Genomic DNA, 55659 nt, shown 5'->3' on the forward strand with positions numbered 1-55659 from the left:
GCTCTCTTGTTCACCGTAGCTTAGAAATGGAAGCAACTTAAGTGTCCCAATTCACTAAGGAATAGATAAAGAAAATGTGATACATATACACAGTGAAATATTAGCCAGTCATAAATAAGTACGAAAATTTTCATTTGCAATGGCATGGATGGAACAGGAGGTCATTATGTTAAGTGAAGTCAGGCAAGCACCAAAAAAACAGAGAAATGTTGACTTAAAGAATACTAAGTTATGGTTAGACAGTTTTTAAAAAGTTGTGTTCTATTGCACAGTAGGGTGATCATAGGAAGTGATAATGTACTAAATATTATTTCTCTCTTAAAAACTCCCCAAAGGTTTTTATTTTCAATAAATGTTTTCACTGTAAAGAAGCGTTTAGTGCTTGATTTTTAACCTGGTTTGACATTATACAGTGCACACATGGTACCCTATAAATCCATATAGCTTTTGTCAGTTAAAAATCATGTGTGTATGTATAGGCTTGTATTATGTAACAGTAAGCATCCTCTTGCAATGCTAGTATCCCATGGCCAAGGGCCAGTTTGAGTCCTTGGTATTCATTAAAAAGTTAAGTGGTATAAGGAGTTATGATAGATTGGTCATTTTTTTCTGCCTTAGTGTTTCATGAATTAATAGGACCCTTAGCTTCAGTGAAATATTTTATTTTTCACAGATTTCTTATTACCTTTCAGACCCATTGTTAAAAACCAAGTTTGGGCCACATCCCATTTATTAATATTGGCTGAGAAAGAATTATAAGTTCACAATTATTTTCCCCTAAAACTTTACATATTTTTTGTCAATCACTGTTGCTGATGAAGGTTGTACTGTTAATCTGGTTGTTATTCCTTATTAGATAAATCTGGTGTTTTGTTCTGTGAGGGTTTGTCTTTTTATGTGTGGTGGGGAAAGATACCTGCTTGCTCTTAGTGGCCTTTGAAATCTCAGAAGTTTTTTCAAAGATTTATTTATATTTGTTGGAAAGGCAGAAAATGCAGAGAGGAGAAACAGAAAGAAAGATCTTTCTTCCTCTGGCTCACTCCTCAAGGGCCACAACGGTTGGAGCTCATCCATAGCCAGGAACCAGGAGCCTCTTCCAGATCTGCCACCTGGGTGCAGGGCCCCAAGGCTTTGGGCTGTCCTTGACTGCTGTTTTGAATGGGAAATGGAGCAGCTGGGATATAAACTAGCACCCGTATGGGATCCAGGAGCATGCAAGGAAAGCATTTAGCCATTGAGCCATTGTGCCATTCTGAGACATTCCTTCAGTTCTAGCAGATTCATTTATTATCCCTTTGAACATTGTCTCTGCTATTCTGTTATATATATTTTTTCATTCTTCCTGTATATATGCAGGAACTTCTTGTTCTCCTTACTCTTAGTTTCTTTCTTTTTCCCCATCACTTTATCTGCCCTGTGTTCTGGCAGAATTTTTCTGTTCCTTTTTCCACTTATTTTCCCCTTCAGTTGTGCCTGTTATGTTATATAAATCCATCTCTTGAGCCTGTTTATCTCTAAAGGTGGTACACATTTCTTTATTTTTTTTTTCTTGATTCTCCTTCATTTTCACTTGTTTTTTTTTTTCATGGATAGTTCTACTTTCTTTAGGCTTTTGAACACATAAAATTAGTTTAATGTGCCATTCAGATAGCCCTATTGTATGTAATTTATTAGATGAGATAAAAATTTTTTAGGCTAGTAATCAAAAGACGACTTGCTTAGATGTTTGTAATTCTCTAAATTCATCATCTGTATATTTTGTTGTTGTTGTTGTTGTTGTTGTTGTTGTTGTGTGTGTGTGTGTGTGAGACCCTGTGTGACCTAGGAAGTGGAGATATACTTGTTGAGAAATGTCATGGGCAACCTGCCTGAACCTTGAAGGTTTCATAAACTCCAATCCAATTTTACAGTTAGCATCTTAGCTTGAAGTTTCTGCGCCAGAAAAGTACAATGATTTTGAGCCATCACACATCTCTCCCCAGCTTGAGTTCCCTGCGTTTCCCCAATGTCATTTCCATTCTTCTGTTGTTGTTTTCCAGATTTGGGCTCCACTAGGTGTCTGCTGATTCAGGGGCCTACAGCCTTATTCTTTAGCCTCAAACAATCTATAGTCCGTCATTGTATTTCAGGATGTTAAAATATTTATCTCATTTAGCTTTTCCTTGGGCTAAGTAGCATCAGCTTCTGCTTGTATATAACAGTCCTCTCTATGTTTGACACTTGGGTAATTGATTTTATTTCTAGAAAAACTTTGTGTTTTTTGCATATGTATTTTTAAAATGATTTCTGCTTGATATTTCTAGGAATTTGGCTTGTGTGGAATGATTCCAATAAGATCTATACCTACCATCATGATTTGCAGCTTGCCATAAGATCTCTATTTTTTTTTTAATTCCCTTTTAGGGTTTGGAATTATGAGCAGGCTTATTTTTGGAGAAACAAGTAACAATACAGGTGAGTTCACTTCCAGCTCTGCAAAGACAATGACCACCACTCCAACTGCACAGTTGATTTTCTTTACACCTGGTATAGGAGGTATTAATTTCTGGACTCCATTATAACCAACTGTAAGTACATCTTCAACTTCTATCAGCCAGATTTTATTCAGTAATTTTATTCTGGAAAGATGGACTATACAGCTTAGCCTAGCAACACCAACTGCATCTACTTGTGCCCCAGTCAGGAGTAGATTTTCCTTAGAGTAAGAACATCAGTACAGTTTTTGATTCATTTAGGGACTGCAAAATAATCTTTCAAAGACAAATTTCAGATTTAGACCACGGACAGGGTAGACAAATAATATGGCATTTTAAGTCAAATACTTGGACTATTCATTTCTAAGATACTCTTACAAATTAAAGCCATCTTGTATTTGAGGCACCAAGCATATTGAAATCTGATCTGTGGGGCCCAGCACAGTAGCCTAGCAGCGAAAGTCCTCACCTTGAACGTGCTGGAATCCCATATGGGTGCCAGTTCTAAAACCGGCAGCCCCACTTCCCATCCAGCTCTCTGCTTTTGGCCTGGGAATGCAGTAGAGGACAGCCCAAAGCCTTGGGACTCTACACCTGCATGGGAGACCCTGAAGAGGATCCTGGCTCCTGGCTTCGGGTTGGCTCAGCTCCAGCCATTGTGGCCACTTGGAGAGTGAGTCAGCAGACGGAAGATCTTCCTTTCTGTTTCTCGTTCTCTCTGCATATCTAACTTTCCAATAAAAATAAATTTAAAAAAAAAAGGAAAGAAATCTGATCTGTGGTTTTGCTTTTGTGAGCCACTGGAGGAATAGGCATTGAGATTTGGACATACATCATGTTGAAATTGGGCTCCATGCTTAATAAATGTTTCTCTGGAGAGATCTTTATTTATTGATCATTGTAATGACCTTGTTTATGCAGTTTTCCTCTCCTGCATATCAGAATTTTAAAGCAGATACTCATTGAATGCTTTTTTATACAAATGCAATTAGATTCATGGCCAGTAGCATCCCTTTGGATCTCTTCCCTATGTTATTATAATTATGTAATAACATGTAATTGAGTATTAAATAATCTTATTTGAGGGGGGTAACAAAATATTGAAATATTTTTCATGACATCAAATGCATTTAAAATATGTAGAATTTTATGTCAATTATAAATTAAACTTTTAGAATTTATATTAAAAAGGTGGCTCTTGTTTGGCTTTGTGACTGTCTGAAACAAAAGTTTCTGTTATTTACTAAAGTTTGCCACGCTGGCAGAGGAAATGTAAGTCCTAATGTCTCTACTGAAAATGTAATTTTCTAAAGTATTCATTTTCTATTAAAATGCTTTGAAATTTTTTCCTCTTCGGAGTGGATAAAATTAGGTAAGTTTTATCTGTGGCTGAACAAATATGGAACCTTGTACATGTAGTCTTATATCTGGCTATCTTACTAAACTGAGGTAAACCATACAATAAAATCTTAAAAACTTCATATTTAAAATTTTATTTGACAGGAGCTGCTATCTAGCTGCCATTTAAATTGTTACAAGATGCATACCTTTATTTCACCTTTTTTTCTGTTCAGTGTAGAGATACTAAAATTAAATGGAAATGATACTGCTTCTAAAAAATTTAGAGTCTAATCCTTGGGCTTTGGGACTGAGTACCAGCACTCTTATAAGTGCTAGAACAAGCAGTACCCAATCCCAGGGGATGACATCCAGCTCCTTTGCCTTTGGCTCAGCTTCCACTTCTTCTTATTAGTCTGTAAATAGCCACAGGCATCTCATTCATCTGTGGAAATGGCACACTTCAGACTGGAAGCACAGGATTTCTACCTCATGGATGCTACTTAGGCAGCTAAGTGGAACAATTGCCACACAACCATTTGCTCCTTTCAACCTTGCAGAGAGCCTATGGGTAAAGTTTGAGCTTGCTCTCTAATGGAGAGGCACAGCCTCTGGATTGATTTTGACGTTCTTATTTAATTGATAGAATCCCAATATGGTCACTTCACTTGTTGGAAGTTAGTGTCATTAATGAATGTGAATGTAGTAGAAATTAAATGTAAACTGCCCTTACTGGTTTGTGGTTTTTAGTTTTGAACCAAACAATATCTGTTTTGGGAAAAGTTACAACCTTATGGGAACTAGCAGTCCAGACGCATTGTTATATTGTAGTGTTAGATTTACAATGAAATGTTTTGGTCAATTATTTAATTCATTTATTTAACAAATAAATTCTGCTCACAGTCTGTCTATATACTCTCCTTTTGAGAAATAAAACTCTTAAATGAGGTTTATCAAAACATGTAATAGAACAAAAAGGAATGTACTTAGAGTGATACACAATAAAAAATAATAAAATCAATTAATTATATGGCATAGTTGGGGAATTGTATATTCTTGATAAAATATTTTGGCTTAGCCATATCTACATACTATATATAGATTACCACTCTCCAAATTATGATTCAGTAAAATGCACTTAACTTATATTGAACATTAATTAGTAGCTATTCAGGATCTTGAAAACCAAATTGCAGTTAGTAAAGAGTTCTGGTTTATGAACCATATAAATTTGATTTTATTGTGGATGCTTTAGCATATGGGAAAATACAATGGATTAGATGTTAACCATTTTACTTATGATACATTTTATTAAACTACATGTTTTGTTTCTCCAGAGCTTTTGGAAACAACTAAAAGGAAAAATATTTAAAAGTTATAGATAATATAGAAAAATGTATTTATTAATTTTTAGTTGATAGTGAGAAGAACACCAAAATTATTTGTTAAGATAGCATGTGGCATAGAAGATGAACTAGAGCATTAAAATAATTGTAATGCCAGAATATTTGGGAACTACCTTGGGGGCATCATTTTAATTGTGTATTAATGAATATTTGGTGTCATGAATAATACATATCCTTTTAAAATAACAACAAAGAAGTAAATGTTTGAGTCTTGGCCCTGCCATTTTTGATAGTTCTATGATTCTGAACAAATTACTTTAATCTCTCAATGCTTAATACAGGTAAAATGCTTAGACCTTTGCCTGGCTGCAGTAGGCACTCATTTATCTATTGTTGTTGCTATGAAAGTTTGCATTTCCCTGAAGTGTTGTATGTTATCCTTTTTGTGTGTTTATGTGTTAAGCTTTGTTGATTTAGCAGTTAAAATAGCATTGCCATCTCATCTTCAGTTTGGTTTAAGGATGATTTTTTTCACCAAATTATATACTAGTTACATAGATTTGTGTTTGTAGATATATATTCTTGTTGTCTTCTAAAATTTTAAATCTTTTGTGTATACCTGAGAAAAACAAAAGGAAGGGAAGAGAGATTAAATGAAAGATTGAGATCTTCCATTTGCTCGTTCCTATTCCAGATGGCAGCAATATCCAGGGCTGCACCAAACCCAAGCTAGGATCCTAGAACTCTGTCCAGGTCTCCCACGTGGGTGTCAGGGGCCAAAGCTCTTGAATTGTCATCCACTGCCTCCCTGGACGTGGCAGTTGGAAGCAAGATTGGAAGAAGAGTAGCCAGGAGTTGAGCTGGCACTGATAGGGAATTCAGGTGTCATAACTTTGTCTTAACCTGCAGTGCTACAATGCCAGTCCCTCCTATTGAATTTGAGTTGATGTTGAATGGTATATATTTTCTATTATTTTACTCTCAACCTGCCTGTAACATTATTTTGAAATGAATTTACTGTAAATAATATTTATTTTGGGATCATGGTATATTTTAATCCCCTTTGTCAGATATATGTTAACATATATATTGGTAAATATCTGCCACTCTCTCTTTTTAATTGTCATTTGATATATATGTATGTCATTCAGTGTACTATAATTATTGCTACTGCAGAACTTAAGTCTGCTTTTTTTATATCTTTCTTTTCTGTTTCCCATTTCTTCCCTTCCTATTGTTACACATCTTGATTTATTTATTGTCTAAGAGTATCTCTCTTCATAGCTTTTTTAGCTGTTTTTTGGAGAGAAGAAATAACTTAATAACTTGTCATGTCTACTGATATTATCATTGTACCAGTTTGAATGAACTAGAAATTTTTTTCCCTCCTGGTATGTGTTTTAAATATCCCTACTTGCAATGTAATTGTCATTAATAGTCCCTGTATTCATTTGGAGTGCTACATCAGACAGGATTCTAAATTTTACTTCAGTTATCAGCCATAATTAGTAAAAACTTAAGATGAGAATGAAAACCTGTTGTGTTTACACATAGTTTTGCTTTCATTTGTTATTTCTTATTTCCTGAGGTTCCAATATTTCTTCTTTAATCATTTCCTTTTGGTTGAAAGAGTTTTCTTTAGCCAATCTTTTGGAATATTCCACCAATAACAAGTCCTCTTTAGTTTCCCTTCATCTCTCAGTATCTTGATTTCTTCCTAATTTCTGGTGGATATTTTTATTAGTTCTGGGTTAACAGTTCTTTCCTTTCAGTGCTTAAAAAATATTGGCCTAGTTCTTGCCTCTGTGGTTTCTGATGAGAAATTCTCTGTCATCCAGATATTTTTTCCTTTATTGTTTGGATGCTGTTGTTCTTTTTCGGCTTCTGAGATTTTTTTTAATCATTAGTTTTCAAAAATTATTATGTCTTTGTGTGGACTTATTTGGATTTATCCTTCTTGAGCTCATTCAGTTTCTTGAGTCTATTAGTTTATGTTTCTTGCCAAATTTGGAAAACTTTCAGCGATTATTTCTTTTGTAGCCTTGCCTTTTTCTTCTTGCCTCTGATGACAGGAATGTTAAATCTTTTGTTATAGTTCCAAAGGGCATGGTGTTCTGTTAATTTTTTCAGACTATTTTTCTCTGTCATTCAAATTAGTTTATTTCTGTTATTCTGTCATCTAGTTCAGTAATTCTTGTCTTTACCCTCTATTCTGCTGCTGGGCTCTTCCATTCTTTTCAATTTTTTTTGAGGCTAGTGTGTGTGCGTGTGCATATGTGTGTGTGTTTTAACTGTACTTGTAGTTGCAGTTTAGTGCATTTTTGTCATGAATATTTTAAATCTTCATCAGTTAACATATACTGATATATTTTTTCTTTTCAGCTTGTGACCTTCCTGGTCCTTGGTTGGATGAGGTTTTTTTTTTTTATTGGAACTTGAACATTTTCATATTTCATGTCCAGAATCTGGCTTTGATTTAAACCTTTTACTTTAGCTGGCTTGATTTGACATTGCTTTGACAGGGGAAGAAGAGTACTGTCTCCTTACTGCATTTGAGAGTGGAACTTGTTTCCTCACTTGGTGTTGGTGGCTGTGGACATATTGAAGTAAGAATCTCCTGATTTCTGGTAGTAGAAGTGAAGATTTTTATCTATGCATCCACCCCAACCCCCCCTCACAGTGAAGCTAAAGTTCATAAACTGCGGTCGAGGGTGAAAAAGCTGCTGTATGCTTGGCCTTCCCTTTCCTTTTTGTGTTGGAAAGTCTGGACTGGTATTTCTGGCTTGTTAGTCTGTTCAACTGCAAGCCTGGGAAATTATAAAGGAAGTTGAAAGAACTTAGCACTGTCTATTTGGTCCTAAAATCTGTATCCAATTTGCTACAGTTTTTCCACTTCTAGGAATCTTCTTATATTTATTTCAAATTTTAAGTCCAGAGGTCTTGGTTGTGTTTAGCAGGGGTGAAAAGGAAAAGTACATCTTATGCAACTCTCAAGAAATGGAAGCCTTTCAAATTGTAGCTTTTATTTTTGTCAAATCGTTCAATCTTCTGGATTTCTCTGTCTAAGTATATGTATATATGACACTCTACCTCAGTATTTATTTGTTTTTAATGGTTATTTTTAAAAGAATCTTCCCCAAATTATCCGTGAGTGAATTGAACAATTGTATTTTGTGATATATGTCCTTCTTTACTAATTACAATCACTGCCTTCTGGTACAGCAAATTATTATATAGACTTGACTCTGTTTCTGGATATCCTATTCTGTTCTATTAACTATTATTTTTGTTCTAGTATCACCATTTTAGCTATTGTAACATGACCGTATTTAGTTTTATGAAAAAAAACAAAACAAAACCTTTTTGTGCCTCCCAAATTTTAACACAGTTAGCATTTTGTTATGTTCTTAACCATAAACAATTAAAGATTTTGATATCCTCGTAGCTCTAGATGGACGGAGGAAATTACAATGTTGAAGTGCTCTTCTCCAGTGGGTCTCAACTCCAGATGATTTTGTACCCCGCTCTTCCACCTCAGAATATTTGGCCATGTCTGGAGACATTTTTTTTTTTTGGATGGTCAAAACTTAAAATCTACTGCGTAGAGGCCAGGGATTTTGCTGAACATCCTACAGTACACAGGATAGCTCACCCAACAAAGGCTTATTTACCCATGATTAGGAAGATAAAACTTTGTCTCTGAGGCTCTTTTCTGTTTAACAGTAAAACTCATTATACTTTAAAGCAACTCATATTAAGTGGCATTTGTTTCCTTAGCTACCTCTGAGTGAATGATTTAAATTCAAGCTGCTGAAATTATGCCAGTATCTGAGACAAATGATCAAGATTTTAAAACACAGGCATAATTCTAGTGCAAATTTAATTATGGCTAGTGATGAGGTTTCAGTAATATGACCAGTACAAAATAAATAACACAAAAATCAATAGTTTTTCCATGTTTCAGCAATTGTAGTTGAGAATGGATGAAGGTCCAGTTAACAAATTCAACCAAAAGTATGAAATGCCTAGAAATAAACTTTTAAAAACATACATAACCTGGATGAAGAAAACCTCAGAGTTTCACAGAGGAATGTGAAAGAAGATTCGAATACATGAAGAGACTCACAGAATGCAGTCAGTAATATAAAAATGCCATTTATCTCCATATTTAATTTATCCATTTAATGCATTTCTTGTAAAAATGTAATGAGAGTCTTTAGGGAAAGGAAAGGAGAGACAGGCTTTACAAGATTCTGAAGTTCAAATGGGTGAATAAATGCCTGAAATTAGCCATCTTGTACTTTAATGAAAGTACTGGTGAAGTTCTTGTAGGAAAATATATGAAAATATTCTATGTTTAAAGTACAAAAACAAACTTGTGTTTGTGAGAGTCATGTTTCAAGTCCATGGTGGCGGGGGTGGGGAAGGAGAGGATGGAGTCATGACTAAATAAATGACAGTAACTGGACAGTCTCATTGGGGGGAAAGGGGATTAGCTTTCACCTAAATGTTAATGAAAAATCTTAGGTGAATTAAAGGTGGAAAATAGTAAACACTTAAAATATATATAACACATAAATGTTATGTTGAGGAGAAAACCATTGATTTGTTTGTAACTGAATAATGCAGTGCAATGGTTCAAAAAATAAACTGGAAATAAAAATTAAACTGGAAATAAAAATAAAAAGTCACTTCATACAATTTTTTTAAAAATCTGTAAATGTTTCACATCAATCAATATATGTAGAGATTCTTCAGTGTTATTTTTAGATTAATTTTATTTGAAAGACAGTTACAGAGAGAGGAAGAGATAGGGTGAGAAAGACACACAGAGACAGAGAGAGAGAGAGAGAGAAAAATATCTTCCATCCACTGGTTCACTTCCCAAATGAGTACTGTTATAAGCCAAGGCCAGGAGCCTGAAATTCCAACTGAATTTCCCATATCTGTGGGTAGCCGGACCCCAAGTTCTTAGGCCATCTTCCATTGCTTTTCCTCGGCACATTAGCAAGGCACTGGACTGGAAGTGGAACAGCTGAGATTTGAATCCTTACTCATATGGGATGCCACCTTTATAGACCATGATTTAACACATTATGTCACAGTGCCACCCCTTGGATTCTTAATTTCATTTTTGTGTATTGTCCATTGTTATAATATGAATATGTGAGTTATTTTAATATTGGTTGTATATCCTATAGCCTTTTAAAACTTATTTATTGTATTAATCCATTTTTAGTAATTCCTTAGAATTTTCTGTAATAATGATCGTGCCATCTGTGAATAGAAATAGTCCTACTTTTCCCATTTTTTTTTTCTGGAAAGATTTATTTATTTTTGTTGGAAAGGCATATTCACAGATAGAAGTAGAGATGGAAAGATCTTCCATCCACTGGTTCCCTCCCCAAATGGCTACAACAGCTGTAGCTGAGTGAGTCCAAAGCCAGAAGCCAGGAGCTGCTTGTCAGTTTCCCATGTACGTACAGGGTCCCAAGATTTTGTGTCTTCCTCCTCTGCTTTCCCAAGCCATATGCAGGAAGCTGGATGGGAAGAGCAGTTGGGACTTAACCAACGTCCATATGGGATCCTGGCGCTTGTACAGGGGGGATTAGGCAATTGAGGCATTGCGCTGAGCTTCTGGATAATCTTTTACCTCCTCTTATCCCCTAATTGTATTTCCAATAAGAAATAAACAAAATATATCTTCAAAATTTATATTATTTACAGAGTGTCCTTTGGCTTGAGCAATCTCATATTCTATTCCCATATAGTTCTCTTAGGTATAGCATGGGAACTCTCTGTTCTAATAAATCCCTCAGCAAAATCTTTGAGCCAGGGCTTTGGATGCAACGAAACCTTAAAAGCCACTGCACTTCTTGCTTACATCTTCATACTTGGAACTTATGCCTTCACTTGAGCTGGGATCAAGCAATCAGGGTCAGGGTGAGCTCTGTTTGTAATGAACTTCTTTACTGTGAGTAGAGATGTGATAAAGGAAGGGTGCCCCCTGAACTTTTGGATATATTCATCAGGATTTTCAGCTCTGCTGGAGTTGTTTTTCCCTCTCATTGAGATATAATTTATCCCTTGACTGGGAACTGGAGACATGAGGGAGTCAGCCTTCTTGGTTTCCCATCAAAATGAGCAGTGAGGTATGAGTGCATGTGGCTCAGATGCCATTACAGTCTTTCACTGTCGGAATACTGAATCTTAGATTTTCTTGAATAAATCTTTTGTATTTTCCTGTATGCCCTCAGGACAGCTTCTGGTGATTTCCAGTATTTTTTTTTTTTAATAAAACATGTTTTGCCAGTTACAAATGTTTTAGTGGGAACCATATCCATGGGATTGTTTATGTCACAATTTTGATAGTGGGTCCTTTTCTTTTGTCTATTAAAAAGAGTTATTTATTTTTATTGGGAAGGCAGATTTATAGAGAGAAGGAAAGACAGAAAGACCTTCTATCTGCTGATTTACCCCCCAAATGGCTGCAACGGTCAGAAATTAGCCAACCTGAAGCCAGATACCAGGAGCTTCTTCTGAATCTGCCATGCCAGAGCAGGGTCCCAAGGCCTTGGGCCATCGTCCACTTCCCTCCCAGGTCACAATCAGGGACCTGGATGGGGAGCGGAGCAGCCGAGAAATGAACTGGCACCCATGTGAAATACTGGCGCTATGCAAAGGGAAGATTAGCCAACTGAGCCATTGCACTGGGCCCTCTTGTTTATTCTATTGGTAATGTAGAGTGTCTTTGTTATGATAGTATCAAAAGAGTGACTGTACTTAGCCATACTGATTATCCATTTTCATAATCTGGGTTTTATTTTGTCTATTTATTTAGGTTTCAGGGTACATGGTTTTCTTTACTTGTATTTTATTTCTCCATATCAAGGAAACTTACAGTGATGGTGTTTTACTTTTTAAAAAGCTATTTTGAATGACATCTTTCTGCTTGTTACATTGATTCTTAGATTTGGCTCCAGTATCTACTGATGAAACCACTATTTCAAGCACCATGCCATTCACTTCAGTGTCCAATACTTCTATCAGCTTGGTTGCTACTAAGCTCTCACGTAAGCCATTTGTCAAAGACAATACTATATATTTTTTATGATGCTATTTAACTGAATTTGCCAATATAAGCTATGTGTCTTCTGTATTATGCTTGAACCCATCTATACCTACTGACATCAACAGCAGCTTTGCTTTAGGAGCCTGATTGACTTTAGCTTAGAATCTTCTTGGTAACATTGCTATTGGAGCTTAAAATGACAATTTTAAGCCCATAATTGATTATTGTGATATTTTTAGGCTATTTCTTGAAACTGTTACTAATAAGAAGTGTAGGAGTTTTACCGAGTATGTATAAGTAGAAGTTCTTATTATTCATGTGAATAAGGTAAAATGGAAAGTAAGTGTTGGAATAAGGTAAAATGGAAAGTAAGTCCTATGTCATGTTCTAGTTCTGTTCGGTGAAATCTAAGGGCAATAAACCTAGTCTATGCAGAAAAAACACATGATACCAACACTTACTTTCCCTTTTTTAGACATTTTATATAAAAGGACTGATCATGGGTTTTTAAGCTTAATCAAAAGTTTCTGAAAAATTCTTTAGATAAAAAATCTCCACATAAATTTCTCATTGTTTTTGACTAAAGGGCATTAGTTAACATTGTGTTATTCTCTGTAATTGGTGTCCCAAGAACTTCAATTTGGACACTTGCTGGTAGAACTTTGAGATTTGGAGCAGCTGTACTGCATCTAGTAAGATTTTAGAATTATTGAAACATGTTGGGATACTCATTGAACATGTGCTACATAAATCCACAGTAAATAGGTCATAATTTTATAGCTTTTATGTTGTCTAGATGGGTGTTGACCATCTCATCAGAATATACAAAAAGTTCAGCAATATAGATGATTGCCAATGATTAGAATTAGGCAATTCATACCAACATATTACTCTTTGAGTGAGATTATTACAGTAAAAACTATGGTTACAATTTTTTCTTTTGAAAGATTTTTTTTTCTTTTAATTGGAAAGGTAGATTTACAGAGAGAAAGAGATATGGAAAGATCTTCCATCCACTGATTCACTCATCAGTAGCCACAACAGCTGTAGCTGATCTGATCTGAAGCCAGCAGCCTCTTCTTGGTCTCCCAAGGATGTGCAGGGTCCCAAGGCTTTGGGCGGTACTCCACTGCTTTCCCAGGCCACACACAGGAAGCTGGATGGGAAAAGGAGCAGCCCGGACACAAACCTGCAAACATATGGGATCCTGGCACTAGCAATGCAAAAATATAGCCACTAGGCTATCGTGTTGAGCCCTGTGGTCACATTCTTAACAACCTTTAAATGTAAGAACCTTTGTTTGGGCCCCGTGCTGTCCACATGGGAGACCTGGAGAAAGCTCCTGGCTCCTGACTTAGGCCTGGAACAGTTCCAGCCATTGTGCATATTTAGGGAATGAACCGGTGGATGTAAGATCTCTCTCTAACTCTGCCTTTCAAATAAATAAACATATCTTTAAAAAGAAAAGAGCTTTTCTTGCTAATTGCAGTGTTTAATGTGTTTAATTTTGGGGGATTCATAGAGGTTTTATTTTCTGTAAAAGTTAACTGAGGTTTTGGCCTGTGTTAAAGTTGATCCTCCCCCAAAGTTGAATATGAATGTCTTCCTTAGACCTATTCTAAATTTTTCCTGCCATGTAAGAGTTAGTGAAGTTGTCAGTGGGAGAAAACTTGAGTTTGCATTGCTGTGTATGTTGAATGGTTAGAGATTATTATTTGCATTTACTGCATTTACTCGAACTGCATTTTAGGAAATTCTTGTTTTTACTTTCAAAAATTTGCTTAAGGCTGAAATAAAACATTTTTCAAATCAGACATAGATTGAAAGTCAGTATTTTTTAAAGTTTTTTTTTTCATTTGAAAGAGTCAGAGAGAGGGAAAGAAATAGTCCATATCCTATTTCACTCTCCCTAATGTCCCCAACAATGGAGGCTAGGCCAAGCCAAAGCCTGTAACTGAATTCAGATATCACATGAGTTGCAATGACACAACCACATGAGTCCTCATCTGCCTTCCAGGTGTGTGCATTAGCAAGAAGCTGAATCAGAAATGAAGGCAGGACTCTAACCTCGGGATTTGTATATCAAATATGGGATGCAGGTGTCTCAAGCTGTGGCTTAACCTACTGCACCATAATGCCCATCCCAAAAGTCAAAACTTTAAACTTAAATTATTACTAAACTGAGACATACACACACACACACATACACATATGTGTGTATATATCTTTGTATGTATATATACATATACAATATTTTAATGTCTCTATTTACATGATTAACATTTTGAGTTTTTTTTTCTATGTAGTAGGCTATCTGGCCAACCTGTGAGAGTTGTGAAGGATGTGTCATGAAAACGTTATAAGTTACCATATTTGCAGAAAAACAACACGTAGTTTTCACTAAAATATACCAAAAAAGGGAGGATTCGTTGTTTTAATCACAGGTTGAATCAGTAAGGATAAATTGTCAGGCTTCTTAATATCTCTACCATAACCCTAGATACGTTGGTTGTATCTCATAGACCAACCTTACAGAGCAGCTTTCAGATGGAATTACTCTTTGCTCAACATATAATTAGCAGATTATAAGAGAGGGTTGCTTTTCATCAGTCTGTTTTGACAATGAATGTGAGGTGATGACGTCAGTTCTGAGCAAAAGCATAAGATACACAGTTGTTCATTTACTACACGATAGGAAAATTAGTATGATCTTTTAAAGAGTATTTTCCCTATTTTATATTATTTTTAACTTCATTAGAATGAGATAGATTTAAATGTTAATTTAGATTTTGTTTGGTTATTCCTTTTTTAAGTATTTATTTTATTTTTATTAGAAAGTCAAATATACAGAAAGGAAGATCTTCTGTCCAATGATTCACTCCCCAAGCAGCTGTAACGGCTGGGTCTAAGTTGATCCAAAGCCAGCTGTCAGAAGCTTCTTCTGGGTCTCCTGCACAGGTGCAGGGTGCTAAGGCTTTGGGCCGTCCTCAACTGCTTTCCCAGGACACCAATCAGGGAACTGATGGGAAGTGGGGCTGCTAGGATTAGAACTGGCATCCATATGGGATCCCGGTGTGTGCAAGACAAGGACTTTACCTACTAGGCTACAGTTCCAGGCTCTGTTTGGTTATTCTTTATGAAACTGTACTTCCGTTTACCACACAGATGATGGAGAATTGACCATATTAACTAGTTTAGACAAAAGGTATGAGCTGCAAAATGAGGCTGTGCTACAACGTTTATTCTCAAACTTACCACTGTTTCTTGACATTAATTGAAATATTGTTATTTGAATATACCAGAGCTAATTTACGACTCTGAAAAACAGCATAAAAGATAAAGGAAAATAAATATGTAAAAATGTTTAAAAAGTAATCTCGCTTTTTAAATAATACTCAGCTTTACAGTATTTTTAAGTTGACAGGTGTTACTTTCTCAAAGCTCAACATCCTCGGGTAGTTTTTATTTGGCTGTTTCTTCACTAGTGACAGTTTCAGTTGCTTTATATATATATATATATAACTTCAAAGTTGTTATTTATCTTTCTTGCTATATATGTATGTGTGTGTGTTGTATGCTATAGATATGCATAGAATCCCTAGAATATGCTGTTTCAGGCCTGGCACGGTAGCCTAGCAGCTAAAGTCATCGCCTTGCACATGGCGGGATCCCACATGGGCGCAGGCTGTAATCCCAGCAGCCATGCTTCCCATCCAGCTCCCTGCTTATGGAGTGGGAAAGCAGTTGAAGATGGCCCAAAGTCTTTTGACCCTGTACCTGCATGGGAGACCCAGAAGAAGCTCCTGGTTCCTAGCTTCAGATCAGCTTAGCTCCAGCTGTTGCAGCCACTTCAGGAGTGAAACATTGGATGGAAGATATTCCTCTGTGTCTCTCCTCTCTATATATCTGACTTTCCATTGAAAATAAAATAAATATTTTTTAAAAATATGCTGCTTCTTCTAAAGCATACAACTTTAGGCATCTGTCCATGTGAAGAAATACAGATTGGTTTATTAGAAAATCATGCTAATTCATAAGAAGCTTTTTAAAAAAGAACATTCTTTGTGGAATGCAGTAATTATTCAGAGTTTGAATGAGTTAATCAAACGTATTCTCTTACATTTTGGGAAATACTTCCTAATTTCTTCCTGGAGTCTGATTCTTTCCATATTTTGGAAGTATATCTATATGTCTACCTAGAACTAGATTCCTACCATTTTGCTAAATTTCTGAAAATATAAATGAGATTCTGATTCACTTTATCCTTGTTTGGGTAGAGCTTTTTGTCCTTAAACTTTGCACAGGTTAATAACATGTGTAATGGCTTTCTGTACTTCACATGCACATTCCTAGCCCAATCAACTCTGAGCTACAAGGAAAGCATAGAGTTGCCGGAATAAAGAGGAATGTCGAATCCTATTCCCTCAGCAAGAATAGGATTTGGCCAGTTTTCTTAAATAATTAATGCATATGACTGGTGGTACCATGATTTATGTATTTAACTACCACAGCCATTAACCTGAAAATATTGGTAATTGGGAAAGCAAGGCTAACATAAACGAAACAAACAACTGTGACCATATAATGACTTTTCAAAAAGTATTCTTGTAACAGAAGCAGCGTTTTAAGTGTAAGAACATTTGAAACTATTGGGAATGAAAAAGAAAACATTTCCATTTCCCACCAGCCTCAATTTTTTTTGGTGCTTTATTCTTTAGTTTCTTCGTGTGTTGTAAAAATCAAAAGTGCTATATAGGAGTTCAGAACAAAGAATTTGATTGAAGCCATGCAGGATACTTAGGATTTTAGATATAGAGAGCAAGACATTTTAGTAGGGGTGCAAGATCAAAAGCATGTAGAAGAAGGCATCTGGATTATTCATAAAGATTTTGCCTATTAGGTTTGTGAACTATATACCCATGATTAACTGCTACAGAGAAGCAGGTACTCTCCCCTGTGAAGTGAATGTAAATTAGAAGGATTCTTTTAGTAGGGCAGTTTGGCATGATACATTAAAATTTAGAACATGCTGACCCTTTGATCCAGTAGTTTCACTTCTTAGGCTGAATTGTAGAAATACAGTCGTGTAAGTATGCAGAGACACAGATGTATAGAGATTTTGTGCAAATTGTAATTTTTTCTTGAATGTTTAATGAAACTTAGCAAGGAGGTCATTTGGATCTGGAGTTTTCTTTCCTGGGAGAGCTTTCAGGATTGATTGTATTTCTCTAATAGTTACAAGACCAATTAGGTAATTTTAGGTTGTTTTAGTTCAACAGGAAGGCTAGTCCAAATACCAGGCCAGCCATGTGTCACTTCATATGGAAACAGTTTTTGGTTCAAATCCACAACTTAGAGTTCAAAGCCACATTTTCAAAGGATCCATTAGTATTTATCAACATGAATTATCAAGGCTTAAAGCACAAGTTTCTCCTTTCTTATTAACATTGCACATTTTGTTTTCCAGCTACAACGGCAACAACAACCACCACTACTGTCACCACCACTACCACCACTACAGTTAGCAGTGGTTTTGCCCTGAGTGTAAAACCACTGGCAGCAGCTTGGATTAATGCTGACCCAGGCAGTGTTCGTTCGGTACCTTTCACTTCGACTGTTAAGTAAGCTTGTTTTTTATCTGAAATTTCATGTTCCATTCTGTTTGTCACATGCAAGGCGTAATCTATTTTTGAAAGTCAGATAAATGACTAACTTGAAGGAGCAGAGAAAGATCTCTGTAGCTTCAAATTTGAAGAACAGTACATCTTTGCCTAAATTGTTGTGAAATCACTGTATGTTTAGCAAGATGGCAGTGCTTTACAAACATATTGTGTAATCCTCATGATAAGCCTATGAAATAGGTGATTTTTTTTCCTATTTGTAGATGGCAAGACCACAGTACATAAAAATCACATCTAAATTTTATAGTTTGCTTGTGAACATACACTTGATAATGGGTAAACCAGGGGAACTCTAGAACCTTCATTGTTACTTTTTTTCTCTTTCCAGTGTCTTTTTAAATTGCTATTTTCCTTTTTACAGTTTTGTAGGTGTAGTGCTTTCCCCCCTTTCCTTCCTTTTCTCCTTTCTTCATCTCTCCTTCCCATTGTTGCCTGTATTTTACAATAATATTCAGCATTATTGCAGACTGTATTATGCTCTTACCTAACATGTATTTCTTTTAAAATTAAATTTCTTCAGTATTGTTATAGATTTAGTGTGCTTTTAAGAAATAATACAAAACATCCTGTGTGTGCTTTATATCATTTCCTTCAAAGATAAAATCTTGCAATACTAGGATATTGACTTTGATACACTCAAGATATAGTATAATTAAATTGCCGCAAGAACTTCACTTGCTGTTTTACTGCCACACTCAATACCTTCCCACCTTTCCCTGACTCTGAACACCACTTGTATTCTTTATTTCTATAATCTTCATATGAAAGAATATTGTATGGATGGGATTATGTACAAATAACCCTTGGGTATTGAATTGGTTAATTGGTTTTTTTCGTTCAGTGTAATTTCATGAGTTCCACCTTCGTTGTTTCATGTAGTTCTTTTTTTAAATTTCTGAGTAATATTCCATAATATTGTGGATCTACTGTTTGTTTAATCATTCCTATGTTGGTGGACATCTAAGGTTGTTCCCAATTTTGGGGCTCTTTTAAATGAAATTGGTGTGAACATTTGTGTATAGTGCGTGTGTGTGTGTGAGAGAGAGAGAGAGAGAGAACATTAATCTCATATGGATGGCATCATAGTTGCATCTTTATACTTTAAAAGAATTGCCAAGTTGTTTCTCCCATAGTGACTTTGACATCTTACATGTTCACCAGCAAAGTATGAGTGAGCCAGACTGTCCATGTTCTCACTTAGATTTGCTGTCATAACAATTTTTTAAATTTTAGATCTCATGATAGATGTGACCTGATATCTTATTATGGTTTTTAATTTGTATTTCCCTGATAACTATTGATACTTAACATCTTTTCATGTATTTATGTTCTATCATTATATTCTCTTTGGTAAAGTTATATTCATATGTTCAAAGGTTTTTTTAACTGTTCAGTTGCTTAGTGTATATACTACATACCAGTTTTTTGCTAGATATGTCGTTTATAAATATATTCTCTAACTCTGGAGCTTAAATTTTTATCCTCTTAACTTTTTTTTCTGAACAAAAGCTTTTAGTTTTTTTGTCTTTCGGCTCAGTATGAAGAACTCTTTACCTAACCCCATTTACCAAAGGTTTTCTCCTATTTTTTTTCTGTCTTAATATCTTAAATTCTGTTTAATATCTTAAATTCAAGCTGCTGATCCATTTTGAGTTTTAAATAAAAGGTGTGAAATTTACATTGAGGTCTTTTTTCCCCCTATGGATGTTCAGTTTTTCCAACATCATTTGATTAAAGGCTATCTTCCACTTGTAAAATTGCTTTTGCACCTTTGTCAAAAATCAGTTGGATGCATTTGTCTCTCATGATTTTTCAGTCTCAGTTGCTCCAGTCTTTCTAGATTTTTTTTTCCCTGATTGATTTTTTTTTTTTTTGGTGGTCATTCACTCTCGGCATATGTAAATTAAATTCCATTTGACCATGTTGTATAATTTTTTAAATATATTATTTGGTTTACTATTATTTTCTGTGATTTTTAAAATTTCCTGTTCATGGTTTTAACATCAGAATAACACTGGCTTTATAACAGGATCTTGCAAAGATTTGATTTTCTCGTTTTATAGAAAACATTATATAAAATTTGTGTTGATTCATTAAATGTTGGCAGAATTCTCCAGTGAAACTTTCTGGTCCTAGATAGTTCTAGATATTTTACAGGACATTAAAAAAGAAATTTATTTATTTTTATTGGAAAGCAGACTTTACAGAGGGAAGGAGATACAAAAAGATCTTCTGTCCAGTGGTTCACTACCCAAGTGGCCACAGTGCTTGGATCTCAGCGGATCTCAAGCCAGGAGTCAGGAACCTCTTCCAGGTCTCCCATGTGAGCGCAGGGTCTCAAACCTTGGGCTGTCCTTTGCTGCTTTCCCAAGCCATAGGCAGGGAGGGATGGGAAATGGAGGAGCCGGGACATGAACCGGCACCCATATGGAATCCCAGCGTATGTGAGGTGAGGATTTAGCCACGGAGCCATCGTGCCAGGCCCTACAGGACATTTTAAAATACAAGTAAGTTTTTTAAGTTGTTCTTACACTGTTCATGTTATCTAGTTCCTCTTGCATGAATTTCAGCAGTGTTAAATTTTTCAAGAAATTGGCCCATTTCTTCTAAATTGTAGAATTTATTATTGTAATGTTGTCCTTATTATTCCCTTATTGCATTTTTAATAGCTGTAAGCATATTCCAGTTTCATTTATGGTATTGGTAGTTTGTGGTTTCCTTTGATAAATTTTATTGATCATTTTCTGAAGAACCTACTTGTGTTATATTGATTATTCTCTGCTGGTGTTGCTTTCACATTTCCGATTCTTATTTATACCTACTTTCTTACATCTTTCTGGTTGTACTGAGTTTATTTTATTTCTAGTTTGAGGTGTAAATTTAGACTATTGATTTGAGAGCGTTTCTGTTGTATAATAGAAACGTTCAATGCTATAAATATCTCTCAGCACTACCTTAGCTGTATTCCATATGTCTTGTTTTGTTGTGATTTCATTCTGTTCTATATACTTAAAATTTCTTTTGTGACTCTCTGCCACATGCTACACATTCATCCTGTGTTCATATTGGTAGCCGGCCCTTCTCAAGTTGACTCCTTCAGTAAACTTGTTCTGGCTGTTTATTTTTTTTTCTCTTTTGTAAAAATTCCTGTTTGACCCATGTGTCATTTAGAAGTATGTTGTTTAGTTTCCAAATCTTTTGAGATTTTTTTCCTTTCCATATTAATGTCTAATTTGGCTCCATTATGGTCAGAAAGGATGTTCTATATGATTTGAGTTTTTTTATGTTTGTCTAGGTTTGCTTTGTACCTGAAGATATGATCTGCCATGGACACTTAAAAACTGCTTTTGTGTTTTTGTTTAATTTTGTTTTAGCTGTATCACTTTTGGTTTCATATTTTTTTAAATATTTATTTTATTTGAAACCCAAAGTTACAAAAAGGGGGAAGAGAAAGGGAGAGAGAGAGAGAGAGAGAGATCTCTTCCATCTACTGGTTCACTTCCCAGATGGTTGTGACAGCCAGAGCTGGGCCAGTCTAAAGCTGGATCCAGGACCTTCTTCTGGGTTTCCTATGTCTGGTACAGGGACTCCAGGCTTTAGGCCATCCTCCACTGCTTTCCCAGGCCATACACAGGGAGCTGAATGATTGAATGGGAAGTGGAGTGGCTGGGACACGACCAGTGCCCATATGGAATGCCTACACTGCAGGTAGAGGATTACATTTTTATGCCACCCTTTCAGCCCCTCTTCCATATTTTTAAGGCTGTCTGTGTGTGTATTTTAACACAATTCTTTGTTTATTGATTGATTATAAGAGACAGAGAGAGATATCTTATCTACTGATTCACTCCTCAGGTGCCAGGAATACCTGCAGATGGGCCAGGTGGAAACAGGAAAGCAGGAACTCAATCCAGATCTATTACTTTCATGACAGAACTCCGATTCTTTTCAGCCATCATCACTACTTCCCTAGGGTCCACATTAGTAGGGAGCAGGAATCAGGAACTGGAGCTCAGCATTGAACCCTTGTACTCTTGTGGGCATCTTAACTATCTGAACTACCAGGCCATATGCGTGCTCCAAGTCTCTTACTATTTTGTTCCTAAACATTTAGGATTGCTAGCCTTCCTGATGCCTTAATTAGTTTGTCATTATGTAATGTCTATCTCTGGCAGTAATAATTTTGTGACTTATAGTCTAGTTTATCTGATATTGATATTGTCATTTCCTGTAGAAAATTAATCCTGTAGGATACACATATTTTCCATCCTTTTACTTTCAACCTACTTGTATCATTATATGTTAGAACTGAACTTTGCATGAACAGTGTATTGTTGAATTGATTTTTAACCACTCTGCTAATTTTTTTCTTTTAATTGGCATATTTATCACATTTATTTGTGTGATAATTACAGACATGTTAGGATTTAAGTCTGCCATTTTAGTGTTTCTATTCGTTATCTCTGATTTTTACTGTGTTTCTCTCTCTCTCTTTTAAAACCTTCCTATTGGCTGTTTGAATATTGTATTAGAGTTTCATTGTGTTCGGACTAGTGCTTTCTAATATATTTTTATTTTGTCTTACAAACTTTTGTCCTAGGTATTGCAATATATATGTATAAGTTAAAACAATCTAGTTGTATTAACAGTTTATACTTTGGGTAAAGCTTGGAGACCTTATTTTCACTTAATTTCCTTTAACCTCCTTGCCGCTTGAAGTATAACCATCTTAAATTTTTCCTCTGTGTACATTGAGCATCATATAACATTGAAATGTAATTTTTGTTACATTTCAACCATCAAATATGATTTAAGAAACTTACTAGAATAGTATATTTAGCCCTGCATTTAACCTGTTATTATTAACCTGTTGATGTTATTCTTTCCTTTAGATGATGTTCTAAGCCTTCTTTTTTGTTTTCTTTCTGTTTAGCTAACCTTTCAGGGTAGGTTTTTTTGACAGCTAATGATTTTGATTAGACTTTGTGTGAACATATCTTTATTTCTTCCTTATTTACAAATGATGTTTTCCCTAGAAATAGAAGTCATTGTCAATATTTTTGTCCTTCCAGTGCTTGTAAAATGTGTTTATTTCATATAGCATCCATGCTTTTAGATGAGAAATGTGCTGTAATTCATATTAATGCTCACTTTTAAGTAATGCATTTTGTTTCTCTGGTGCTGTCAATATTTTTTTCTTTAAAGTTTCCAGAAGTTTAATTATTATGTACCTTAGCATGGATTTGTTTGAGTTACTTGGAGTTTGTTCCGTTTTTTGAATCTGTTGGTTGATATCTTTTGCCAAATATGGGGACTTTTAAAGATTTATTTATTTATTTTGAAAATCAGCTACAGAGAGAGAGAGAGAATATTCCAGTATTGGTTTACTACCCAGATGGCCATGATGGCCAGAATTCTGCCAAGCCAAAGCCAAGAGCCAGAAACAACTTCTAGGTCTGTCACCTGAGTGACAGGGGCCCAAAGATTTAAGGCATCTTCCACTCCTTTTTCAAGGCAGTTATCAGAGCAGCCGGCTAGGAAGTTCAGTAGCCAGCACATGGGAGATAACACAGCACCAATGTGGGATGCTAACATTGCAGAGGTGGCTTTACCAACTATACCACAATGATGGACGGGGAGACTTGGTTTAAACTTTTTTGGGTATTTTTTTTGGTTCCCTTCTCTTTTCTGTTTGTGGAAATCTTATTTTACATTTTTATTATTGTCTTCCAGATTATTGAGATAAGTTTTTATTTGTTTCTGCCTATGTTCTCTTTGTGGTCCTCAGGTTCACTGATTTTTATCTTCTGACAGCTCTTCTCTAAGTTTAAATCCTTCCAATAAGCTTGTTATTTCAGTTATTTTGTTTTTAAGTTTTATATTTAATAGCTGGTCGTTTTGCATGACTTCCATTTCTTTCCTGAAATTTTAATGCTTTTTCATTTGTTTGAAAGAATTCAAAAATGCTTGTCTTTCTTTATGATGATTGATTTAAAATTCTTTTTGGATAATTCCAACATCTGGTATTTGTCAGTGTTAGCATCCCTTGATTATCTTTGCTCTTCTGACTTGTGATGTTTCTGGTTACTTGTGTGATGGTTAGTATTTTATTGTATCCAAGATATTTTGTCTATTATGTTAGGAGAATTTGATTTCTATTTACATTTTCCCCCTCAGTCAGTTCCCTTTCTGAGGTGTAGTGCAAGGTATGTGTGTGTGTTTGTGTGTTCATATTGCCTCTATATTTTGCCTACATCACCCCAGTAAATGAACAACAGTGACACACACTGCATCAACGCATGTGGATGATATGGTCATTTAGCCATTGCCTTAGTCCCACTGACTAATTCCTCGTGGAGGTACAAGCACTGTATCACTGCTTCTAATTTGAGATGAAAGCTCAGTGTTCACCTGGCCCCTGCAACCCTAAACCAAGGGGCAATGGAGACCTGATCCATACTTCTTAGTTGCTGCTGGTAGAGGCAAAACCAGTTTCCTGTTGTATGCCACTCATGCAAGGAGAAATGGGGCATGAACTACTCTATCTCAAATCACGTCATTCAGCCTCATTAATGATGAGTTGGTATGAAGGCTTAGCACTCTACTGGGTTGTGCTTACACAAGACTTGTGGAGAAGAGAGACAGAGTACTTACTTAACCTTTCTTTGTCCTGCCTTGGTTGTATCCATGGGTAAAGAAATCAAGCCATCCATGGAACTTTGCTGTCCCTGGGGCTAATGGGAAGTTGAGTCCTTGCTAATCCCAAATTCAGTCTTAATGAATCCCTTGTTCAGTCTTAATGACAGGCAGATGGGCATAGATGTTCAATCCTGCACTATTTACTATTGACACCAGAGGCAAGGACAGAAGCCTACTGGAGACCAAGTCTGCTTCACTCTGCATCATTAACTTGAGTTTTATTGCTGCTTGGTGGAGATTAAGATTCAGCCTAGAGCCTATAGACAGTACCCTGCTGGGAAAATTGGAGTACTGCCTGCTTCTGCTAGGGCTGGAATTGTGATGATTACCTTCTCAGTGAGCCCTACCAACAGTTCCCCATCGCAGATTTAGAAAATGGCTTGGGTCCACTGACTATGGGATCAAAGATCAGCTAGCTACTCAACTTTTTTAATACCACTTGGCAATGGAATTGGGAGTTTCACATGGTTCCACCCTGTTGAGGAGACCCACTCTGTTAAAACTACACAGATAGTGGAGGAATGTATTACTTTGACCAAGAAGTGGAGGGAGAAAAAGTTCTATCTCATTGACCCTATCCACCTACAAGGAAACTTCTTCCAACCTTACAGCTGGGATTGGTGATAGAGAGGGAGCAGACTGTGGAACAGTCTTCAGCTCTTAGAGCTTTAACATTCTATTGATAAATCCTTATTTACTATATTCCCTTAAGATAATCACTAGAGATTTTAATGACTGTTATGTTTCTGTCATCTTTACCAGTAATGGTCATTTTGCTGGGCAGCAAGTATGAGAAACTCTTGACATGCCATTTTCTTCTCAGAATCCTCTTGATGTTGTTCGTTAAAAAATATGGCCATACTTATAATAGTATGACTATATGATTCTACTGCATCATTTTACTTTTTAGTTCAATAACAACTCCCGTGATGACATATGGACACCTGGGGGGTCTGGTGAACCAGTGGAGCCTTGATCTAGAGGAACAAGATAAACAGTTTCTTTTTCAAGCCATGCTAGTCAATGCTTGGGACCACATCTTGATTGAAAATACTGAGAAGGTAGGAACGTATTCCATTAATCTACCTACATTTTCAGATGCCTGCAAGAGAATATGCCTGGTTATTTTGGGAGGTAATGTTCTATGCTTGCATTTATGAGAAACATTAGGATACTTTCCTTAGATTCTTAGAGCCTTGAATTTCATATTTGGAATGTATTTGAGAAAATTAATATTGTGTTAAAATTATTAAATACATTTCACTCTGACTTTATTATATTTTTATATATTTTTTGTAGATTATTGCTTTGCATGAAGAGGTGCAAAAAGTGAAACTGGCTCAGAAAAGGTAGAACCTTAGATTGACCTAGACTAAAAGAATATACACTAATCACTTTTTTGATCAGTTTGATTAGCCCTTCTATTGACATGTTTTACTCAGGTTGGAAGAAAAACTGAACATTATCCTGTCAGAGCAGGAGGAGCTGGAAGATGTGTTGACTCCTTTGGAGAAAGCTGTGGAGAAGCAACAGGGATCTGTTTCTCTTCAGCATACACAAGAGGAGCATGAGAGGATGTAAGTCACTGAATAAAAATCAAGGAATGGGGCAGGACTTATGTAATATGAAAGCATTCCAAACAGGGAGGATGGAGAGTTTAATTAGAAGGCGCAGAATAAAAATTGATAGAAAACGAGGGTTTCTTACAGTTGACTTTACTGATTTATTTGTTTTCTGTTTATTGTTTTCTAGATGCTTTAAAATGAAGAAAATGACTGGAAATTTTGTTTTTTTGCCCTTTTACATATTTACTAAACTTACACATATTCACTATAAATCTTTATACTTGTCCAGTTTGTCTTTATTACTGGATGTTTGTGATCTATTGATGTCAAATCTTCTAAATTTAATATTGATACATTTGTTTAATAATAAATCATTTGTTATATTAAAGTTAATTTGTGTATCTATGGCCATATTGTATAACTGTCAAAATAGAAATTTTTGTCAGTGTCTTCAGCTATTTATATTTTATTTGTGTGTAATATTCTGCATTTACCTTCTGTTGCTATAGTGCCAGTATTCCCACAATAACTTTTTTTCTCCAAAACTGAGATCTGATAATTAAGTCAATTTATAAAGTGCTAGAACTTGTATGAATGCATTACACAATCTGGATTGAGACTACTCTTTTTTTTATCAGTGGTTCATTAGTGAATTAACACTAAGCTTATTTTTAAAAGGCTTGCAATTTACTCTTTTTGTAGGGACATTAGGTATGGTAAGTACAGCTAATCTCTATAATTCTAGTTCTGTTTCTACTTTAGTATTTCTGCTTCTGTGGATTTTTCTGTTCTTTGCATTGCTTCCTATGCATTTTATCATTTTGCAATATATAGAATGACATTTTTAGCTGTGTGATCCTAATTGTATTTCATTTTTTGTAACCAAAACTTTAATTCCAAGGATTTTCAGAAAAACATATTAAAAATGACAGCATGATTTAAAAAAATCTTGCAGCGTAACTCAGATTTCAGCTCTACAATGGACCCTTAATCTGGCAGGACTTGGATAATTTTTGAAATTTCAGATTTCCTAAGAAAGACTTACACAAACAGCTAAGTATTCTGCACTGTAATTATATAAGGAACCTATAACCTAAGCAAAGATAATCTTTCTCAAAACTTGCTAGAATCTATAGCAACTTGATAACCTCTCCCAGGGTGAGACTAGGTGAATCCTGTAATCTGTTTGAAGGCTGCAGCTTTTACTTTTACCTGCTGACTTGCATCATGGAAGCTGCTTATTTATAGCTGGATATTATATAGCAACTATGGAAAAATACATCTTAGTTCAATTTTTGACAGTGTTGTTTCTACAATATTAAAACATCATGCTTTGTTTATCTGAGCAGGGTTTAGAGGTCATCAGCGTATGCAAGACTAGAGCTCAAAAGTAAATTCAATCTTGTTTAAGGGAACATTGCAAAATAGCAATTCTTGATATTACATGCTTCATATGATCTATTTCAAACCATACATAATTACATCTTTTTGTTTGCAACTATTCCAAGAGACAAATTTGAATAGCTAAAACATATATTTATCAAGCTTATGAAATCCCAAACAAAACTTGAATTTTCTGTATATACTCTATTAAATGAAGTCATTTCCCTCCATACCACTTCTCTTCCGAATTATAATTTAAAAGAAGTCTGTGGAACATCAGTTGCTCTTCTGCAGTCAGATTTATATTGTGATAAAATCTTCACCAGAGTCTGCAGCAGTCTAAGCAACCATGTACCTTTTAAAGGGTAGTTATAAATTGATTGACTCGTTTCATCTTTGTAGACATTAAGGTTGAAAAATCCTCTTGACCAATTTTAATTTTCATAAAAATATTCATGGATTGGGTGCATGTGCACACATGAGTGTGTGTTCACAGGGCAGGTGAAAATCATAAGACCTTAGACAACTAACTGATTTATGAAATCTGGAATCTGAGATATCTGCCTTTGATTATCATAAAGCTCACTTCTCAAATACCTTTTGTTGCTTGATATTGTATATCGACTGAAAATCTATGTATTTAAGAACATGGAAGACATTTCATTGTTCATTGAATAGTACCAACCTAAAAAGAATTACTTTACTTTAGAGCTCTCCTGAGAGTAAGTAGGTAAGTAGGTAACAGTAAAAATAGCAAAATGGACAAAACCTTCATCTTTGGGGTCTTTTTAGAATATGATATTAATGATATTATCAATACCATGAATGTTGCATTCATGAAAATGTACTGTTGATGATAACTCAGACCTTCCAAGAAAGTAGAGAAATTAGAACAAATTCAGTTGGCAGTATTAGCTTTGTATGTAATAACAATAGCAATATGTGTGTGTATGAATATGTGTGTGTATATAAAGAGTGAAGAGACTTCTTATTCATCAATTTTACCTATCTTTTCAGTTACAGATTAGCACAGAATATAGATGTTCAGCTGAAACAAATGTCCAAAGATCTCGAGGACATCATTAACCACCTGAACGCATTTGAAATTCCTGATAATGCTACTGATCCGGTATGTTTACTACTTTGTGTATTTAGACAACCAGGATTTAATATGAAAATGCCATTCTCTGGTTCTGTTAGGTCTTTGCCTTGTCCTGTCCCCTGTGCCTCTAGAGATAGGACGCTCTTGTACCTCATTAGTGGGGCAGGAAATCTTTGGAGGCAGAAAACATTGTAAGATTTGTGTGGTTACTCCTAGGAGGGTGAAAAACAGCTTTGTTACAAAAACTTTCAAAATTTACTTCCTTGTTCCTCACATAAATATATCCCTGTGCTTATTTTTCTGTTAACTTACCGATTAGCTAGTTTATTCTTTTCTTTTGCATGTCTATTTTCTTATTTGTATAAATGTCAAGTATCTCTTAGTTAGAATATCCAGGCCATCCCTAATTAATCATTAGATTATGTCCTAAATGTTTGATAAATCAAATATTTGAGACTTAACACGTGTTTTTCCATAGCAACTTTGTTGAATATAGTTATTAGGTTTCTACCTGTTCCATAGAAAACTGATTAGCTCATAATACAAATGTATTATGTCATGGAAAAAGCAACTCAGACTTGCTAGAGTTGAATTGCTGTGAGTCATTTTGGTGGTATAAAAGGATTATGCTTTTCCACCTTTTCCTATATGACTATTTTAGTTGAAGAGTTTATTCCTCCAAGTTTTTCACTTTTAGCAACTAAATGGAGTCTTCTTTCCTATTCCCATGCCATGTTAGAAATTATAAAAATAAATCATAAAAATTTTTCATTATAAGAGTTTCTATTGTACTTTCTCTTGGTTAATTATAATTAAGAATGAGGCAGGATATGCATAGGTGGTGACAAATGAGTGCTACACAAACATACACTTTCCAATAAAAAAAATAGAACAAATCTTTTAAAAATAAGTGGTTTTTATTCTTTGGTAAACTCTGTCCAATTGTATCCAGACAGTTCTTGTTTATATGTACATTATTAACTTTTTAAATTATACAGACAGCATGTTACAGTTGAGAAAGCATTAAGATTTTAAGCTATTTAATCTCTCTGGGCCTTGGTTCTTTTTGCAAAATGTCAACAATAAACTACATGATCTTCAAGTCTTTTCTAGCTGTAAAAAAGATGCCATTCTCTAGATGAATTTAAAGTTGAGCAAAGTCAAATACTACTCAGATTATCCATGATACCATCTCATTTTATGTTGACACAGATGATTTAGATTTTAAAAATAGAGATTTTGCTTAAATGAAATATTAGATCACCATTAAAATTTCAAAACATCATTGTGATAGAGTTTTGATGCATAGATAAATACGTGCAGATTTAGACATGAAGCAAGGCTGATATCTAGTTCATGTTGAATCAATACTAACTGTTTTCAATAAAATAAAACGGGACTGTAAATTCTACCTTGCCCCCCCCCCCTTTTTTTCTACTTAGCTCTGGATTGTTTTACTTTATTTTTGTGTTGAAGATGTATTTATTTGGAAGGCAGAGTTACACAGAAAGAGAGAAACTGAGGAGGGACATAGAAAAAGGGAAGCCAGAATGTTCAGTCAAAGCCAGGAACCAGGAGATTCATTCAGGTCTCCCATGTGGGCGGCAGGGCTCAGATACTTGGACCATCCACTTCTTTTCCTAGGCCATTAGCGGGAAGCTGGATTGGAGCTTGTGTTGCCAGAACAGGAATCATAGCCCTTGTGGGATGCCAACATTGCAGGCACCAGCTTTACCTGCTGTGTCACAATGCTGGTCCCGGTTTTACTTTAGTAATAGACAGTAAATGATTTAAATCTTTTTTGTTTTTCCTGGTAGTAGTGATTGGGGTGTTCAAAAGATTAGTGAATTGCTTGATGATAAGAGATCAGCAACTCATCTGTTTTCTTAGGATAGATAATTGGACAGGAAGCAGAAACATTTTGCTGGGCAATCATATTCCTGTAGATAATTTATTGTAACCAGATCAGCAGAGCTTCATAACAGTGGACCATAATACCAAAGCAGAAAAGTAGCAGTAGTATGTTCTAATATTCATAGTGTTAGAATTTATCCCTGTTTTTGTTTTCCTGTTCTTTAGGAGAAATGGGAGATGACCTAATATATAAAATTTTGGTTAACAAGCCTGACTTGTGCTCTGTGTTACTCAGTCACATTTTATCATAAAATCTGTGAAAAAAAAGCAAGTCAAGTCACCTGTTTTATCAACATCCTATTGATACACTTCTATATGTCCTTTCTACTACTTTTGATTTGCTGCTAAAAATAATTATTTTTGTTTCAAACAATACTGGCTGGAAGCACATTTATTTAGATTTTTGTATTTTCAGTAGAGGTTCTTTCATGATTTTTTCAAAATATTTTAACAGTTCTGCAAAAACCCAAGTTTTAATGCTGTTATCATATTTCATCAGCTGTGACATCATAAAATATAATCATTTTCATTTGCTGGAGATATTGTTTCTAATTGTGGGCCAATATAACCATTTAGACCATTTATTATCAGTGACATTTACTTTTTAAGTTTTTTTTTTTATTTAATTTGAATGGCAAGAATTGCAGAAAGAGAGGGACATAGAGAGATGTTCTCCATTTGCTAGTTCACTCTCCAGTGCTGGAACTGAGCCAGTCTGAAGCCAGGTGCTTCTTCTGGGACTGCCACATGGGTGCAGGGGACCAAGAACCCAGGCCATCATGTGTTGCTTTCTCAGGCCATTATCAGCGAACTTGATCTGGAATGGAGCAGTGGGGACACAAACCAGTACCTACGTGGGTTTCCAGCATAACAGATGGAAGTTTAGCCTACTATGCCATGCTGCCAGCCCCTAATTATCACTTATACTTAGATTTTAAAATTTTTTTGAAAAAGATTTATTTACTTTTACTGGAAGGGCAGATTTACAGAGAGGAGAGACAGAAAGATCCTCCATTCACTGGTTCACTCCCCAGATGGCCAAATGGCCAGAGCTGAGTTAATCCAAAGCTAAGAGCCAGGAGATTCTTCCTAGTCTCCAATGTGAGTGTAGAGTCCCAAAGATTTGGGCCATCTCTGCTACTTTCCTAGGCCATAAGCAAGGAGCTGGATGGGAAGTGGAACAGCCGGGAAACGATATGGGATCCCTGTGCTTGCAGAGGGAGGATTATTCAATAGAGCCATCACACCAGGGCCTATATTTAGATTTGATTATTTCCTCTGGATAGACTCCTAGAAATCAAATATATAGTCAAAAGGTATGAATATTTTTAAAATTTTGGATATATTATTAAAATATACATTTTGAAAGGTTGCGAGGTTAAGTCAATCTATGCTACTATTGGCTGTTTATGAATGTGCTTATTTTTCCCACATCTGTAATCTGAAAATATAAAATATAAAAAAGCTTGAAAATCTGGATTTTTGAGCACTTGCAGGATATACCACAAGTGAAAAATTACATGACTGACCTCTTATAAGCCTGTTTATGATCAAATGCAGGGGCAAGTGTTTGGCCAAGTGGTTAAGATACCATATTAAAGTGTATGGATTTGACTCCCAGTTGAAGCTCCCTATTTCAGCTTATTGCCATTTCAGACCCTTTGGGGTCAGGATGTGATGACTCAAGTAATTGGTTTCTGCCACCCATGTGGGAGACCTAAATTGAGTTTCTGACTCCCCAGCTGTGAGTTGACCCAGTCTTATCATTTTGGGTATTTGACAAGTGTATCAATGAATGAAAGTTCTGTCTCTTTGCCTCTTGAATAAATGAATAAATTTTTTAAATGCAGATAAATTTGAAATACTGTTTTTTTAAATAAAATTGCTTTCGGACTATGTATAAAATGTATATGGAACATTAATGAATTTGTATTTAGCTCTGGTTCCTATCCTCAAGATATCTCATTATGTATATGCAAGGTCTGGCCTGTTGGCTCAGTGGCTAAATCCTCGCCATGCACATGCTGGTTTTCCATATGGGTGCTGGTTCATGTCCCAGCTTTTCCACTTCCCATTCATCCACCTGCTTGTGGCCTGGGAAAGTAGTAGAAGATGGCCCAAAACCTTGGGATCCTGCACGTGTGTGGGAGCTCCTGGCTCCTTCAGATTGGCTCAGCATTGGCAGTTGCAATCACTTGGGAAGTGAACCAGCAGAGGGAGGATCTTTCTCGCTTTCCTCTCTGTATATTTGTCTTTACTATAAAAAAAATCTTTTAAAATATCTCTAATTATGCATATGCAAGATACTGCAAAATTTGAATAAATGAAATATTTTTATTCCTGAGTATTTCAGCCAGAGATACTAAACCTGTTCTTGACAACTGAGTGTAACTATCCATTTTTTTAAAAAAACTTCTGTTGTTGATAGATGGTGCTGGTTTTAATTTTTATATGATTTTTTTTTCTTGTGAAATGTCTCTTAACCTTTTTTATTTTGTACTATGACGGTCATTTTTTTTATCAAATTATTGGTATCTGATTGCTAATAATTATAAAATAATTATATCAAACAAGTATAAAGGTAATGAACATTACAAATTTGAAATAGCATACAAATCTATTGTTATTTGGTATATTCTCAGTTCATATGTTACCGAAAAATTAAATGTTATTTGCTAATTAATTACACCTAATATTTGGTTATCACATCATAATAAATATAATCTAAAAGTCTTATATGTATTCTTAGCTCCAGCAAATCTACAAAATTGTGAATGCTAATAAGTGCTCTTTGCAGTGGATTGCTCAAAATGCAGGTAGGCATTTATTTGTATATGAAATGTTACGAATTTCAGGTAGGAAATGTGGATTGTGTGTTCCATAACCACACTTAACTTATATTATGTGTATAATCACATATACATATATATACATATATATATAATGAAATAAGTGACACTCCTATAATATATATGTCTTAAAGAACTATATGATAAAGGAAGGATAAATTAGAAATTAATGAAAATAGTGAATAAATGGGAACTAGGCAATAGAAATATAAGCAGAACTTATCCAAATATTCCTTTTTAGATAGTTTTGACTTTGGGATCATGTAAATGTTTTATATACTCAAAAATTAGAAGTAGTATGTAAATAATGGGTAGAAATTCAAAATCCAGATTAAATACATAGTGAAACCAAACAAACATTAACTAATTTATAACAGTCACTCCATTCAAATGACTTTTGAACACAGTATTTTTGGATATTATTAGGTTATCATCTTGATAAAAAGAACTGAAAAGAAATCTTAAATATTCATATAAATTTATCATTTTAAAATTATGATATCATTTGGTATACATGACTGAGTTAAGCAAATGCATAGGTATATTAATTGTAACATAAAAGCATTTTCATTGAAAGAGATGGGAATTATTTCTCCTTTCTCTTGTATTTGCATCAGGAGTTTGGATTACAGATGTCAGTGACGGATTCCTATTCCCTTATAAACACAAGAGCAAGAAACAATGACACCCTAGTAGCAATGGATGTACCCAGCACCCAGATCTTATTAACTAAAATAAACCGAGTCTTGTAGGGAACTGTTTAATCTCAGACCACAGGTAGGGAAAAAACAAGAGATTTTTATCCAAGAAAGCAAGCATAGTTCAAAGACTAAGGCAGTTGTATCAGGAAGTCAGATTATGTTTGAAGAGACTCCCACTGGCCACATTATGATGGTTTGTTAAAAATAGTGATAATAGTAATGGATTCTGGCGGGAAAAAGGAATGCTTACTTCACAGTGATACACAGAGAAAGAGGGAGAGAGAGGGAGAGAGAAAGAACTGGAATGCTAGTTACAACTTAGAAAAAGAATGATAGAAACCACCATGTAAAATATTTGAACAGATGCTGGCATTGTGGCAGAGTGGGTTCAGCTACCGTTTGTGAAGGTGAAATCCCATACGAATGCCGGTTCAACTATAAGCAGATCCAATTGTGACCCAGCTCTCTGCTAGTGCACATGAAAAAGCGGTGAAAGATGGCTCAAGTGTTTGCACACTTGTCACCCATGTGGGACACCAGGGTGAAATTCCAGGTTTCTAATTTCAGCCTGGCCTAGTCTCGGTGTAACTACCTTTCAAATAAATAAAGAAATCTTTTTATTTCTTTTTTTTTAAATTTTGCTTCTTTTTATTATTGTTGTCATGTTATGACACAGTTACATAGGCCCTGGGATATCCCTCACTCCTGCCCAGCCCCCACCTCTTCATTGAGTTCCCCTGTATTATTACTATAGTATAGTTTTTCATAAACAGTCATGTGTCCATCATTGTGGGCATAGACAATGGCAGGGAATCTAGCATCCTATTGTCAAAATATAGTAAACAGTTTCATTGGGATATGGTAGTCTCCATTACACAATTACTGTACATTGCCTTAAATGAAAAGCCACAAAACAAAATCAACAACAGGAAGTGAAAAGAAATCAACAACGCCATGAAGTTAAATAACATGCTATCAAATGACTAATGTGTTGCTGAAGAAATGAAAAAGAAAATCAAGAACCTTTCTTGAAGAAAATGATGCTACTGTATGATCTATGAGGCATTGAAGAATTTAATGAGAAAGCATGTGTTTTGAAGGTGAAACTTAAAAAAAAATCAAATTCCATGAGATACAGTTTCCCTGATCTTTGTTGGTGAGATATGTCATCTGTAGACAACAAATAGATATTGGGTTTTTTTTTTTTTTTTGTAATTTAGTCTACTAATCTATGATGCTTGATTGATGAGTTTAAGCCATTTACATTCAGGGTTGATATTAATGGATGGTAATTTGGTCCTGTCATTTTAGCAATGGATTGTTCATTGATTTAGTCTTCTGTTGTTATTTTAATGGGAGATTATTCACATTTTCCTTTGGTTTTGATGGGCGCTATTCCTCTTCTCTGTCAAGAGTATCATTTGTAGGGCAGGTTTGGAAAAGGCATATTCTTTGAGCTCTTACTTGTTGTGGAAGAATTTTATTTCATTTTCAAAGACAATGGAATGCTTTGTTGGGTACGTTATTCTGGGCCGAAATTTTTTGCTTTTAGAATCCGGAATATGTCACTCCGTACTCTTCTGGCTTGTAGAGTTTCCTGTGAGAGGCCAGCTGTGAGTTTAATTGGCATTCCTTTATATGTCAGTTGATTTTTTTCATGTGCACATTTCAGGATCTTTTCCTTATGTTCAATTGAAGAGAGCTTGATTATCATGTGTTTTGGTGAAGATCACTTTTGGTCAAGCTTGTTGGGAGTTCTGTGCCCCTCCTGGATGTTGCTTCCCAATTCTTTCCCTGGATTAGGAAAATTTTCCCTTATTATTTCATTAAATACATTTTTAAACCCAGTTTCTCTTTCTGCACCTTCTGGGACTCCCATAACTCTCTTCTTTGGCCTTTTAATAGTGTCTCTTAATTCTTGAATACTTTTTTTGGCCTGATCCAGCTCTGCTTCCAGCTTTTTTTTGTTTCCCCCTGGTAACAGGAAATATCTTTTAATTCGGAGATTCTTTCTTCTGCCTCCTTCATCCTATTTTGGAGACTTTCCACTGTACCAGAAGGTGCAGAAATGAATGACTACTGGAGGATTCAGAGCTATATCAGCAGCTATGTGGAAATGGGAGTTCCAGTAAATCCTTTTTTAATAAACAAGTTCATCAGAATACTTTTATTATGTTTACTTGGATATTTTTTAAAAATGATTTATTTTAAAGATGGAGAGGAGAGATACAGAAAGATGTCTTCCATCTGCTGATTCACTCCCCAAATGTCTGCCACAGTCCTAGTCAAAGCCAAATGACTGGAATTCTGAGTCTTCCTCAGGGGCAGCAGGGGCCCAGGGACTGTCCTGTGCCACTTTCCCAGCAGCATAGGGAGCCATGACTTGAACAGGTTCTCAGACAGGGGATGTGAGTGTGGCAGGTAATATCTTTAATACTTTTAACCCTTTGTTCCAGGACTGTAGTTGCTACTCTGATCTTAATTCCCTGCCTCATTCATAGGTTGTTTCAACTGCTAGTCATTCCTTAGCAGAAAAACAGTACTAGCACAAATTGTGAGTTACTGAGTTATTTTTTTTTCAACCAAATAAAATACTCACCTTGCAAATGTCTGGATCCCATATGGGCTCTGGTTCATGTCTCGTCAACCCCGCTTCCAATCTAGCTCCCTGCTTGTAGCCTGGGAAAGCAGTTGAGAACGACCCAAAGCCTTGGGACCCTGCACCGCATGGGAGACCTGGAAGAAGCTCTTGGCTTCGGATCAGCTCAGCTCCTACCATTTCAGCCACTTGGGGAGTGAATCATTGGATGGAAGATCTTCCTCTCTGTCTCTTCTCCTCTCTGTATATCTGACTTTCGGATAGACATAAATAAATTTTTTTTAAAAAATGACAAATTTACAAAGATCTATCTGGTATGTATCACTGTAGTGAAGAAATACAGCTTAGCCTCACCGGTAATGGAGTAATTTGATGTGAATCTTTTGATCTGACATGATTAGTATGCAATATCACTTATTTATCATTCTTAACAAAAGTGTTTAAGTTGAATGTAATCATAAGAAAATAATCAGACATTATACATGTGAGAGATTCTGAAATGTGATGTAGTACTCTTCACAAAATTGCTTAACCTGAGTATAATCAGAAGAAAATTCTACATTTGAGATAATTCTGAAAGATAATGGCTTGGACTCTTCAAAAATTTGGTCACAATGACAAAAAAATTCAAAACAATAATATATGAAGGAATGGCCTGAAATCATTTACAACAGTTAAGTCTACCTTGTTAACCATAGATAATGTATCAAAAATCAAAAAGACATTATTTAGGATGACTAAAAACACAATATGAACTACATAGTAAATGATATTAAGGGTGTTCCTTTTTCTAGTTGTGACAGTTATTATTTAGGAAAATACTTTTATTATTAGAAGATACATGTTATGCTGTTTTAATAAAGTATATAGTTTACCTTAAAGTTGTTGAGCCAAAAATCATTTATGTAAAGAAATAGATCTGGCAGCTTGTGGCAAGTTTTTAACAGTGAGTTTAATCCAGGTGAAAGTTATATGATTTAACTGCTCTCTCAACTGTCTTATAGATTTAAAATGGAATATGATAAGATCTAAGGAATTGAGACAAGTGGAAGTTAGTTGTTGAGAGTTACTATTTTTAAAAAAAGAAATTAGGAGGAGAGATTGATTTCCTATCCAATGGTTTGTTCCCAAATGCTGGCAATGCCCTGCCCTCCCCCCACTCCTGAGCTTGGGCTGAAGCTGGAAGTCTGAGACTCATATCTCTTGCCTAGTTGGCAGGCAGCCAACTATTTGAGTCATTTGCACTGCCTTCCAGGGTCTGCATTAGCAGGAAGCTAGAGTCAGGAGCTGGAGACACAAGTATCAAACTCTAGCTCTTCTGATATGACATGGCATCTGAATCACAAAGCTTAATATCCTCTCCAGAATTACTATTTTTAAGGATGAACCCTTAAAATAAAACAGATTTTCTTGTTTGACATTCTAAATTCCTCATCCTCTGCATTAATAGAGATCATCAACCATGAATTTCTTCAGCTTCTTTCATTTCCTGACATCCTTAGGTCATCATTGACCTTTACTTCATTCTATTATAGAGAAAGAAATGACCCATCTTTCTAAACTGTGTTTTGAATCATCAGAGAGAGGTTAAATTCTGAATTGCTTTAATATTCATTTTTTAAAATGACCTGATGGAGAGGTGGGAATTCTGTATCAGATAGGTATGGATTAACTCAAGGACTTACCACATCAGAACTCTGTGATCTTGTTACTTAATGAGTCTATAGCCACATTTCGAGGTGAGGAATAGTATTTACTACTATGATTTGAACAGGATATGGTTTCTGAAATTGTGCAGATACTTAAACTTTAAAGTTTCATGGCACTGAAATGGATGAAAGCTTAATCCAATTTATGGCACTTAGGAATGGGCCTACTGGGATGTCCAAAGGCCATTTAGAAAAGGGCTTGGAAGGTAGTTCTTAAGGAGGAGTTGGTGATAAGTGCCAAGTTAAGACAAGACAATCTCTGAAACCTGACTCACCCATCTGATCCCTCCTCTACTTACACTCCGTGCTTCACTACTATCAACTTATTCAGATACCAAACCAGTCGGGCTACCACATCTTAGACTTGAACCTCCAAAACTGAGTTTAGTGAACTTTTCTCTTTTAAAGTTATTTTTTTCAGTATTTTTTTTTACAGTGACAAAGTACTGATTATTACATCTACATTTAGGTGTTCTGTAAGGATTAAGGGAAGTAATGTGTAATTCTGAATAGTGTTTGGCTCTTGATCATTGTTCAGAGATATTCTTAGAATTTACTAGATATATGATAAAAGACAAGAGGAGTTATACAGTACAGAAATTAGCTATTACATTGGGTATAGAGAAGCCAGTTCCAGATAGATTGTCATTTTAAAAAGAGCTACTTATCTGAAGAGATTGAAAGATCCAGTGAGATATGAGGGGTGGGCACTGGGTCACAGCAGAAGTTGCTACTTGAGAGTCCCATATAGGTGCCTGTCCTGGCTCCTTTGCTTCTGATTCGACTTTCTGTGAATGCTTTTGGGAGGCAGCAGATGATGGCCCAAATACTTGGGGCCCTGCCACCCAAGTGAAAGACCTGGATGGAGTTCCTAGCTCTTGGTTTTGTCCTGGCCTAACCCCAGCCATTGTGGACATTGTGACCATTTGAAAGGCAGAGTTACACAGAGGGAGAGAAAGAGGGAGAGATCTTGTATCTGCATATTTACTCCCCAAATGGCCACAATTGCAAAAGCAAGGCCAGTCGGAAGCCAAGAGCTTTCTGTGGGTCTTCCATTTGAGTATGGGGACCCGAACACTTGGGCCATTTTTTGCTGCTTGCTCATGGCATTAGCAAGGACCTGGATAGAAAGTAGAGTAGGCAAGACATGAACACACTCATGTGGGATGCAGGTAGCTTTACCCATTATGCCACAGCACTGGCCCCTTAAGTAAATTTTTTTTAATCAACTTTAAAAAGTTGAAATGTAAGAGAATGTCAGTAACTGGAAAACAATGAAGAATGAGATTATTCAGAATATTCTTTCCTGATGCATATTTTTCTATAGTGAATGTTACTTCTAGGGTGAAGAGAGGCAAGTGTCAAAATATAATTTGGATGCAAAGATATAGTGATTTTCCTCTTGGTGGGGATCCTCTTTATCATAAATTAAATCTCAAGGGTCTCCAAGAGTATGTACTCCACAAAATTAAGTTGGCTAGCATTACAAGGGTCTTACTCTATATAAGTGAACAAACTGTGGCCCAGAGATTTTGAACACATGAACATATGCTAATTAATGACAGAGTAAGGACCAGGATTCAAATTTCCTTATTATCAGGATGGTAGTCTGCCTTCTGGTATGCTTATACACAGTTGTGATGTAAGCATCACATGACATTAAAACAAATATTAGTTCTGATTGTAGGGGACAAGAGTTTCTAAGCCACGATAGAATTGCTGATGGAAAGTTAGTCAGAGGTGTCTATGTAAAGTTCTCAATACAAAATGGAAATGATAAAACATTGGAGAGTATTGCTTACTGGGAGTTTATTTGAGCTAGTGCAGCAGTGAAATTTGATCTAGGTTCTCAAATGAGACAAGAGAAATCAGGATGAAGAATGGCAGAAAATAACTTGGTAGTTACTACTTTGGGCTCTTTTATGCTATTCTCAATTAAGGAATCTTTTCTTTCATTATCAGGAAATGGTATTATCAAGAAATAGAGTGACAGAATTTACTTATGCTATTTTAAAACAAGTTTGACTTTGCTTTTTTATGAGTTAATTAGATCACATATTCTAAAAACAGTGTATAGACTGAAAACAAGATAAGCTCTATCCATTTATTCACATTCAAAAAATCATAGAAATTTAATGTTATTTTTACATACAAAACTGTTTTAAAATATACTGTTAAATGATAAGTAAAGTCAAATCTTGATTTTAGAAAGAAAGCATTCTGGATAGGAGGATGGTGGGCATTTAGTCTAACTGTTAAAATGACTACATCTGATACCAAAATGCCTAGGTTCAGTACTTGACTCTGGCTCTTGACTTAAGTTTCTGCTAATACAGGCAGGATGTGGACAGTAATAATTTTGATCTTGCCATTCATGTGGTTGTCTTGGATTAAGTTCTCAGCTCCTGACTTCAGTCTAGCTTTTGCGAGCATTTGGGGAATGAACCAGCAGAATGAGATTTTTTCATTCTTCTAGTACTTTCTGTATTCTGTGTCTCTCCATTCAAAATTTCTTTAAAAGGCTTCTGGGAAAAATTTTTATGAATTAATATGTTTAATACTGGTATAATTTTTTCCACCATAAAATATGGCAGCTATTATATGCTAGTAGGATCACATATTTAGCTAAACAATCAACTTTTAAAAAATTATTTGCAAACAAATTACTACACTATAAATTTGTTAAAATATTGCACTATGAAATAAATTTTCTAATATATGCAAGCAATTTATAGATAAACAAGCCTGTGTTTTTCTCTAACCTGTAGAGATCTAGCAGTTATACGACTAAACTAGAAGAGGTCAGAAAAAAAGCATAAGGATATTGCATTAAGGAATATGTGTAGATAATTTACCCAGTAACATTATCCATTCCACTTTTCCTCCTGGTTAGTGCTGATAACTGAGAGCCAAAATTAACTGTAGTTAAATAAAAATTCCCTCTCTTGTCTTTCTAAAAATTTACAGGATTATTTTGAAGTTGGCTTGATGGCAATGCTGAAGTCACACATCTGTCTTCTTATTTGGCAGTCAATGAAACTGTGGCAACTCCAGTTCTACTGGGACCACTTATGAGAGAGTTGGCTGACCTTCTGAGCCAATTTGTTCTTTAAGTACATAGAGCTGCTTATCTCAGAGGAGGGGTGTGGGGTGAAAAATTGACCTTTTTTTCTTTGTTTCTTTGGAAACCAGGCCATCATGACCTCCATTAATATTAACAAACAATATAGGAATTTACTTGTCATGGTTAGGAAGTTAGATGAGTATTTTAATGCATTATACTTCTTTCATGAAGTATCCCAAAGCTTCAAAAGTAAAAATGTATTTCATCCATAATCATCGCAATAGCTTATGGAACAAAACCACATAATTAATAGCTGCTTACAACATTCAGACTATTTAGGGCAGAAGAATTAATCCTTAGAAGAACTAAAAATGTCATCATAAGGGACTTTGTAATATTTCTAAATTAGAATCCCTATAGTACTGTTCTGGATATACATGGATACGTCATTTTGACATAAAATAATTCTTGGGGTGTGATATAATGGTTAAGCTGCTGCTTAAGATGCGCCTATTACAATATCAGAGTGGATAGGTTCAAGACCTGGTTATACTCCTGACTCCAGATTCCTGTTAACGTGAACCCTGGGAAACATCAGGCAATGGGTTAAGTAGCTGGATCACTGCCACATGCGTGGGAGAGCTGACTCCACTGCAGCTGTTGTGGGCATGTGTGAATGAGCCAGTAGATGGGCAATAACTTTCTGTCTCTGTGCTTTTCAAGCAAATAAACTGAAAACGTTGTTAAAATTCCTCTAAATCATTTGGAGACAAGGATTTGTATGATTATATGATAAACATGCTTGTTTTTTTTAAACCCAGTTTTTTATAGTGGTTATTTTATTAGATTCTTTTATTACATTTTTTGAAGAAACAGTTTAGACAAGAAATGATTTGTTAAACATTTTTGTTAATTACTTTCAGCCCTCTCCTCTGAAGAGTATCAAATGCTGAGATGCCAAAAGATGCCTTTAATTCCAGTTAATGTGTCTTCCTTCTCTCTCTCTCCTTTTTCTTTCTTTTTTCTTTAAGAACAGAATCTACTTTATTGGTCAAGGTTGCTCCTCTTACCTCTCCTTTTGTTAAATTCTTTGGGAAATCTTGGTGACGTTGGTTTGTTGGTGAGGTCATCTCTTATATTCTGGTGGGCAGTGTCCCTCTTCAGGTACTTGAAAAGCAGATGCTCTTGCTCTGTCAGACATGTGGCAGCAGCACCGACACCTTTCCAAGATTCGTTTTTAGCATCACTCAGTAGTGATGCTTGCTTTTTGCATTGCAGTTAGTAGAAAAGGTATTTTTATGTCTTTCTATTGTTTAATGAGCCTCTAGCTCAGCCCTGCTTTCCTTTACAAATAAAACAGATTCATTGTCCTATCTTTGTTACTTGATTCTAAAGAAATTCTTGTATGTTAGATTAGGGCACGAAGATTAGAATTAAAGAAGTCTAAAGCTCCTGTTGGGAAAGAGCATGTCATAGTTAACATTCTCAGAGCTCTATGTCCCAATGTTCCTTTTCTATATGTAAATCCAGATTTGAAATATACTCAATACATCCACAAAATTAGATTTCTCACTAATCCTACTTATGTATATTTTGTGCCCAAGTGAATTTCCTCAGGCTGGAGAGGCTCCTCAGATGAATTAAATGTAGCACAATTTAAGTCATTCCCAAACAGATGAATTTATGTTGTTTATCCTAAAGATTATTCTCTAAAGCAATTTTCTTTTTTCTTGTGACTAAAAAAAAATAATAATAAACAAATACATTGGAGTCATAGTTTGATGCTGTTTTAGAGCACTTTTTTAATGGCCACTTCATAGATGAAATGACTTGATATTACCAATGAAACCTCCATAAACAAGATTCAGATGGGCTGGCCTCATTCTGAGTACTTCAGCATTTGAAAGTACAATAAATAGTCTTATGCTCCGGGTGCCAGTTATTAGCTCAGTATAGTAACTTTTCATTTTAAAATGTTACAACATTTGACAAAATTTGGAAATTATTTCAATAGCTTAAGCATTTAATCACTTGCTCTGTCCCAAGCTATTGTGGGAATGGAATAAGGTAACATGGGAAACTACAGTGATTTATAATTGGAAGGTGTTCATTTAGGTGCAAGTGGAAACCATAGAGTAGTTGTGACACTAAAGATTAAGCACCCAGGCACTGTGTTACTTGAAATAGGGTATATATACATTAGTGGCACCTCTGCCTTTAAAAAGGTGAGTGGTGGAAGATGATAAAGGAAGAAAAAAGAATCTTTAGTTGTTTTCCTTGAAGAAGTTGAATTTGAAACGCAACTTGAAAAATAATGATTCAGTAGAGTGACTGAGTGAAGACCATTTAACATGTAATTATTCTACTACCTTGTTCCCACACATCCAAGAGTACATGATACTTTTTAAAAAGGTTATGTTTTTATCTACTTAAAAGGCAACGTGACAAAAACAGAGAGAGATCTTCTATCCATTGGTTCACTCCCCAAATGGCCACAACACTTGGGCCTGGGTCAGGCAAAGCCAAGAGCTTCATCCAGGAATCCCCATGGGTGGCAGAGCAGGAGCACTTGAGCCATCTTCAGCTACTTTTCCAGGAACGTTAGCAAGGAGGGATTGAAAGTAAAGCCGCTGAGACTCAAGCTAGTGCCTACGTGGGCCTATATGGGATTCTGCTGTTGGAGGGGATGCCTTCACCTGTTATGTCAGAACACTAGCCTCCAAGATATTTTTAAGCATATTTTCTTCTAACATTCTTCATTGAAATGAATTTTTTATTAATTTTGTGTAAAAGATGGCACTATGCACAAGCAGAATATCTTGTCACACCTTGATGCATTAGTGTCATTGTGAGGGTATGAATTCCCATGGCAGAGATGAAAACCTTGTATGTTTTTAAAAACTCTTCTTCCCGTCAGACATCATTAGCACTAAAAATTCAAGTACACTTATTAAGAGTGCTACTTTAATTTTAATAAACTGATTATCTAAAAGGCAGCCAAGCCTTGGACAGAAGCAGTGTTCTCTCTTCTCTCTTTCTGCCCATTCCTCCCCTTCTGAATAAGAAATAAACCTTAATTATGTTAAACTCCTATATTTCAGGGGTGTTTTAAATACATACAAGAGCCCAACCTAACTAATTATAGAAAGTAGATTCATTATATATAAAGAATAACTAAAAGCTTAAACTTGTGAATTTGGCTTAGCAGGCAGCAGTAAATAATAAAGAAGCATATATTGAAGGCTGAAAAGATGGCCAATCATGTTGAGCAGTAAGAACAGATTTGGTACTATTATTGCCTGGTATAAATAGGGAGTCATAATGTGTACCTACTGAACTGGCACCTTTAGAAGAGATTTCCAATAAAACCTTGTGTGTTTTGATCTTTTATTAAATTGAATTGTAGAAGCAATTGTAGGCTCACATAGAGTTGTAAGAAGTAATATAAAAACTATATATTCATCATGTAATTTTCCTAGTGATAACAACTTACAATACTGCAGAACAACCAGGATTTCGAAAACGAAACAATCTAACCATCTTACGTATATTTCCCCAGGTGTAGGTGTGTGAGTGTGTGTGTGTGTGTGTGAGAGAGAGAGAGAGAGAGAGAGAGAGAGAATGCTGCAATTTGATTGTGTATAAGTTTGATATCCAACCATCATAGTTAAGATACAAAATTGTTCCATGTCACAAAATTTCTTCATATTTCCCTTTTATTGTTATGCCCACCTGCCTACTGCCACGCTCTCTTACTCATTAACCTATTCCTAGTTCCTGGCAGCCCACAAATCTATTCTCTGTTGCTAACATTTTATCATTTCGAGCTATAGAAATGGAATACACAGCATGTAATCTTTTGGAATTGGTTTTTCTTCCCATTCAGCATAATTTCCCAAAGATTCAACCGAGTTGCTTTGTGTATTAATAGTTCGATTTCTTCTATTATTGAGTAGTGTTCTAAAGTATAGGTGTACCATAGTTTCTGTAACCAGTCACCTGTTGTAGGACAGCTAGGCTATTTCCAATTTTTGGATACTGTGAGTAAAATGCCTATGAGCATATGTTTTCATCTATCTGGGATAAATATCCAGGAGTGCAACCGATAGTTACATGTTCAGTTGTATAAGAAACTGCCACACTGCTTTCCAGAGTGCCCGTATTATTTTCAGTGCCCACCAATAATGGGTGAGTAATCTAGCTTGTGTCCTCATGGTCATTTAGCATTTGTGTCCTCATGGTCATTTAGCATGGTGATGTCATTGCGGTTTTCACTCTCATGATAGCTAATGGTGTTCAGCATCTTTTCCTTTGCTTATTTGCCATCAATATATCCTCTTCAGTGAGATCTCTGTCCACGATATTTTGCCCATTTGCTAATTGGATCAGTTTTCACTGGTGGATTTTGAGAGCTGTTAATATATCCTAGCTGCAAATCCTTTGTCAGCTATGAAGGTAATTCACAAAGTTCAGGGAAAATTGAAATTAAAACATAAGCTTATTTTGGCACAAAACAATGGAAATCATTGCACAGTTTTTTTCATAATATATATTCCTATAAACCTTTGAAAGACATCTGATAGCCATGTCTTTCAGAATGGTTTTAAAAAGGTAAACATCTTTTAATTCAATTTTCCACAGTTTTTTTTAAACAAATCTCATATATTGCTTGTAATTTTTTCCTCCTAATCTGTAGCTTATCCAATTTTATGAGATTTATTTCTTTGTTTATTTATTTGAGAGGGAAGTTACAAGGCAACTCTTGTTATAGGTTAATACACTGGGTAACACACAGGTATTATTTTTATTTTAAAAGATTGATTTTATTTATTTGAAAGGCGAAGTTACAGTGGATATGACATAAGAAAAACAGAGGAAGAACACTCTTTCAGCCACGAGTTCACTCCCCAAATGACCGTGACAGCCAAGACTGCCAGGATCTAAAATCTTTCAGGTCTTTACATGGGTGGCATTGGCCCAAGCATTTGGACCATCTTCCACTGCTTTCTCAGGAACATTAGCAGGGAGTTTACTATGAGTTAACATCTTTAGTATGTCCCCAATTATATCTACAATTTAATTTCTTACATCAGTATTTTTGTAAACTTCTTCATGTATATTATGTATGATTTTGTATTTGTTGAATTTATACTTTAGTATTTCATTTTCTGGGTCCGGCAGGATAGCCTAGTGGCTAAATCCTCGCTTTTCATCTGCCAGGATCCTACATGGGTGTGAGTTCCTATCCTGACTCCTCCACCTCCCATCAAGCTCCCTGCTTGTGACCTGGGAAAGCAGTAAGGGATGGCCCAAAGCCTTAGGATCCTGCACCCACATGGGTGACCTGGAAAAAAAAAAAAAAGAATTTCCTTGCTCCTGGCTTTGAATCAGCTCAGCTCTGACCATTGCAGCCACTTGGGGAGTGAACCAGCAGATAGAAAAATAATTTTCACTTTCTTTGTAGTGATTAGAAATGGTATTGGGTGTTTTTTTTCTGATGTTCATTGTTAGTATATAAAGACAGTTTTTTGTGTGCTGAACATAAGCCCCTTAATCTTACTAAAATCTTAGTTGCAGGAGGTTTGCCTTCCTTTCTATCTTTTCCTATTATTTGAAATGCTGTTACAAGGAGAGTTCTCTATCTGCTGGTTTACTCCATGGCTGCACTGGCCAGAGTTGGGTCAGAGTTTCACCTGGTGTGAAAGTGATCTTCTGACATTTGATTATTGTGTACAGTCTTTATTTATACATGTAGGAAATAGTGGATGTTTTGGGTTGGTTTTAATTTGTTATTTTTGTTTCTTTGAGGTTATTATTTTCTACTTGCCAGGTATTTATATCTTTACCTAATGAGCCGTGACTGCGGGATGACTGTGCAAGGCATCACCAACCAGCACAAGCTGGAACTGGGGACAGGTTGCATCAAACTAGGCTGAAGTACCTGCTGGTTGATGCCGAGGAGAGATGAGCCATGTTAGTCTGGGGGTGGTGGGTGCCGGGGTGGTGAGTTCCAGGGACAAAGGGATTCTTTGTCCCCCCTGCGAGGTGGACGCTGGATCCATGAGCCCCAGGGGTAGGGGATCCAGCGGGTCCTGGGTTGCATGGCCCATGAAGTGTTAATTCTGTGATTGCAAAGTACATTGAAAGCATGGTCTTGTAAAAACCAGGGGTGGGGGGAGAAAGAAGGAAGGGGGAGTGGAATGTGGACAGGAGTGGGGAGGAAGTGTCAATAAGCTCCTAAATCTGTAATGCTGACGTGTGCAAAATGTGTAGACTTTATATAAATATTTTTAAATTATTTTATTTACTTATTTTATGACACAGTTCTAAAAACTCTGGGATATCCTTTCCTCCGCTCCCTCCACTGATTTCCCCTATTTTATTACAATAATATAGTCCTTCAAAAAACAATCATAAGTCTATATAAAGCTTAAAAAGAGATGATAGCATTGAGGGGAAAAAAACTTCACCTGGATCTCCTAGGTACAGGGGCCAATGCATTTGGGATATCTACTGGTTCCCCGAGTGCATTAGCAAGGATGTTGATCAGAAGCGCAATATCTGGGACATGAACAGGTGCCCGAATGGGATGCTGGTACAGTAGACGATAGCTTAGACCACCAAGCACAACTACCATGCCTGTCTTTTCCTTCCCTTTCTTCCTCCTTCCTTTGTTCCTTCCTTCCTTCCTTCTTTCTTTCTCCTCCTGGAATTTTTAGGGGCAGTATTTATTTAATCAGAAAAATAGGTACAATAATATTTCTTCCCTTCTAAGTGCTGTATTATATATTTCTTGGACTTGCCTTTTTATTGGGTAGGAGTTCCAGTTCCATGTTGAGTAGGGTGATAAGAACATTCTTGTTTTCTTTATGATCTTCCATGAAAATACTTTCAGTTCTTCAAAATGTGATGTTCACTAAAGGACTTTGTAGACACTCCATCAAGTTTAGATTCTTTCCCTCTGTTGCTAATTTATGGACAGTTTTTTTTTAAATCAGAATGGACACTGGATTTTGCCAAATTTTTTTCTGGTCTAGTTCATAAAATATTATAATTTTCTATCCTTAACTCCTGGTTATGCTATATTATATTGACAAATTTTTCATGATGAGTTAGTTTTATATTTGTGTCATAAGTTTGACTTCGGTCTGATTTGTATATATATTTCCTAGATTTGTCTTGATACCATATTCAATTTTTAAATGTATAGTTAATTTGTTGTTAAAGATTTATTTATTCATTAGAACAAGTTAGAGAGAGAGAGAGAGATCTTTCACTTGCTGTTTAATTCCCCATATGGCCACAATATCCAGGATTTGGAATCTATTAGCAGGGACCTGCATTGTATTTTTTACATTAAAGTCCTTTTTATGTACATTGTTTCATTTTATCCTCACAACAATCCTGTGAGGCAAGCAGAAAAAGTGTTATCATATTCACTCTACAAATAATGGAGGGCCATTTTCTCTGAGCTATTACAGCTTTTTTTTAAAAAAAAAGATTTATTTATTTTTATTGGAAAATCAGATATACAGTGAGGAAAGACAGAAAGGAAGATTTTCCATCTGATGGTTCACTTCCCAAGCTGCCATAAAGGCTGGAACTGCGTGGAACTGAAGCCAGGAGCCTTTTCCAGGTCCCCCACATAGGTGTAGGGTCCCAAGGCTTTGGGGCATCCTGCACTGCTTTCCAGGTCACAAGCAGGGAGCTGGATGGGAAGTGGGGCTGCTGGGATTAGAACCAACGCCCATATGGGATTGTGGCACTTGCAAGGCAAGGACTTTAGCTGCTAGGCTACCGTGCTGGGTCCATAAGCTATTAAAGCTTTTGATAGTATGATGTAGCCTGAAATGTAATGCAAACCTTCCTCCTCCTCTTTTAAAATTCTTGATTCAACTTTATATATATAAAGATAACAACGGAAAACATAATCTAAAACTTATGCTAAGCTTATGTCTCTTTACTGATGAAAACTTAGAACCGCAGAACATGTATTTTCTAGAAAGTGTTGTTTTTTTTTGATATTAGTATAAAATAACATCATAAAACTCTAATGCCAAGGGAATCAAAAGAAGTCAGAGTAAGGAATATAAAATGGAATTTTATTACTGCATTTTACGCTATTTAAGCCTTTGTTTTGTCAGAGAGTACAGTGGAAAAGTTTAATGCAGATGAGACATAAAGCTTTTGAAGAAGACTTAGGTCTTAATGAAATTACTTAAATTCAATGTTTATTGCATAATAATTTAGCCTTCAAAATTTTGGTATTTGGTGCTTTCCCACAGGTGCTAGGAAGTGAGTGCTATCGTACAAAGTGATTCATGTTTTTGTTCATTAATGCATGATCCATGGATTTCTTTAAGGTAATTCCATATTAGTGTCCATAACCACAAGGGAAGCAAGGGAATCCCAGGAAAGCAAAAAGATAGTATTGACCTCTAATTTTTTAGAAAGGTCTTTCAAAAATTGAAATTCATTCCTTTTTTTAAACCTATGTATATATTTGTTTGTAAGGCTGTATGTCAGAGAAAGAAGAGACAAAGATAAGAAAAACAGATTTTTTTCACCCACTGGTTGTACTTCCCAAATCACTGCAGCAGTCAGGTCTGGACAAACTGAAGCTAGGAGTCAGAAATTCCATCTGAGTCTGGTGTATGTGACAGTGGCCCTGATACGGGGCTATCTTCTGCTACCTTCCCAGGCAAATTAGCAAGAAGCTAGATTAGAAATGGAGCAATAGAGATTTTAACTAACACTCAGCTATGGCATGGAAGCCAGTGACAGCTTAACCAGCTACACCACAACATCAGTACTGATATCAATTATTCTGTGAAACTTTTGTAACCTTCTCTAGTGAAACTGTTCGGTCTGTCTGGGTATTTAAGTATGAAGCTATTAGTAGGATTTCCTCTTTATGCTTTGAATTGTTGTAGGATTTATTGTTTATATGCTTTTTCTTTTCTGATGCTGGTAATTTGTACTTCCTCTCTCCCTCTTTTTTTTTTCTCTCTCTCTCTCGTCTTGCTAGAGTTTTATTGATTTTTCCTTCAAGAATTAGTTATTTCATTGATTTTTCTATGCTGTCCTTGTTTACAATTTCTTTGATATTTGCCTTTGTCTTTAGCATTGCCTTTCTTCCTGCTTTGTATGGATTTTGTTCATTATTTTCTTAAGATAGGAACATGGAACATTGGTTTGAGACCTCTCCTTGTTCCTAGCTGTTTCTCTTTTATGGCATTTCTGTTAATCAGTTATCTTTTTACCCCAGTTGTCACTCATCTCTAGCCATCAGTTTCACTAACGGTTCTTTTATTATCCATTATAAAACTCCACGTGAACAAACATCTGCACAACGAAATAGATATTCCAAAACAACATCAAATTAAACTCACTTAAAGCCAGCTCTCCTGGGTCTCCCAGACCTATAACTCCTTTTCTTTTTCTCTTTTTCTTAAATATCTCTTGATTTCTTTTTTAACAGATTCATGATTTCACATTCCTACTTCCAATCTTCTGCATTTCTGGCCTTGAAAGTGGAATAATTTGTTATGGAAAAATCACCTCATTCTCTACATCTGGCTTCCTATTCCCCAAAGGCAATCACTTTCAAATACTGTAACTTTAAGAAAAATAACTATTTACTTTAAAAATTATTTTCCATGATACAGTTATGCAGGTATAAAGATACCTCCCCCCTTCTCTTTCTCTCTTCCCATATGCCCCTTCCTCTCTCCCCCCTCCTTTATAATCACAGTTCTTTAGTAACTGTTATAAGTTTAACTTTCTATTTAAATGTATCTTGATATGGTAGGTAAAGTTTAAAAAAAAATCTGGTATTATACTGTAAAGATATGTTTAAAAGCTTCCTTGGGGGAATCAACAAACAACTGGAAAGGATGTGGACAGGAAGGGGACACGAATCCACTCTTGGTGGCAATGTAGATTAGTGCAGCCGCTATCCAAGTCAGTGTGGAGAGTGCTCAGACAACTGAGAATTGTTCTACCATATGGCCCAACTATGCCACTCCTGGGAAAATATCAAAAAAAAAAAAAAAAAAAAAAAGAAAAGAAAAGAAAAGAAATCTGCATATGAGAAAGCAACCTGCAACTTTATATTTATAGCAGCACAATCCACAATAGTAAACATGGAAACAACCCAGATGCCTGTCAAAAGAGGAACTGATAAAGAGACTGTGGTACCTATACCCCAAGGAATACTACTCATTCATAAAAAACAAAAGAATGAAATCCTACTGTTTGCAAAAACACGGTCCAATATGCTTAGTGAAGTAACTCAGTCCCCAAAAGACAGGTATCTTATGTTTTATCTAATATAAGACAACCTTTACACAAAGTACGAAATTTAAAAGATTTTGGTAAACAAATATATCCATATATTCTCAAAGATGAACTGCACAATAGACTATCATACCAGGAAGTAATTATTTCTTTTATATGTGTAAATATTGTGTATACTCTTACTTTTTAGTTTACCCCTGTTGGACTTTCTCTACTGACTTTTCAAAATGGGAGTTGAAGATTTAATTTGTTACATCATAAATAAATGAGTATTTGTACCCATATATGAATATCATATGGAGAGCATATATACATACATATTAATGTACACACATTTTCTTCATCTTCCCAACATATCTATACAATTTCGTGTTTCCCATGAGACAACCTTTAATGCTTGAATCATAGTCTACCCATGTAACATACTATATATCTTTTTTAATTTCACAAGTTGTTGTTTTCCTTAAAAATTTATTTCCTCATTTGCTTAGTTTTCTACATACTTACCAATACTTTATTTACCAGGTCCATACTTCTATATCTAACTCTCTTTTGAAATGGAAATGTTGAATCAGGAATATTGTCAGTTTCAAAGGCTTTTAATATATATTTCCTTCCGGGGAAATTGTACTAATTTTTATTTTTAATTTTTTAAAAAAGATTTATTGATTTTTATTTTAAAGGCTAATTTATAGAGAGATCTTCCAACCACTGCTGTACTCCCCAAATAGCCAATATGGCCAGAGCTGAGCTAATCTGAAGTCAGGAGCAAGGAGCTTCTTCCAGGTTTCCCACATGGGTGCAGGGACCCAAGTACTTGCTTTCCCAGGCCACAACTAGGGAGCTGGATTGGAAGTGGAGCAGCTTACAGTACTCCAACTCGTGCCCATATGGAATGATGGTGGAGGATGAGCCTATTAAGCCCCATTCCTGCCCCTAATTTTTATTTTCACCAACATTTCATTAGGGTATTCATTTTCTGCACTCTTTCTAATACTGCTGCTTCAATAATCATCACCACTACCATCACCATTATCATTCCTTACCAGGATTCATAGGTGGAACACAGTATTTTCCTGCCTTAACCTGAGGAATGCAGATGACTAAGAGGTTTAATGTTTTCAGGAAAGTTTATCAACAGTGTGTATGTAATTTTCTTAATTGCCTGTTGTGTCTTTTGATCATTTTTCTGTCAGGATTTTCTCCCACTGTCCTAATTGTTTTTTTCTAGGAGAACTGGAAATATGTTGGCAATACCTATGAGAATACATTGTTTTCTTTGGTGGTAAATTTAATGCTACATAATAAGAAGAAATATTGTTTACTAGACATCTGTGTTTGAGTTGTATTAGTCAATCTCTTCATATATATATACACACACTAGGGTCTGTGAATATTTACCTAAAATGTTTCCAAACAGGTGAAGTTGAAATAAAAAAGCGTCTGTTGCAAAAACAGAATAAAATTGGCTGAAGGCAGCTTTGCCAGCATCTTCTTAGGGAAAAATCATTTAAATCATTTTTATACATACAGATATATCACCTTAAATGAGATTGATTTAGCTAAGGGTTTAGAGTTGTATAAATATCATATAATTCAGTTGTGAAAAAAATTTTCATTACCCTCCCCATATATACTGCCACCTGTTTGCAGTTACTCTCCATGCCTATCTCATATACCAGGTAACTATTAGCCAACTTTACCTTTTTATAAAGGTGTCTTTTCTGAAGAGTTTATATGAATTGAGTCAGTCATATTATATGTGACCTCTTATATGGTTTCTTTCATTTCCATAGTGTTTTTAAGGCTCAATCATGTTGTAGCATGTACTTTGGTACTTTTTATTGCTGTGTAGTATTGTATTGGATGGATATATGACATGTTTTGTTTATATACTTGTCAGTTAAGGAATAGCTTTTAAATAACTTTTACATTTACATGGGTTATCAACTTTGAGTTGATTTTTCTGTTTAGTTAAAAATAGGGGGTTCAATTACATTTGAATGTACATCTAGCTCTCCAGCAGCAGTTGATGAAAAGAGACTATTGCTTATACCTTGGGTCTAAGTTCTGTCATATGCAACATTTAAGCTTCCTGCTCATGTGTACTCTGGGAATCAACTGGCGATAGGTCAAGTAGTTCAATCTTGCCACCCACAAATAATTTTAAATGTATGCACATTTTAACGGATATATAAAATGTACATATTCCTGGTAACCAAGCGAGGTGTGTGTGTATGTGTGTGTGTGTGTGTATGGAAGAATTATGCAATGTCCTATCTGGATAAACACATCATGACATCATGTAACATTTTTTTATGATGGAAACTTTCCAAATACATTCTTGTAGCTTCTTTGTTGTCAACATCAATATCAGTATGTTGTCAATATCTATATTCACTCTACTGTGCAATAGCACACCAGAAACCTTTCTTACTATTTAGCTATAACCTAGTGCTCTTTAACCAGCCTTTTGCATCCCTCCCTTTCTCCTATACTCCATGGCTTCTTTCAAATTGTCTTTTTTTTTTTTATTAATTGCATTGCATCATGTGACACAGTTTCATAGGCTCTGGGATTCCTCGAACTCCTCCCCGGGCCATCCCCCCATGGTGGATTTCTCCACCTTGTTGCAGTATTACAGTTGAAATTCAGTCAAGATTCTTTCTTTGCAAACATATACCAAGCTTAGAGTCCAGCATCTTATTGTCCAGATAAATTCAATGGTTTCTTGGGGAGACCATCTCTGGTTTGAAGGCAGAGCTGGCAGAATATCATCCCGGTCAATTAAAAGTCCCAACAAACATCAGCAACAATTTACAACATTATGGAATTAATTGACATGGTATTGAGTAACCAATATGTTAAAAAATGCAAGTTCTTAACCACATCCTGTTACTACTTCATTGACATTTCAATTTTAGTTTATATACACAAACAGCTGCTGTACACTTTAAAATGGTTATAGGGTACTATTCAGCTGTCTCGTGTCTATTTTCATGTTAGTGTTTAGCAGTTTATAGTGCTGAAGCATAATTTTGCTGGACTTGGTAGATTTTAGGATAGTCTAAACTGGCTTATAACTCTAACAAGGCATATGTCAACAGTTGAGGTGCACAACAGTTTTAGGAGGGGTGTGCAGAGAAATCTTCAATACCTTAGTGAGGAGTAACTAATCTTTGTGTCTTAACTAGTAAGGTCTATGTAAGTCCAAGCTGACCATTTCCTGTCTGGTTCTAAGCTTTCCTTGTTGTTCTCTATCTATCCATTCTAATTGTTTTCCTTTTGGGGGGTGGGGCGGGCTCTGGAGCGACCCTGATGGTCATTGCCAGAGATGGTGGGGAGCCAAAGTTGGAACTAAGTAAGGACCAGAGAAAGCTCCTCTCCCTAGTCCCGAGGGAAGTTTACTGTTCTTCTGTTTCTGTGGACCACTCAGGGCTCCTGGCTGTTGTTCTGATGACCTTGGATCCTGCAAGGAAGGATTTGGGTTTCTTCCATCCCATGTGGTACACCCAAACGGGGGTGGGTGACCTCAGAGTTCTTGGCATCCAAAGGCACTCCAATTCCCCGTGGTCTCCTTGGCAGTTGGGATGTAGTCCTTGTTGTCCATGGCTTCTTGTAACTAACATTTTCTTTTTAAAAAATTATTTTTAATTAATTTTCTGATACGGTTTCATAGGCTCTGGGATTTCTCTTACTCCCTCCCCAAGTCCCTTCCTTCCACACACTGATTTCTCTGTTACAATATTGTGGTTCTTCATAAACAGTTCATCATTTATGGGCATGTACAATGGCATAGAGTCCAGCATCCCATTGTCAACATATATTAACAGTTGCATTTAGGAGTCTATCTTTGATCAGGAA

At 35.7% G+C, this 55659-nt stretch overlaps 1 protein-coding gene across 1 annotated transcript; it reads left to right on the top strand.

The window, feature by feature from the left end:
• The first annotated feature begins 12173 nt into the window (after positions 1 to 12173).
• NUP62CL (nucleoporin 62 C-terminal like) lies at positions 12174 to 33875 on the top strand. Its single transcript, XM_041000084.1, has 8 exons — positions 12174 to 12231; positions 17698 to 17851; positions 25521 to 25671; positions 25910 to 25959; positions 26053 to 26187; positions 28576 to 28687; positions 33324 to 33390; positions 33850 to 33875. Exons 1-8 carry the CDS (start codon positions 12174 to 12176, stop codon positions 33873 to 33875), a joined length of 753 nt encoding a protein of 250 aa, XP_040856018.1.
• The last annotated feature ends 21784 nt before the right edge of the window (positions 33876 to 55659 follow it).

The sequence above is a fragment of the Ochotona curzoniae genome, unplaced genomic scaffold, assembly GCF_017591425.1.
Source record: "Ochotona curzoniae isolate NIBS_2020 unplaced genomic scaffold, NIBS_Ocur_1.0 scaffold_1852, whole genome shotgun sequence".
Taxonomy (NCBI): Eukaryota; Metazoa; Chordata; class Mammalia; order Lagomorpha; family Ochotonidae; genus Ochotona; species Ochotona curzoniae.

What these genes read in the sequence shown, in the direction of transcription:
- NUP62CL (XM_041000084.1), top strand. Translation starts at nt 12,174, where the DNA reads ATGCCATTCACTTCAGTGTCCAATACTTCTATCAGCTTGGTTGCTACT. An exon ending in GTGAAACTGGCTCAGAAAAG is followed by an intron (nt 25,960 to 26,052) that starts GTAGAACCTTAG and finishes TGTTTTACTCAG; the next exon opens with GTTGGAAGAAAAACTGAACA. An exon ending in GTGGATTGCTCAAAATGCAG is followed by an intron (nt 33,391 to 33,849) that starts GTAGGCATTTAT and finishes GGATATTATTAG; the next exon opens with GTTATCATCTTGATAAAAAG.